Source organism: Procambarus clarkii, chromosome 26 (assembly GCF_040958095.1).
Source record: "Procambarus clarkii isolate CNS0578487 chromosome 26, FALCON_Pclarkii_2.0, whole genome shotgun sequence".
Lineage (NCBI taxonomy): Eukaryota > Metazoa > Arthropoda > Malacostraca > Decapoda > Cambaridae > Procambarus > Procambarus clarkii.
The window spans coordinates 40,738,865-40,810,953 of NC_091175.1; the positions used below are offsets into that span (position 1 = coordinate 40,738,865).

General features: G+C 41.1%; 2 protein-coding genes and 1 long non-coding RNA gene across 4 annotated transcripts; 2 read left to right on the forward strand and 1 right to left on the reverse strand.

The window, feature by feature from the left end:
- The first annotated feature begins 13,791 nt into the window (after window positions 1-13,791).
- LOC138369052 (uncharacterized) lies at window positions 13,792-26,119 on the forward strand. 2 transcript variants are annotated; one of them, XM_069331993.1, is made up of 3 exons: window positions 13,792-19,218; window positions 21,565-21,681; window positions 25,812-26,119. In XM_069331993.1, exon 1 carries the CDS (start codon window positions 16,089-16,091, stop codon window positions 17,523-17,525), a length of 1,437 nt encoding a protein of 478 aa, XP_069188094.1. In that variant the 5' UTR covers window positions 13,792-16,088; the 3' UTR covers window positions 17,526-19,218; window positions 21,565-21,681; window positions 25,812-26,119. The 2 variants fall into 2 exon arrangements, with proteins under 2 accessions (XP_069188094.1, XP_069188095.1); XM_069331994.1 differs by lacking the exon at window positions 25,812-26,119 and adding an exon at window positions 24,527-25,123.
- Window positions 26,120-32,247: 6,128 nt separating this feature from the next.
- Window positions 32,248-39,507, reverse strand: LOC138368782 (uncharacterized). The gene is made up of 3 exons (XR_011229685.1): window positions 39,408-39,507; window positions 37,271-37,387; window positions 32,248-32,555 (listed from the first exon to the last, which is right to left on the reverse strand). It is a non-coding gene; the product is annotated as an uncharacterized lncRNA (long non-coding RNA).
- A 26,183-nt stretch (window positions 39,508-65,690) lies between these two features.
- LOC138368937 (uncharacterized) lies at window positions 65,691-68,710 on the forward strand. The gene is made up of 2 exons (XM_069331662.1): window positions 65,691-65,753; window positions 67,583-68,710. The coding sequence occupies exons 1-2, from the start codon at window positions 65,691-65,693 to the stop codon at window positions 68,708-68,710; spliced, it is 1,191 nt and encodes a 396-aa protein (XP_069187763.1).
- The last annotated feature ends 3,379 nt before the right edge of the window (window positions 68,711-72,089 follow it).

Here is a 72,089-nt window from a genome sequence, read left to right on the forward strand (position 1 = left end):
CCTACTATGCAAGGCCCAATTTGCCTAATAAGCCAAGTTTTCATGAATTAATGTTCTTTCGACAACCTAACCTACCTAACCTAACCTAACCTAACTTTTTCGGCTACTTAACCTAACCTAACCTATAAAGATAGGTTAGGTTAGGTTAGGTAGGGTTGGTTAGGTTCGGTCATATATCTACGTTAATTTTAACTCCAATAAAAAAAAATTGACCTCATACATAATGAAATGGGTAGCTTTATCATTTCATAAGAAAAAAATTAGAGAAAATATATTAATTCAGGAAAACTTGGCTTATTAGGCAAATCGGGCCTTGCATAGTAGGCTGAGAAGTGCGTTCTGGCTACTAGGTACGACATATATATATATATATATATATATATATATATATATATATATATATATATATATATATATATATATATATATATATATATATATCAATTCTCCAAAATTCATTTTTATTTCTAGTCTGACGCGACACGAGCGCGTTTCGTAAAACTTATTACATTTTCAAAGACTTTAGTTCACAAATACACAACTGAATAGAACTTACGTATCTCCGATTTTATATCTACATTTGAGTGAAGTGGAAGGGGTGATGTGGCATTAACACAAGACAGAACAAGATGTGGTATTAATAGGGTATTAATTTCATCAACACAAGACAGAACAAGAGTATTAATAGGGTATTAATTTCATCAACACAAGACAGAATACGAAACAATGGATATTGAATAAAAGTGTTTGTAGAAAGCCTATTGGTCCATATTTCTTGATGCTTCTATATTGGAGTGGAGTCTTGAGGTGGGTAGAATATAGTTGTGCAATAATTGGCTGTTGATTGCTGGTGTTGACTTCTTGATGTGTAGTGCCTCGCAAACGTCAAGCCGCCTGCTATCACTGTATCTATCGATGATTTCTGTGTTGTTTACTAGGATTTCTCTGGCGATGGTTTGGTTGTGGGAAGAGATTATATGTTCCTTAATAGAGCCCTGTTGCTTATGCATCGTTAAACGCCTAGAAAGAGATGTTGTTGTCTTGCCTATATACTGGTTTTTTTGGAGCTTACAGTCCCCAAGAGGGCATTTGAAGGCATAGACGACGTTAGTCTCTTTTAAAGCGTTCTGTTTTGTGTCTGGAGAGTTTCTCATGAGTAGGCTGGCCGTTTTTCTGGTTTTATAGTAAATCGTCAGTTGTATCCTCTGATTTTTGTCTGTAGGGATAACGTTTCTATTAACAATATCTTTCAGGACCCTTTCCTCCATTTTATGAGCTGTGGAAAAAAAGTTCCTGTAAAATAGTCTAATAGGGGGTATAGGTGTTGTGTTAGTTGTCTCTTCAGAGGTTGCATGGGTTTTCACTTTCCTTCTTATGATGTCTTCGACGAAACCATTGGAGAAGCCGTTATTGACTAGGACCTGCCTTACCCTACAGAGTTCTTCGTCGACTTGCTTCCATTCTGAGCTGTGGCTGAGAGCACGGTCGACATATGCGCTAACAACACTCCTCTTGTACCTGTCTGGGCAGTCGCTGTTGGCATTTAGGCACATTCCTATGTTTGTTTCCTTAGTGTAGACTGCAGTGTGGAAACCTCCGCCCTTTTCCATGACTGTTACATCTAGAAAGGGCAGCTTCCCATCCTTTTCCATCTCGTAAGTGAAACGCAGCACGGAACTCTGCTCAAATGCCTCCTTCAGCTCCTGCAGATGTATGACATCAGGTACCTGTGTAAAAATGTCGTAACATACCTGCAGTATATGGCCGGTTTCAAGTTCATGTCGACTAAGACTTTTTGCTCGATGGTACCCATGTAGAAGTTTGCAAACAGGACACCTAGGGGAGAACCCATGGCGACCCCATCTACTTGCTTATACATGTGCCCATCCGGGCTCAAGAAGGGTGCCTCTTTAGTACAAGCTTGGAGTAGTTTCCTCAGAATATTTTCTGGTATGTCAAGAGGAGTACAGGCTGGATCACGATACACTCTGTCGGCTATCATTCCGATTGTCTCGTCCACAGGTACGTTGGTAAAGAGCGATTCTACGTCCAACGAGGCTCTTATCCCTGTGGCCCGTGTGCCCCGCAGTAAGTCAACAAATTCCTTTGGAGACTTCAGGCTGAAGGCGCAAGGAACATAAGGAGTCAGCAGGCCGTTGAGTTGCTTCGCCAGTCTGTACGTGGGTGTGGGTATCTGGCTAATGATTGAAATTAATACCCAATTAATACTCTTGTTCTGTCTTGTGTTGATGAAATTAATACCCTATTAATACCACATCTTGTTCTGTCTTGTGTTAATGCCACATCACCCCTTCCACCTCACTCAAATGTAGATATAAAATCGGAGATGCGTAAGTTCTATTCAGTTGTGTATTTGTGAACTAAAGTCTTTGAAAATGTAATAAGTTTTACGAAACGCGCTCGTGTCGCGTCAGACTAGAAATAAAAATGAATTTTGGAGAATTGATTTTTGATTTACCTCCAACAGTGAAACGAAATGTACGAAAGATTGAGAAAATTCGTGTTAGAATTATTAATCTTACTTTTTCGGTCATATTTAATAATATATATATATATATATATATATATATATATATATATATATATATATATATATATATATATATATATATATATTGTTGGGGTTTTCACTTACTCTCGGGTGATCAACAGTATACTTTCAACGTCACTCACCGTAGCCCTGCGGGTCTTCACTCTAATCCTCTCGGCGCCACTGCACGCCATGAGAGTATCCCAGTCAATCCCAACCGGCCTCTGATTGAGGAGTGGGAACACAACTCGTTCACTTAACTGTTATGTGCCCGCCCCAACAATAGGGCTTTACTATTAACCACAAGGTCGCCAACTGGTGTTTTCGGTGTCCAGTAACACGTCAGTGGACTGGTTGAATTTGTGGTATCCTTGGCAAGGTCACACTCAATAGATCAGGAATCAGGCAGGTACTTACTTTTATCACTCTTCGCTCTCAAGTATAATATAGCCACAAGATAAATGGAGGGGATGATATAAACACAAATGTATTTTGTATTTTACTTAAAAACTCATTCAAAGATGTCACAAGGTCATATCAATAAATATTAGCTGATCCAGGCGGGAGTCGGTCGTTCCCACGTATATTATGCACTCACTACGGTGGCAACACTCCCCCTCTCGTCAATGTCACAATCAGCTGAGCGCCCCCCCTTCCGCGCGAAAGTTTTTTATTGCTTGTTTCTCTAGCGGCACGCGCGCTGTTTCTTTAAGTTCTCAAAGATCACTAGAAGTTCGCACACTCGATATTTGCAACAATAGCACGTATTACTTCGCTACATTATTTTCGGGCTCAAACAATCGTTTCTATAATAAATGCGACAATAATTCACTATAATGGTTTTACACACTGCCCTTCATTTCAATGGTAACTTATGAAGTATTTAACACTGGAGTTCTCAGTACTTCCTTTCGTGGGCGATAACGCAATAAACCACTGCACTCACAAATGGTTATTCAATGCACGAACTTAGACATATATAATATAGAAAAATCAGACATCAATAAATGGTAAATAAATAGTTACTGGGCACATAGCCTAACTTCCAAATACTGGCATAATATTATATATATTTTCTCACTATATGTTCATATTAAAGTCTCATGAAAGACATTCTTACCACAGTAAATTCATCACTTAATCCGGGTGCCTGCACACACCAATAATAATATATATAAGTATCGTGAGTACTCTTGATAGTACTATTCTGCACACTGGTGCCTTACTGTGACATAGGTGAGACTTGCTCACGACATACAAAATCCTCAGGCTAAATAATATAGCTGAATAATATAGCTGACTAAAGGGGAATGGGGATGGAAACTAGAAACACCTACTTCCACCTATCCTCCGATGAGAGTTGAGTTGTAGCTCCTGGTCCTCGTGTCGGGAACGCCCCCACACACACGTTGTCGTGTCCTCCAGGAACCCACTCGCTGTCCCACCGTTTAGCGCGTCGTCTCCGTGCCTTCTTCCCTGCAGGTCCGTGCTCCTCCTCGACTTCTTGTAGGGTTGGAGTCGGTCTCCTGGCCGTCGACCTCTCCCAGCTACGGCTGTCCGCCTACTTCTCGGCTGCAGTCGTCCGGATTCCCAAATAGTCCTCGTCTTCCTCTGCTACCCAGTGGCTCTGGTCAGCCACTACGCCGTCACGAATGGGTGAACTGCCTCAGACGTCGCCTACGTCACTGCACAGACTTCACTTCTTCTTGCATAGTACCTGTCCTGGAGCACTTGTTGCTCAATAACCGTCGATTCCCTCTCTGGTTCAACACATGAACTAAGGAAGACCTCACAGAGTACTGGCAGACTTCAGGTGACGCGTAAATCCACGGGAGCGGGAAACAACTGTCAAACTGACAGGACCAATCGTCGCACGTCCAACCTCCTTGACGTGTCGTGTCTGACTGATGGCGCCAACGCGGCGCGCTGCCCGGACCCCCTTTCTTTGTGACGTCACTTTCGCCACGGGAGGTTTTCATTGGCTCCCGGTGCCACATTGCTGTCGGTGACCAATCCGGTGTCACTGACGTCACACCGTTTTGGCGGGGAAACAGGAGAGCCAGCGCCATCTTGGCTTCCTAAAGGGCCTAAACCACAGGCCAAAATATTATTGTTTCACAAATTTCTCGGCTCTCCGAGAACACTCCATTCTCCCACACATTTCAAATTGATGCCTGCGACGTAGAGAACGCTTGGGTAAAGGGGACATGACTCTTACTGCAGGCGTGGGAGAAATATAAGGGGGGGAACACCGTCACAATATATATATATATATATATATATATATATATATATATATATATATATATATATATATATGCAAACAAGCCTGAATGGTCCACAAGACTATATGCGACTGAAAACTCACACCCCAGAAGTGACTCGAACCCATACTCCCAGGAGCAACGCAACTGGTATCTACAGGGCGCCTTAATCCGCTTGACCATCACGACCGGATATAAGGAAGTGATAGTCGAAGCTATTTGAAGGAATTCAGGCATGTTCGCATTTGTGTTCCTCACATGTGCCCCAAAGAATGAGGTGATTTGGTAAAATGCTATGCCCAAGATTACCATCTGAGTGCCGGCGGGGAAGTGGTTCAAATAGCTTCAGCTATCACTTCCTTATGTCTGGTCGTGATGGTCAAGCGGATTAAGGCGCCCTGTAGATACCAGTTGCGTTGGTCCTGGGAGTATGGGTTCGAGTCACTTCTGGGGTGTGAGTTTTCAGTCATATATATATATATATATATATATATATATATATATATATATATATATATATATATATATATATATATATATATATATAGATATATATAAATATATATATATATATATATATATATATATATATATATATATATATATATATATATATATATATATATATATATATATATATATATATATATATTAGTATATTTTGGTAGCAGTCTTTCCTGTAGACATATATTATTAAATATGACCGAAAAAGTAAGATTAATAATTCTAACACGAATTTTCTCTATCTTTCTTACGTTTCTTTTCACTGTCGATGGTAATTCAAAGATCAATTCTCCAAAATTAATTTTTATTTCTAGTCTGACGCGACACTTGAGCGCGTTTCGTAAAACTTATTACATTTTCAAAGACTTTAGTTTACAAACACACAACTGAAACTGAATAGAGCTTACACATCTTTGAGTTTATATCTACATTTGGGTGAGGTGGATGAGGTGAAAACAAACTTTCAACAATGGGTATTGAATGGGTATTAAATTCAAACACAAGACAGAACACGAAACAATGGGTATTGAATGGAAGTAATTGTAGAAAGCCTGTTGGTCCATATTTCTTGATGCTTCTATATTGGAGCGGAGTCTTGAAGTGGGTAGAATATAGTTGTGCATTAATTGGCTGTTGATTGCTGGTGTTGACTTCTAGATGTGTAGTGCCTCGCAGACGTCAAGCCGCCTGCTATCGCTGTATCTATCGATGATTTCTGTGTTGTTTGCTAAGATTTCTCTGGTGATGGTTTGGTTGTGGGAAGAGACTATATGTTCCTTAATGGAGCCCTGTTGCTTATGCATCGTTAAACGCCTGGAAAGAGATGTTGTTGTCTTGCATATATATTGAGTTTTTTTAGGCTTACAGTCCCCAAGAGGGCATTTGAAGGCATAGACGACGTTGGTCTCTTTTAAAGCGTTCTGCTTTGTGTCTGGAGAGTTTCTCATGAGTAGGCTGGCCGTTTTTCTGGTTTTATAGTAAATTGTCAGTTGTATCTTCTGATTTTTGTCTGTAGGGATAACGTTTCTATTAACAATATCTTTCAGGACCCTTTCTTCCGTTTTATGAGCTGTGGAAAAGAAGTTCCTGTAAAATAGTCTAATAGGGGGTATAGGTGTTGTGTTAGTTGTCTCTTCAGAGGTTGCATGGCGTTTCACTTTCCTTCTTATGATGTCTTCCACGAAACCATTGGAGAAGCCGTTGTTGACTAGGACCTGCCTTACCCCACAGAGTTCTTCGTCGACTTGCTTCCATTCTGAGCTGTGGCTGAGGGCACGGTCGACATAAGCGTTAACAACACTCCTCTTGTACCTGTCCGGGCAGTCACTGTTGGCATTCAGGCACATTCCTATGTTTGTTTCCTTAGTGTAGACAGCAGTGTGGAAAACTCCGCTCCTTTCCATGACTGTTACATCTAGAAAGGGCAGCTTCCCATCCTTCTCCATCTCGTAAGTGAAACGCAATACCTATGTTGACTTCAGTGCTACACAAGCAGGAGGAGCTGCCAATCACCGGGAAGCGGCCAAGTCACATAAATACAGAGACCTTGAGCACCACTGCAATTTTGTCCCCATTGCCTCAGAGACACTTGGTGCCTGGGATAAAATTGCTGCAAACTTTTTGAAGGATTTGGGGTCTAAGCTAATCGAAACAACTAGAGACCCTTGAGCTCCCAGTTTTCTTTTTCAGTGCCTTAGTGTGGCAATCCAGAGAGGAAATGCTCACTGCATCCATGGTTCCTGCCCGCCATATGAGGAGCTGTTCAACTTGTGACAAGCAGCCTTGTACCCTGTATGTAATGAATATTGTAACTTTTTTGTGTAATAACATTTTCAAATAAAGTTAGATAAATATACACACATACCAAAAGAATAGGGGTGGTAGGAGAAGAAAATATCAAAGTGTTCAGTGAGGATCCACAAGGTCTTCTCTGAGTACTCTTTATTTTCTTCTCCAAGGCTATGGGTCCCTACACTTGCACCAGAGGTGGTACCCCTTCTATATATATATATATATATATATATATATATATATATATATATATATATATATATATATATATATATATATATATATATATATATATATTTCATTGAATATGACCGCATATTCTGTATTTATTATTTTCTGGTTTAGGGCTTCTATCCCTCTAACTATTTTCTTAGCATCAGGGCTTACTTGAAATAGGAGATCTCCAAAACTCATTTTTGTACTTTTAAGGTGAAGAAAAGAAGTGATTTACTATAGAGTGTATTACACTTATTTATACAATTTGCACAACGTTTCGAACCTCCATGGTTCATTCTCAAGTGAACAGATCTTACAATGCTGGTTGATTTCATACCCGCACTGGGTCAGGTGATAATACAATAAATGTGAAAACATGGGGGGATACATAAGGGATAAATGTGAGGTGAAACATAGAGGTAACTGCAGAAGGCTTATTGGCCCATACGAGGCAGCTCCTATCTAAACACAAAGATTAATCCAGTGTAACTGGCATGTTATGTTGGACATTGTCTTCTGTGTTGGCATCGTTATGTTCTGGTCTTGTCCTTACTCTCATGGTGGGTAGAGTAAATAGTTCCGTGATTTGGGTGTTCATGGTAGGTTGTTCTATTCTTATGTGAATTGCCTCAAGAATTTGTAATCTTCTTGCATCTTGGGTTTTGTCTATTATGCAAATATTCTTGTTCAACATTTCTCTAGTTAGAGTGATGTCATGGGCTTGTCTCATGTGATTCCTAGGGGCACCGGATTGCCCCTAGGAATCGTATGGGCCAATAAGCCTTCTGCAGTTACCTCTATGTTTCACCTCACATTTATCCCTTATGTATCCCCCCCATGTTTTCACATTTATTGTATTATCACCTGACCCAGTACGGGTATAAAATCAACCAGCATTGTAAGATCTGTTCACTTGAGAATGAACCATGGAGGTTCGAAACGTTGTGCAAATTGTATAAATAAGTGTAATACACTCTATAGTAAATCACTTCTTTTCTTCACCTTAAAAGTACAAAAATGAATTTTGGAGATCTCCTATTTCAACTAAGCCCTGATGCTAAGAAAATAGTTAGAGGGATAGAAGCCCTAAACCAGAAAATAATAAATACAGAATATGCGGTCATATTCAATGAAACATGTTTGAAAGAAAACCTGCTGCCAGTATACACCAATATATATATATATATATATATATATATATATATATATATATATATATATATATATATATATATATATATATATATATATATATATATATATATATGTATATATATATATATATATATATATATATATATTTCCCTTCCCTCCTCCCCCACCACCCTGCCCTCCTCCACCACCACCCTGCCCTCCTCCTCCACCACCCTGCCCTCCTCTACCACACTGCCTTCCTCCACCACCACCCTGCCCTCCACCACCACCCTGCCCTCCTCCACCACCACCCTGCCCTCCTCCTCCACCACCCTGCCCTCCTCTACCACACTGCCTTCCTCCACCACCACCCTGCCCTCCACCACCACCCTGCCCTCCTCCACCACCACCCTGCCCTCCTCCTCCACCACCCTGCCCTCCTCTACCACACTGCCTTCCTCCACCACCACCCTGCCCTCCACCACCACCCTGCCCTCCTCCACCACCCTGCCCTCCTCCACCAACCTGCCCTCCACCCCCACCCTGCTTTCCACCACCAACACCCTGCCCTCCTCCACCAACCTGCCCTCCACCCCCACCCTGCTTTCCACCACCAACCTGCCCTCCACCATCACCCAGCCCTCCTCCACCACCACCCTGCCCTCCACCACCACCCTGCCCTCCACCACCTCCCTGCCCTCCACCACCCCCCTGCCCTCCACCACCCCCCTGCCCTCCTCCAATACCACCCTGCCCTCCTCCACCACCACCCTGCCGTCTGCACCTAGAACTGACTCTCCAAAACACTCCAGATAATATTTACCTCTCAATTTCCTTCTGTTCTTGCCCAATAACTTCCGCAGAGTTTCATCAGTTGCCACCACGTCACTCTTGCACCATGCCCCCAGAGGCCAGGCTTGTTGCAAGCATCACTTCCAGTTTTTGCAATGATTCTTTCCAATTTTGCTTTTCATAAACCACAGCCTATCCATTTGTTCTATTTCTAAATAAGCAAATATCAGTTTTTCGTTTTCAAAAGGCGTTACAAATTTTTCAAATACTGAAAATGGACGAGATATTTAATAAATATAATAGTTTGTCTCTTTTATCTGTTTTTTTTTAAATCCGATACAAGTCTTAATGTCCACTTAGTTGCATATGAAAATTAGTACAGTAGTTATGTATAAGACCTAGAAACTGTTTCTGGACCAAATGGACTTTTAGCAAAGCCACAGGACAAATGTCCTCACTTCACCTGTTGGTACTGTCTACACCTCAACAGTTTGACAAATGTTCCTCTGGACACTGTCCACACCTCAGCAGTTGGACAAATGCTCCTCTGGACACTCTCCACACCTCAGCAGTTGGGCAAATGCTCCTCTGGACACTCTTCACACCTCAGCAGTTGGGCAAATGCTCCTCTGGACACTCTCCACACCTCAGCAGTTGGACAAATGTTCCTCTGGACACTGTCCACACCTCAGCAGTTGGGCAAATGCTCCTCTGGACACTCTTCACACCTCAGCAGTAGGACAAATGCTCCTCTGGACACTGTCCACACCTCAGCAGATGGACAAATGCTCCTCTGGACACTGTCTACACCTCAGCAGTTGGACAAATGCTCCTCTGGACACTGTCTACACCTCAGCAGTTGGACAAATGCTCCTCTGGACACTGTCTACACCTCAGCAGTTGGACAAATGCTCCTCTGGACACTGTCTACACCTCAGCAGTTGGACAAATGCTCCTCTGGACACTGTCTACACCTCAGCAGTTGGACAAATGCTCCTCTGGACACTGTCTACACCTCAGCAGTTGGACAAATGCTCCTCTGGACACTGTCTACACCTCAGCAGTTGGACAAATGCTCCTCTGGACACTGTCTACACCTCACCAGTTGGACAAATGCTCCTCTGGACACTGTCTACACCTCACCAGTTGGACAAATGCTCCTCTGGACACTGTCTACACCTCAGCAGTTGGACAAATGCTCCTCTGGACACTGTCCACACCTCAGCAGTCATTATCATTGACAGCAGGGGCATATAAACACAATAACGAGTTAATGTTCACTGTTAACACAGTTCAGTGATGAACGCAAAGTCAGTACCATTAATCATAAGAATATCGCCAGGAGAATTAAGACATCAGTTTCACCAGTGGATTGACAGTACAGAGGCGGGACCAGGGAGCCAAAGCTCAACCCCACAAGCTAGGTGAGTACACCCGGACCCCACGGAGGCTGTCAGAGACTGACAGACACCAGTCATGCCAGACTGACAGACACCAGTCACGCCAGACTGACAGACACCAGTCACGCCAGACTGACAGACACCAGTCACGCCAGACTGACAGACAACAGTCACGCCAGACTGACAGACACCAGTCACGTCAGACTGACAGACACCAGTCACGTCAGACTGACAGACACCAGTCACGCCAGACTGACAGACACCAGTCACGTCAGACTGACAGACACCAGTCACGTCAGACTGACAGACACCAGTTACGTCAGACTGACAGACACCAGTCACGTCAGACTGACAGACACCAGTCACGCCAGACTGACAGACATCAGTCACGTCAGACTGACAGACAACAGTCACGCCAGACTGACAGACAACAGTCACGCCAGACTGACAGACAAAATGTTTACATCACACTAAAGAAATTAATTTGAAATAAATAAGCAGATTAAAATGCATTTTTTATTTTAATTTACGCACTATGTTAATACCATTTTTTGGTAAGAAAAATCCATTTGCATATATGACAATATAATGTGCGGCTATCACCCCCCTCAGCTGAACTATCACCCCCCTCAGCTACACTATCACCCCCCTCAGCTGAACTATCACCCCCCTCAGCTGAACTATCACCCCCCTCAGCTCAACTATCACCCCCCTCAGCTCAACTATCACCCCCCTCAGCTACACTATCACCCCCTCATCTCAACTATCACCATCCTCAGCTCAACTATCACCATCCTCAGCTCAACTATCACCCCCCTCATCTCAACTATCACCATCCTCAGCTCAACTATCACCACCCTCAGCTCAACTGTCACCATCCTCAGCCCAACTATCACCATCCTCAGCTCAACTATCACCCCCCTCAGCTCAACTATCACCATCCTCATCTCAACTATCACCATCCTCAGCTCAACTATCACCACCCTCAGCTCAACTATCACCATCCTCAGCCCAACTATCACCATCCTCAGCTCAACTATCACCCCCCTCATCTCAACTATCACCATCCTCAGCTCAACTATCACCATCCTCAGCTCAACTATCACCCCCCTCAGCTCAACTATCACCCCCCTCAGCTCAACTATCACCCCCCTCAGCTACACTATCACCACCCTCAGCTACACTATCACCCCCTCAGCTCAACTATCACCCCCCTCAGCTCAACTATCACCCCCCTCAGCTACACTGTCACCCCCCCTCAGCTACACTATCACCACCCTCAGCTACACTATCACCACCCTCAGCTACACTATCACCCCCTCAGCTCAACTATCACCACCCTCAGCTCAACTATCACCCCCCTCAGCTACACTGTCACCCCCCTCAGCTACACTATCACCACCCTCAGCTACACTATCACCACCCTCAGCTCAACTATCACCCCCTCAGCTCAACTATCACCCCCTCAGCTCAACTATCACCCCCCTCAGCTACACTATCACCACCCTCAGCTACACTATCAACCCCTCAGCTACACTGTTACCCCCCTCAGCCCAACTATCACCATCCTCAGCTACACTGTCACCTCCCTCAGCCCAGCTATCACCCCCCTCAGCTCAACTATCACCCCCCTCAGCTCAACTATCACCACCCTCAGCTCAACTATCACCACCCTCAGCTCAACTATCACCACCCTCAGCTACACTATCACCACCCTCAGCTACACTATCACCCCCCTCAGCTCAACTATCACCCCCCTCAGCTACACTATCACCACCCTCAGCTACACTATCACCACCCTCAGCTACACTATCACCCCCTCAGCTACACTGTCATCCCCCTCAGCCCAACTATCACCACCCTCAGCTACACTGTCACCCCCCTCAGCCCAACTATCACCCCCCTCAGCCCAACTATCACCCCCCTCAGCCCAACTATCACCCCCCTCAGCTCAACTATCACCCCCCTCAGCTACACTATCACCACCCTCAGCTACACTATCACCACCCTCAGCTATACTATCACCCCCTCAGCTACACTATCACCACCCTCAGCTCAACTATCACCACCCTCAGCCCAACTATCACCACCCTCAGCCCAACTATCACCCCCCTCAGCCCAACTATCACCACCCTCAGCTCAACTATCACCCCCCTCAGCTAAACTATCACCCCCCTCAGCTCAACTATCACCCCCCTCAGCTCAACTATCACCCCCCTCAGCTCAACTATCACCACCCTCAGCTCAACTATCACCCCCCTCAGCTCAACTATCACCACCCTCAGCCCAACTATCACCACCCTCAGCCCAACTATCACCCCCCTCAGCCCAACTATCACCACCCTCAGCTCAACTATCACCCCCCTCAGCTAAACTATCACCCCCCTCAGCTCAACTATCACCCCCCTCAGCTCAACTATCACCCCCCTCAGCTCAACTATCACCACCCTCAGCTCAACTATCACCCCCCTCAGCTCAACTATCACCACCCTCAGCTCAACTATCACCCACCCTCAGCACAACTATTGTTGGAAATTTCCAACATAATACAACACAGTTGTATTATTATTAATTATTACTAAAATCTACTAATTGCTGTAGTAACTAAAATTAACCAAAAGTAGAGTTCACATGAACTAATAATTGTATCTGTACAATAACGCTAGAATTCTTACGTAATCAAACACCAGTATTGCGTCAGATTCTACCAAAATAAACACATTATATCCAGTGTGTCAGAGAATTGAGTTTGATTCTCTAAAAACAACAGTGTTCTGTGTGATAATTACTTACCGATAACCTGACTCCCAAATAATGCCAAATCAAGCATTTCTAGATACAACTGTTATCTGGTAATAAATTTAAAGTCACGAGTGAATGCCGCGGAGAGAATTAATATCATTCTCCATTGCACGTTTGACATCGTAAAACGAGCAAATAATAATATTTAGCTCCCTAGAATTATAAACCCGTCATTATCCCAGCATTTTAGCCGCAACTGCGAGAAATAATATTATTCGTAGAAAATAATTTGTGTGGCGAATGCGGGGACGCGGAGGGGGGAAGGGAGACGCCATGTTGCCGAGAGAGCGTGTGGAGGCGTTGACGAGAGAGGAAAGTCACCAAAGTGAGGTGTGAAGACTAGTTGCGGAATTGAGCAACTTGTTTGGTGTCAGTGTCATAGGATACATCGTGGTGAATCGTCAACGAGAATTAACTTGACATTCAGCCCGGAACTTGTCAATTTGTTCCGTGTAATCCATCGTGACCGGCCAGAGAAGCGCGTCGACATCTAGGCCAGGCTAAACGCCACGTGTTCGCCAATGCGACGTTAGAGCCTAGGACGCGAGCTTCGGCAAGCTTCAACTTACACAGTGCCCTATTAGCTAAGTACACTTATTCCCTTTTGATGCATCATTACAGATAGTTTACAGCAGGGTAGCTTGTCATCACGCCGAGCGACATAAATAAAACACATGTTAGTATATTTTATCTCTCTCCATTCTCAATTTCTTGAATATAGATATTTAGCAGCCTAATATGTTGCTACGTAATATATCTTGATTTACAGCTTGCGTGTGAAGAATTCCCCGAGCTGTTACTTTCCCGTGTTATGCATCTCCCAGTGTTCCATGATGAATTCCGGAGATTCCGAGGATGATTCATGACTGATGTCTTGGAAAACGTCTTCAAGCTAAGACCCTTTCCGTATTCAATTATTCAAATTATCTGTATTGAATTATTACTATTGATCACTGCACTCTGGATTTAACACGTGTTTATTATACTCAATTATTTCTGATATTCATGATCTATGTTCTTATTGGTGACAAATTCTCTATGGATTCTCTAATTGGTCATAAGATTAGGTTATTACATAATGAACTGGTGCATGAACCACACTAGTTCCTAGACATACATGAAGTTCTAGCAATAACCCCCAATGTAGGTGTTTGAGGCTTTGATTCAATTAAATTATATATACAGCCCATTAATTATGCAAGTGATTACATTTTCTAGTATTTATCCATAGTTACTGGTTCCTCTAGGAATTTTCTAATGATCACATTTTATTAGTTTCCCTCTTTACCATAAAAGCGGGTGGTCCTTCGTAATTGATTTCATTACTTTAATAATTAAATAAATAGAGTCAAGCCCCAAATGTCCCACATTATGGTCCTTATCGAACCGGATAAATATAAATTATAATTATAAATACTAATTAGTAATAACTAATCCCTGTGTGACGTAGTCTAGACTAACCATTTAATTAATTGTGTCTACCAACAGCGTAACATAGGTTAGCCTAAGTCACTCCAATTCATTGCTACTTTCACCTCATGTATAAGGTAGCACTCGTGGGACACAGTCAATTGCTCACAACACTTAGACCTATACCTCATACTGAGGTAAGAATCTTTAGGTCACCAGGAGCAACAGCTCATAACTTTTATAACAATTCCACACTAACACCTGCGTTAGAGTGGCCACACCATCTAACCATTATATACTTAGGTGGTAATGACATCCATCCTACTCGTCATCCAGCTGAGGTGATCAAGCACCTTAAAGCCATAATTTCTTCTTTCAAGCTCATCAGTAATTTGGTAGTATTCACGTTAGTGGAACCTCGCCAACCAAGTCAAGATAATCGTTGGGGAGTAACACCAGAATACTACCAGAGAGCTGCTAAGTACATAAATTTCAGGCTGAAAAAACGAGTGAGATTGGATGCCACTTATATCCAATTTACTGCCAGACCATATAGACAAAACCTGGCCAGAGATGGTGTTCACCTGTCAGGTGAGTCAAGGTTGCATGTGGTTGAGAAATTGATCAACACAATCAATTATCACAAACGGCTGTGGCTAGCAAGCCAAACTTAACTGTACATAATTATTTTCACTTGTGTGTGCAAGTGCACACTTATAAACAAAAATGCAAAAAAAAACAAAAATACAGCACAATTATATTCACCTTACTGCACCACAATAATCTTTACCAATCTTATTAGGTAGAATTTAGGCTGAGATTGTGCTGAATTTGGCACAAGCCCAGACTAAATAAATTTGTAGTTCTTAGGTAGGAATTATCACGACTAGACTTAAGCTAGTCAGTAGTGTATGTATTATACCATTTGTGCTGACCCTATCCAGGGTGGGATTAAATTTTGAGAACTCTGATTGGAGTGTCTCCATAATATTTCATCTTGTACTCATTATTTTGTGTGTATCTATTTCGTGTATTGCTGGATGATCACCATTACATCTAATGGTGATATAGAAGAGCTAACCGGACGAAAGTTAATGGTGAAGTTCAGACAATGCACAAAATATCTAGCTACTTGTTGTTAGGTAGGTACATTTAACCTCGAGTGAGGTAGAGTATAAATTAGCCACATTAAATTAGGCTACATTTAATGTTACTTGTCAACTAATGAACAAGTACCCAAGCTTCATTAGTAATACTTATTCTAATCCCATGAAGTTTGGACCTAAGCCCAACATGGCTACTCCTGAGCAATTAAGGAGAACCTATATTGGCCTTAAAGGTCATTTAACCAGACTAATTAACAAGTCTGAGGGCTTATCTAAAGAAACTCCCATTGACTCTTATCACTTAGAGACATCAGTAAGAGTAGCTGATCTGAAATTTGATCAAGTTAGGTCTACAGGTCAGTCTAATATTACTCTACTGAATACCATAGAAACTGACCCTGATGAAGTAGGTCAAATTGTAGAGGATATCTCCCAATATGAAGAGGAGACTCAAGATAAACTTTACATGCTATCTAATCTAGCAAAACAATCTAAATCCAATACAAATAATATTATGTCTCAATTCAATACCCAACTACCAGAGGTTCGTTTACCTACTTTAGACTTACCTACATTTACAGGTTTAGATACAGAAAATTGGGACAATTTTTGGACTTCATTTGAAGTTCATATACATAAGAAATCGTCTCTTGACAAGGTTTCTAAATTCTCATACCTGCTTAGTCTTCTCAAAGGAGAGGCTAAAAAGGTCATACATAACTTAACTCTCACTGATAGTAATTATGAGGAAGCTATAAAACTGTTGAAGTTGAACTATTGCAACAAAGAGTTGAGTATAGCTAACCTTTATTACCAATTGCTAGATCTGAATGCACCAAATAGTAGACCAGAGTCACTTCAAAGCTTCAGACTAGAAGTAGAGTCTCTAGTAAAAGCCTTAGGTACTAAAGTTGATATACCAGCCTCAGAATGGTCAATCAAGTTACTTTTGCAGTGGAAATTACCTCGAAATGTCTTAACAGAGCTCTGCTCACACTATAAAACCGAGTTTCTCACTCTTGACCAAATATTCGAGGGACTGAGAATATCGGTTAACAGGTTGAAGACCCATGATAAGATTAAACCTGAGTCTAAACCAACTAATACTGACACTTCAGTCAAACCCAAACCGACTTTGAATAAGTCTAGTAAGTATAAATCTAGGACTGCTCCATCCACTGGAAAGAGGAGTGGTAATGTAGGTACTTATTCGGTGTCTCCTTCTGAGATAACCAATGACTTGTCTACTAAAGAGACAAAGTCAACCAAAGAAAGAAGGTGTCTGTTTTGTAATCAAGGACATGCCACCTACCAATGCTCTGTTTATCCTACTTATAATACTAGGATTAAAAGGTTGCAAGAAATACACAAGTGCATGGGCTCTCATGATCCCCAAAAATGTGTAGTGCAACTACGTTCATGCAATAGATGCAACCAAGGTGTACATCACTATGCCTTATGTAGAAAAACTTCTACTCAATCCATGACAACTGGGGAGAATTCCACGAATTCTCAACCTGTCCTCTTAAAAAGAACGTCAACATTTGCCGTTTGACTCTACGGCTGTTTTTGGACGTTATTTTGTGTAAAACTACGTCTATTTTCGCTTCCATGGACTATCTCTTGTTATACAATGAAATACCACACTCTTATTATTCTATAACTCACTGACTATGCTCTGATATTTGTTCTTCAAGTAAAAATATATATATTTTTGCCTTAATTAGGCCATAATCCAGAAAATTCCAGCCTATCGATCTTTATATTTAGGAAAACATCTAATAAATTTGGAAATGAATTTTTCGTTCGCCGACAGTTGCCTGTTACTATTTAACCCTCTATGCTTTAATGTCGCTGGTCATTGTGACTTTCCCAGGATTTATATATGTTTTGTAGTAGCATTTAGTCAGACTACAGTAATTTAACTAATGGGAAACCTCTATAGTTGTCGTAAATTAATAATAATAATTTATCAAATAATAAATTAGCAAACATATGCAACATTTTATGTTACGACTTTTCGGGTAGGCCGTTCTGATTGTTTACAACCCCAATGGTTCAAAATACACAATACTTTTAATATATAAGTGACTAAGTATGCTCTAATATATGGTCCTCAATGAAAATTATCGTTTTTTTTTGTTAATTTGTCCATAATGAATAAGATTCCTTACTGTTGATCTTTATATTAAGAAAAACATCTAAACAAATTGGTATTGTGTTTTCGTTCAGATAAAGTTTCCAGATACTATTTCCTAGTTATCAATTAATGTAGGTGGTTATTTTAATTCGCGGCTCCCAGGGGCTTTCTCCCATTATACAATATAAATGTACTCACTAACTATTCTCTGGTATCTGTTCTTCAAGTAAAATTACCTATTTTTTTGTTTAATTAGTCCATAATTCATAAAATTCCTTCAGGTCGATCTTTATATTTAGAAAAACATCTAATCAATTTGGAATTTAATTTTTCGTTCAGCTACAGTTACCAGCTACTATTTCATTGTTATATTTTATGTCGCTGGTCATTACAATTTTCCAAGAATTTAAACAGCTAAACAGCAAGTAGCATCTTGTTAGAGTACAGGAATTTACCTATGGAGAACCTCGATAGCTGCCGAATATTATTAATGATTATATATGTAATTTAAAATAATGAATTATATACCATTTCTTATGTTACGTCTTTGGCGGGTAGGCGGTTCTGCGGGTTTACAACCGAATTGTTTAAAAATCACACTATTTTAAATGTATGAGTCACTAGTATGCTCTGATATATGTTCTGCAATGAAAATAAAGATTGTTTTGTTGTTAATTACTCCATAAATGTATAATGTGTTAATTCAGTCTAAAATCTTTTTGCAACGTTTATATGCGATATACGTAGCTGGAAACTACCTAATATTTAAAAATAATAGTTACAACATTCTATTAATATATAATGTTGAAATAAATATCACACAAAGTCTGTATATCTGTTTTTAGATGTCTTATAAATCTTTTTTTAAAATAGTATTAATGATTTTTATGAATCTTGAGTAAAAATTATGTTAATTATTATTAATCTAATTGCTATTATTTTAAGTAAAAGAATTGCAAGTATTCGCATAACCACGGGATCTCTGTTTGTGTATGAATGCACGGATTTGTTTTTGTTATGAGAGGGACGCCTTAGAAAGCATGGTGTAGGCCACCTGTGGCTCGCATCCGATCCCACGATCGTCGTCGCCCCTAAATCAACACAACAGGTATTTAGTATTTACGATTATAATAAGTAATATTTCTTTTATAATAATATTGCAGCAGGTGGTGTAGTGGTAGGACACTCGCCTGGCGTTCCGCGAGCGCTATGTCATGGGTTCGTATCCTGGCCGGGGAGGATTTACTGGGCGCAATTCCTTAACTGTAGCCTCTGTTTAACGCAACAGTAAAATGTGTACTTGGATGAAAAAACGATTCTTCGCGGCGGGGATCGTATTCCAGGGACCTGCCCGAAACGCTACTCGTACTAGTGGCTGTACAAGAATGTAACAACTCTTGTATATATCTCAGGTTAGGGGCTAGGCATTTACACTCTTAGGTCAGCAAACTAGCTAGAAGGTTAGACTATTAGACTCCACTGGTCAATCGGGGCCCTGCATGACTCAGCTTATCCTAACCTAGCCCAGCTTAAACCATCTTAGCATAATTCATTCTAGCTGTGCATAGTGCTTGCACAGCCTTGCTTATCCTAGTTTACCTCTTCCTAGCCTACCGTAGCCAAGCCTATCCCAGTATACCCTTACCTAGTCTTGCCTAGCCTAACCCTGCCTTGCTTTTAAACATGACCAGTCCTTCCTACCCTAGCCAAGCCCTGACCAGCTTAGCCAAGCCAATCCCTGCCAAGATTTAGCATAGCCTTGCCTTTTTATTAATATATAGAGGGTACCACCTCTGGTTGAGTATGTAGGAACCCTCCACTTATAGGGTTGAGAGTTCCATATATATATATGTATGTATGTATGTATGTATGTATGTATGTATGTATGTATGTATGTATGTATGTATGTATGCGGAAAATCCACAGAGAAATATGAAATGAGGTGAACGTTTCGGCTTTGTTAAAGCCTTTGTCAACACCAGACTGACCACGGGATCAGTTAGATCAGTTGCGTTAGGTCAGTCTGGTGTTGACAAAGGCTTTAACAAAGCCGAAACGTTCACCTCATTTCATATTTCTCTGTGGATTTTCCGCATAAAATGATCAGTGTTTTGTGATCGTCAATTGCATATATATATATATATATATATAATATATATAATATATATAATATATATAATATATATAATATATATAATATATATAATATATATATATATATATATATATATATATATATATATATATATATATATATATATATATATATATATAATATAAATAATATAAATAATGTGTGTGTAAACATGCCACGTGTGTGTAAATCACAAAAATTAACACTTGATGAAAAATGTGACAGTGTCAGACCACGGAGGAAGAATTGAAACAGGAATTTCCTTAAGTACTTTCATATATTAATACATCTTCAGAAGGAATAATTTTTTATATAAATTAAATTAACAAAAATCATTCCTCCATGGTCTAACACTCATATATATATATATATATATATATATATATATATATATATATATATATATATATATATATATATATATATATATATATATATATATATATAATGTGTGTGTGTGTGTGTACTCACCTAGTTGTGCTTGCGGTGGTTGAGCTCTGGCTCTTTGTCCCGTATGTATGTATTCATATATATATATATATATATATATATATATATATATATATATATATATATATATATATATATATATATATATATATATAATATTTTATATATCCTGCCTGAAATGCTGCGTGTACTAGTGGCTTTACAAGATAGTTCTTATAAAGATAGCATTTTGTGGTTATTCTCTATATCTGGTTCACCTAACAGTAAATAAGTACCTGGGAGTTAGACAGCTGCTATGGGCTGCTTCCTAGGGATGTGTGTGTGTGTTTGTATTCATGTTGAATTTTACAAAGTAGGAAGAGATGTTTGTAAAAAAAAAAATCAAATATTTTTGAAAGTATAAGTAGATTTGATATTTTTCTTTAATTGTTTATGTCTGCTGTCTCGCCTCCTTTATAAAATGGCATCATTCTTGCTTTTTTAAGGATATCAGGAAAAGTAAGGCACTCCAGAGATTTGTTGACTCCTTCCTAGTGTTGCCTAGCCCAGCCCAGCCTAGACAAGGCAGGCTGGGAATCCTAGCCTCACGCAGCTTAGCCCCCACCTACATGTAGCATCCCAGTCCATCCTAAGTGATCATTACCTTACTGGCTGTGTTTTCTCTTCAGCCCTGAATGTAATGTGGTGGAACATAAGCAGATACATATCAGGTCTTAGAGAATCTGTACTTCATACATTTCTTAATAATGTCTCACTAATATTTAAATAATTAAAAAAAATTGTATAATAACTTCATATTATTCTTGCAATTTATTTTTGCATTTTTTTTTATACAAAATTTACATTTTAAAAGATTACCTCTATTTTTAGATTGATGACTTGAAGACTACAGTGCCATCCACAGCAAATCATGGTCTTAAAATATCTCCTAGCAATGACGAGACCAATTTTCACAGAGATCAAATTTTTGCTAAGCAGTATTCACAGGTAAATATATATTATATATATAATATTATATATAAAATTAACTACTTCATTGCTCAAAGCACCTTTAGACATTCTGAGAGTTGTGCTATTTTATTAAAAAATTAATTAGGCTATATTTTAATGTTTTGTAATGTTTTCATTACTTTTTTTGTTTTGAAATATAAATTGTTGAGTTTTGAAACATTTTGACATTAACTATACCTGAATATTTATAAACAAAAAAATACCAGAACTATGTCCTTGACAATTGCACTAAGAAGTCTTTGCCAAAATTAGGTGCTCAGTGCAGTAGTTAAAAACTTAAAAGTTGTACCACCTCTGGTGCAAGATTAGGGACCCATAGCCTCAGAGAAGAAAATAGAGAGTACTCAGAGAAGGCCTTGAATAATAGGCAGGCTGTTTGTGTGTGTTTCGACGGTAAGCTTGCTGACACCAAATGTAATTACCTAAGTGTAGTTACAGGATTAGAGCTACGCTCGTGGTGTCCCGTCTACCCAGCACTCTTTGTCACATAATGCTTTGAAACTACTGACGGTCTTGGCCGCCACCACCTTCTCACTTAACTTGTTCCAACCGTGTACCACTCTGTATGCGAAAGGAAATTTTTTTATATTTCTTTGGCATCTTTGTTTAGTTAGTTTAAATCTATGACCTTTTGTTCTTGAAATTCCAGGTCTCGGGAAATCTTCCCTATCGATTTTATCAATTCCTGTTACTATTTTGTACATAGTGATTTTATCACCTCTTTTTGTTGTCTTCTAGTTTTGGCATATATAATGCCTCTCCACATAGCTCTTGCCCTTTAGTTCTGGGAGCCACTTAGTAGCATGTCTTTGCACCTTTTCCAGTTTGTTGATGTGCTTCTTAAGATATGGGCACCACACAACCGCTGCATATTCTAGCCTTGGCCGAACAAAACTCGTGAACAATTTCTTTAGTATTTCGCCATCCATGTATTTAAACGAAATTCTGAAGTTAGAAAGCGTGGCATAGGCTCCTCACACAACGTTCTTTATGTGGGCCTCAAGTGATAGTTTTCTATCTAGAATCAACCCTAGACCTCTTTCTTTTATCAGAATTATATAAAGATTTCTCACATAATTTGTAGGTTGTGTGGGATCTATGTTCTATTCCACATTCCATAACATGGCATTTATTCACATTAAATTTCATTTGCCAAGTGGTGCTCCATATATTTATTTTGTCCAGGTTTTCTTGAAGGGCATGACAATCATCTAAATTTCTTATCCATCCCATTATCTTAGCATCATCAGCAAACATGTTTATATAATTCTGTATTCCAACTGGTAGATCATTTATGTAGACAATGAACATTTCTGGTGCATGTACTGTGGTACTCCACTTGTGACACTTCTCCAGTCCGATTGCCTCTGATTACTGCCCTCATTTTTCTATCAGTCAGAAAATTTTTCATCCATGTTAGAAGCTTACCTGTCACCCATCCAAAATTTTCTAGGTTTCCAGAACAACCTCTTATGTGGAACTCTGTCGAAAGCCTTTTTTATGTCTAGATAGATGCAGTCGACCCAACTACCTTTTTCCTTTAAAATCTCTGTGGCTCAATCATAGAAACTGAGTAAATTCGATACACAGGATCTTCCAGATAGAAAACAATACTGTCTGTGTGATATTATATAATTTCTCTCCAGGTGTTCTACCCATTTAGTTTTTATTATTATTTTTTTTTCAATCTTTTCACTGTTACACTTGTCAATGATTCAGGTCTATAACTGAGAGAGGTGGGGTCTTCCCTGTTGCCACTTTTGTAGATTGGAACTATGTTAGCCTTTTTCCACATGTTTGCTATTACTCCTGTACACAGGGATGCCTGAAAGATCAGGTGAAGTGAAAGGCTGAGCTCAGATGCACATTCTCTCAGAACCCATGGTGAAACTCCATCTGGACCAACTGCTTTGTTCTTACTTAGCTCCTTTAGCATATTTTCCACTTCATCTCTAGACACCTCTAAACGCTCTATGATGTTCTCAGAAATTCTTAGTGTCTGGTTCTCTTAAGATTTCATTTTGTATAAACACACTTTGGAACTTTTGGTTTAATGTTTCACACATTGCATTATCATTTTCTGTGAATCTGTTTCCTATTTTCAACCTCTGGATATTATCCTTTACCTGCAATTTGTTGTTTATGAATTTGTAGAATAGGCCCAGTTCTGTTTTACATTTATCCATTATCCCTTTTTAAAAATTTATTTCTGCCTCTCCCCTTACTGCTGTATAGTTGTTTCTCGCATCTTTGTATCGCTGGTATGATTGGGGGTTTGGCTTCTTTCTATGTTGATACCTGCTTGATGGGGTTCTGCTCTTCTACTCCCCAAGCCCGGCCCGAGGCCAGGCTCGACTTGTGAGAGTTTGGTCCACCAGGCTGTTGCTTGGAGCGGCCCGCAGGGCCACATACCCACCACAGCCCGGCTGATCCGGAACTTCTCTTAGAAAACAGTCCAGTTTTCTCCTGAAGATGTCCACGGTTGTTCTGGCAATATTTCTTATAGTCGCTGGGAGGACGTTGAACAACCGCGGACCTCTGATGTTTATACAGTGCTCTCTGATTGTGCCTGTGGCACCTCTGCTCTTCACTGGTTCAATCTTGCATTTTTTTCCATATCGTTCACTCCAGTACGTTGTTATTTTACTGTGTAGATTTGGGACCTGGCCCTCCAGTATCTTCCATGTGTATATTATTTGGTATCTCTCTCGTCTCCTTTGTAGAGAGTACATTTGGAGAGCTTTGAGACGATCCCAATAATTTAGGTGTTTTATCTCGTCTATGCGTGCCGTATATGTTCTCTGTATTCCCTCTATTTCAGCAATCTCTCCTGCTCTGAAGGGGGAAGTGAATACTGAGCAGTACTCGAGACGGGACAACATAAGTGACTTGAAGAGTACAACCATTGTGATGGGATCCCTGGATTTGAAAGTTCTCATAATCCATCCGATCATTTTTCTGGCTGACGCAATATTTGCTTGGTTATGCTCCCTAAACATTAGATCGTCGGACATCATTATTCCCAAATCCTTGACATGCTGTTTTTCTACTATGGGAAGATTCGATTGTGTTTTGTACCCTGTATTATGTTTCAGATCCTCATTTTTGCCATACCTGAAATTTATCACTGTTAAACAACATGTTATTTTCTGCTGCCCAATCGAAAACTTTGTTGACATCTGCTTGTAGTTTTTCAATGTCTTTCATTCCATTTTTGTGTCTTTTGGTCTGTGGCCCTCTCTCAATTTCTGTTGAACCAATCCTGTTTTCTGGCCCTGCATCTCTGTTTTGGTATGAATGTTTGTGTGCCTTCGTTGTAAATTTTGCAAAATTTGGCATACATTTAATTTACTTCCCTGTCTAGCAACAAGTCTGCCTAATTACTTATTAAAAAAAATTTGAAGTTCCCCATAGTGACCTCTCTTTCTCTTGAAATCAAGTTTATCAACTGTTTCAATGTCCCCATTTTCTGTGTGTGTGTGTTTGGAGGCTAAGCTTGCTGATACCATGTGTGTGTGTGTTTAGAGGCTAAGCTTGCTGATACCATGTGTGTGTGTGTATTTGGAGGCTAAGCTTGCTGATACCATTTGTGTGTGTGTGTTTAGAGGCTAAGCTTGCTGATACCATGTGTGTATTTGGAGGCTAAGCTTGCTGATACCATGTGTGTATTTGGAGGCTAAGCTTGCTGATACCATGTGTGTGTGTGTTTGGAGGCTAAGCTTGCTGATACCATGTGTGTGTGTGTGTTTGGAGGCTAAGTTTGCTAACACCGTGTGTGTACTCACCTATTTTTACTCACCTGTTTAAATAATAATAGGGGTGTGTACCACCTCTGGTGCAATTGTAGGGACCCACAGCCTTGAAGAAAATAAAGAGTATTCAGAGAAGACCTTGTGGATTCTCACTGAACACTAATCTTTTCTTCTCCTATCACCCCTCTTATTTTGTTTTATGCTGTATTCTATTATATATCATATAAATACATAGCCAAATGGCAATATTTATTATGTCTATACAAAAAAAGACATCCACTTTATTTTTTTTCTCTCCTTTGTTTCTATGTGGATTTTGTTGTGACTAATGATTCTCCTCCTTCCCATCAACAGGTCTTCCTCACTGGGCTTGCTCGGCTTTTGTGTTACTGTGAGGGTGCCATCATCGTTTACCCTTCAAGACTGACTCATGCTGGCATTGCATTTGTGGACTTCCCTTCACAGTAAACAGTCCTTCTCCATATGGTGATTGTCCAGGGCAAGCAGGGTGTGACTGCCATCTTGGAGAAGCAGGGTCTTTTAATATGAAGAATCTTCCGTCTTCTCTACTTATGCCAGCTTGTGACAGCCTTGCATTCTTGTTACTTCATGGCCCTTGGGCCTTTTTTATTTATTTTACATAATAAATTTTTTTATTAATACCCGTGTTTCACAAGAGATCCTTAACATTTTAGGCACCAATTGTATTGACTAATGTACGTCTTGAATCCTTTAAGACATAAATAGACAAGACATAGATAAATGAGTGAATAATACTGAGTGACTAGGTTAGGGCGAGGAACATAGTACAGTGTCTGACTTTGGAAGAATGCCTACTGTTTTAGAAACCTTATTGCCATGATCATAATCGTATGGGTTAAAAAGCATTTGTTGTCACTCCTACACTGTGGCTTGTTGAGCTTGAAATCTTTGCTCCTTGTTCGTGTTACATCTGACCTTTTGAAGAAATTGTATGAATCAATATCCTCCAAATTGTTCAGTATTTTAAAGGTTTCGCTCTATTACTCTCTCATTTGCATATATCTAAGCATATAGATTAGATATAGATTTAGATTAGATTTTTTAGTCAGGTAAAGGTACATACATTGCAGATGAGTTACAAAGGGACAGACAATGACTAGAGTTCACTAGCTCTATTGGAAGAGAAACGTCTGCAAGACAAGTGTGGGCAAAAATTAAGGTAGCTAAGGGGAGCAGAGCCCGGCCTGCGGCTCACAACGACCCCCAGGGTAAGGCTGAAGAACTAATTCACAAGTGGAGTGATGCAGCATCATCCTCCTCCCTCCCTGCAGAAGTAAGCAGGGAACAGCTCCTCCGACATAATGACAGAAGGATTAGGATAACAAGAGCACAATCTAGTGATGACGAGTATGGGGAACCAATTACAGCCAAGGAAGTAAAGGGGGCTATGAAAAGGGTAAAAGTACAGCACCTGGTGAAGATGGCGTCACCTACGACATACTCAATGCACTGTGTGAAGTGTCTGGCAATCCACTACTACACCTGTTTAACAAGTCATTCCTATGTGGAGTGTTGCCCACACAATGGAAACATGCAATAATGGTCCCAATACCGAAACCCAATGACCCTGGCAATTACAGACCTATCAGTCTCATGTAATGCACTTGGAAGATGCTTGAAAGGATCATCCTAAACCGACTATTGTACAAAATAGGCAGGTTAGGGGAGGGGTCAATGGATTTGTTAAAGGACGGAGGACAGCAAACTATAGTTAATTACCTTGCTAATGATACAGCTAAGTACTCCCAATAAACTCGCACCTCGGGGCAAAATTTTAAAATTTAAAATACAATACCTAAAGCCACTAATACGCATAGCGTTTCAGGCAAGTATATACGAAGTAAAACCCAAACAAAGAACTGACTCCGTAGGACCCATAAAAGATGAGACTAACAATTTTAAGTTGTATGATAAAAGGGCGGCAAACACTCTCAATGAATACCTAACATCAGTGTTCACACTAGAAAGCTTGAATGACATCCCATCACCAACACAAATGTTTGTCGGAGGTAAGGAGAATGAATTAAGAGAAATACCAATTACACGCGACACAATCAGGAAGAGCATTGACAAACTAAAAGACTCAGAAGCCCAAAGTGTAAATGGATTTAAGTCCCAAGTCGTAAAGGAACTGGCAAATTAATTGGGTGGTTGTAGGTAGGAGCTGCCTCGTATGGGCCGGTGGGCCTTCTGCAGTTGCCTTTGTTCTTGTGTTCTTGTGTTCTTATGTTGAGTAGCAACATTTGCAAATTTGCAGATGATACAAAAATAGGTAGGGAAATTAACACGGAAGAAGACTCACTATCACTTCAAGTTGATCTAAATAGGGTTTTGAAATGGTCAAAAGATTGACAGATGCAGTTTAATGCTGATAAATGTAAAGTTTTGGAGACTAGGTAATGATGATAATTACAAGATACGAGCTAGATGGTGTTGAGATTGCGAAGTCGGATTGTGAAAGGGATCTGGGAGTTATGATTAGTAAGAATTTAAAACAAAAGGATCAATGCATGAATGCTCGTAATAAGGCAAATAGGACACTGGGATTTATTAATCGAAGTGTTAGTAACAAGACACCTGGTGTGGTTCTTCAGCTATATCTTGCTCTGGTTAGGCCCCATTTACATTATGCAGTTCAGTTTTGGTCGCCATATTATAGAATGAATATAAATTCACTTGAACGTGTCTAGAGTAGGGTGACTAAGTTAATTCCCCAAAATAGAAATCTTTTATATGAAGAAAGATTAACAAAGCTTAAATTGCATTCACTGGAAAAGCGAAGAGTTAGGGGTGATATGATAGAGGTTTACAAGTGGATGAATGGACATAACAAAGGGGATATTAGTAGGGTATTAAAAGTATCAACACATGACAGAACACAAAACAATGGGTATAAATTGGATAAGTTTAGATTTAGGAAAGACTTGGGTAAATACTGGTTTGGCAACAGGGTTGTTGATTTGTGGAACCAATTACCGCGTAACGTGGTGGAGGTGGGGTCCCTCGATTGTTTCAAGCGTGGGTTGGACATGTATATGAGTGGGTTTGGGTGGTTATAGATAGGAGCTGCCTCGTATGGGCCAATAGGCCTTCTGCAGTTACCTTTATTCTTATGCTCTTAATTCACTATGCTTGCCAGTGAAACTCCTTTTCAGAAAATCGCTGGACCATGGAATAGTTCCCCTAGTAATAGTTGAAGGTGATGTAGTGATCGAGTAATCCTTATACTCCATTATCTCATCATCATAATGGCATAACTAATTACACAAGCATTAATCCTATCCCTATTTACAGGTAACGGTTTTCCACCCTTCTATATCTTACTGTGAGGTGTCGTCACCGTACATAAGCAAGCGACTTGAGAATAGCACATTACGGGCTATTCATGCCCGTGCCACCTCTTGGGTGGCTTAATCTTTATAAATAAATCAGAATAGCACACACCACACGGGAGACATCTCCCGTCACGCAGGGTGCAGTCGCACCTCCACAGATCAGATTCAGATTCAGATGTTTATTCAGGTAAGGTAAATACATACAAGTGATGTTACATTAATGGATTGATATATAGATAGAGCTAGTACATACAATGCCTAAAGCCACTATTACGCAATGCGTTTCGGGCAATCTCCAGTATCATCTCCAGTATCATCTTTTGAAACTGGTAATGGCTCAAAAGGGCCACCACTTACGGGGTATTCATGCCCGTGTCACCTCTTGGGTGGCTTAATCTTCATCAATCAATCGAATAGCACACAGTACAATCTCCAGTCAAGAATGTAGCACTCGGCGTGTACAGTTCTAATCGACCCAAGACGCTACAGCCTCGACACAGAGCAGACAGCAGACTACGACCGTTGTTCAGGTCCATGTAAACTACATCTACCCGAAGTCCTTCGTCTGAATAGCCAGTTACCAGTTACAGGAGATACTTTTTCACCCACAGAGTTATTAACTCATGGAACCGCCTACCCACCGAAGCGGTACGTGGCAAAACGATGCTGATTTTCAAAATATACCTGGAAAAGATCATTCCTCCCTACACCTGGGGGGTACCTTCGTTAAAGTAAAAAGGTATACAGAAATAACAAAGAAAATAGATATGAATACTATTACCTTCGATGTTAGTATTAGTTGTGCAAGTGAGGAGAAAGAAAAAATATTACGGAGTTGGAAGGAAGTTTCTAAGGTACTCTCGTATCTCATGGAATGTGACGGACAGGGCAAAGGTAGTTTTATTATTAATCATGGATGAAAGTAGATTGATAATATTATCTTGGAACGTTAATGGATTAAAAACTAGAGCGGTGGATGTACACTATTATACTCTTAGAGAGAATATTAACATAGTAGCACTCCAGGAAACTGGGGATAGGGATGGTAACATTCTGAACATGAAGATGAACATGTTGAACATAAAGATGTTCAACTGCTGGGCGATCCCTCTCCTACTCATCTGAGGAGAGGGAGATTAGATTATGCTTGTTTGATAAATGCTGAGGGCATAGAGGAGAATTGTCTTACTGTGGATGAAATGCTAAGAGATTTTGCATTACAAATACAGCTTAAACTAGATAAAAAGCATGCCTGCCTTCAGAGGAAAAGCTTAAAGTTTAATAAGGGAGAATTAAGGGGTCTTGTTGGTCATATTAAGTCTTGGTATGATACTTATAAGCCAGTTTCGGCAGAAGCATTTTATTAAGATTTAATTAAGGAGGTAGATGTATTTAATGCAACATTGAACCGGAAAACATCTGGTATAGAAAAGCATCCCCCCATAAAAGTGTGCGGAGAAGAGAAAGGAAATTTGGAGCAGGTATTGGCAGGAGTTTGCAGAGAAAGTTAGGAGTAACAAACTTGAAGGAAATCTGGCAAGACATAAATGAAATAAGGGGTAAAAAGCATAATTTTGTTGCACATCCTGACCCGTAAGGATTTGCAAAAGGTCTCGTAAATAAATGGGCGGAAGCTGCCAAACTTAGTTCATTTAATTACCCGCTGTAACGAGAGAGTCGTTTGATTCTTGGAAAGATCTAAGAAAGGATTTTATACTTACAGCAGGTAACAGTGGTGATGTCACTTGCACAGGTATTACCAGAGAAGAACTAATAACGGCGATTAAAGTTGGGAAATCTACCGCCCCCTGGGGAGGATGGAGTAACTTATGAAATACTTAATGAACTTGCCATTATGACGAGAAGCCCGCTGTTAGACCTCTAATATTAATTATAAAGAGGGCAGAATTCCCAGTAAATGAAAAAGAACTATGATCATCCTTATCCCTAAAGCCAATGGAGAGTACAGACCTGTGTCTTTAACCTCGTGTTTTTGTAAAATGATGGAGAGGATCATTTTAAATAAACTTTTGTATATAATAGGTGATCAGCTGTATAATAATTTTTCGGGTTCCTCAGAGGAAAAAGTACCTCTGACTGTATTATTAAATGTCTAGCTAATGGTAATGATTATTATAGAATTTTTATTGATTCATAAGGAGCTTTTGATAAAGCCAACAAAGAGGTTATTTTATATGAATTAGCTGGTCTTGGTGTTGAAGGGAGATTATTGCGCTGGATAGGGGGATTATCTTCAGGAAAGGAAGGCTCAGGTGTGGTATCAAGGTTGTATGGTTCAAGGTTCAAGGTATCAAGGTCAAGAACTCTGCACACCTCAGGGAGGAGTGTTGAGTCTCACCCTGTTTAATGTACTAATGAATAAGATAGCATCTGAGAAATACTCAAATTGGGTAACTCCAATCATATATGCCGATGATATTTTGTTTCAGGGCATAGATATTTCAAAGGTTCAAACAGTGTTGGACAATTTCGGAAACCTGTGTCACCACATGGGACTGGTGGTTAATGAAGACAAAACTAAAGATTGAATGTAGAAATCGGAGGCCCATTATATTGGAAATAAACGGTAAAAATATAGAGAGTTAATATATATAAATATTTGGGCATATATGTTGGATATACCCGTGAGAGTTTGGAAACTGAGATGAACAGACTGTTGAGTCAATGTCGGAAGAGATTACAACCTCTGAAGGCCTTGGCATGCTGTGGAAAGGAGTGGGAGTCCAAGTGCTACGAATGATGTACTTGAGTACTGTGAGATTTCTTATTGATTATTCTGCACCTGTCATTTCTTGTTTTGGTAAAGGTAGGATGGGCAAGTTGGAGAAGATACAAAATGAAGCCGTTGGGGGTCGTTGTGAGCCGCTGCTACCTGAATTTTTGCCCACACTTGTCTTGCAGACGTTTCTCTTCCAATAGAGCTAGTGAACTCTAGTCATTGTCTTTCCCTTTGTAACTCATCTGCAATGTATGTACCTTTACCTGAATAAAACATCTAATCTAAATCTAGATATATGTAAATGAGAAAGTAATAGAGCGAAACCTTTAAAATACTGAACAATTTGGAGGATATTGATTCATACAATTTCTTCAAAAGGTCAGATGTAACACGAACAAGGAGCAAAGGTTTCAAGCTCAACAAGCCACAGTGTAGGAGTGACAACAAATGCTTTTTAACCCATACGATTATGATCATGGCAATAAGGTTTCTAAAACAGTAGGCATTCTTCCAAAGTCAGACACTGTACTATGTTCCTCGCCCTAACCTAGTCACTCAGTATTATTCACTCATTTATCTATGTCTTGTCTATTTATGTCTTAAAGGTTACAAGACGTACATTAGTCAATACAATTGGTGCTTAAAATGTTAAGGATCTCTTGTGAAACACGGGTATTAATAAAAAAATTTATTATGTAAAATAAATAAAAAAGGCCCAAGGGCCATGAAGTAACAAGAATGCAAGGCTGGCACAAGCTGGCATAAGTAGAGAAGACGGAAGATTCTTCATATTAAAAGACCCTGCTTCTCCAAGATGGCAGTCACACCCTGCTTGCCCTGGACAATCACCATATGGAGAAGGACTGTGTACTGTGAAGGGAAGTCCACAAATGCAATGCCAGCATGAGTCAGTCTTGAAGGGTAAACGATGATGGCACCCTCACAGTAACACAAAAGCCGAGCAAGCCCAGTGAGGAAGACCTGTTGATGGGAAGGGAGGAGAATCATTAGTCACAACAAAATCCACATAGAAACAAAGGAGAGAAAAAAAATAAAGTGGATGTCTTTTTTTTGTATAGACATAATAAATATTGCCATTTGGCTATGTATTTATATGATATATAATAGAATACAGCATAAAACAAAATAAGAGGGGTGGTAGGAGAAGAAAAGATTAGTGTTCAGTGAGAATCCACAAGGTCTTCTCTGAATACTCTTTATTTTCTTCAAGGCTGTGGGTCCCTACAATTGCACCAGAGATGGTACACACCCCTATTATTATTTAAACAGGTGAGTAAAAATAGGTGAGTACACATATGGTGTCAGCAAACTTAGCCTCCAAACACACACACACACACATGGTATCAGCAAGCTTAGCCTTTAAAACACACACACACACACATGGTATCAGCAAGCTTAGCCTCCAAACACACACACACACACACATGGTATCAGCAAGCTTAGCCTCCAAACACACACACACACACACACACACATGGTATCAGCAAGCTTAGCCTCCAAACACACACACACACACATGGTATCAGCAAGCTTAGCCTCCAAACACACACACACACACACACGTGGTATCAGCAAGCTTAGCCTCCAAACACACACACACACACATGGTATCAGCAAGCTTAGCCTCCAAACACACACACACACATGGTATCAGCAAGCTTAGTCTCCAAATACACACATGGTATCAGCAAGCTTAGCCTCTAAACTCACACACACACACAAACGGTATCAGCAAGCTTAGCCTCCAAACACACACACACACACATGGTATCAGCAAGCTTAGCCTCCAAACACACACACACATGGTATCAGCAAGCTTAGCCTCCAAACACACACACACATGGTATCAGCAAGCTTCGCCTCCAAATACACACATGGTATCAGCAAGCTTAGCCTCTAAACACACACACACATACACAAACGGTATCAGCAAGCTTAGCCTCTAAACACACACACACAAATGGTATCAGCAAGCTTAGCCTCCAAACACACACACACACACACACGGTATCAGCAAGCTTAGCATCCAAACACACACACACACATGGTATCAGCAAGCTTAGCCTCCAAACACACACACACACACACACATGGTATCAGCAAGGTTAGCCTCCAAACACACACACACACACACAGAAAATGGGGACATTGAAACAGTTAGCCTCCAAACACACACACACACACATCAAGTTGATAAACTTGATTTCAAGAGAGAGAGAGGTCACTATGGGGAACTTCAAAATTTTTTTAATAAGTAATTAGGCAGACTTGTTGCTAGACAGGGAAGTAAATTAAATGTATGCCAAATTTTGCAAAATATACAATGAAGGCACACAAACATTCATACCAAAACAGAGATGCAGGGCCAGAAAACAGGATTGGTTCAACAGAAATTGAGAGAGGGCCACAGACCAAAAGACACAAAAATGGAATGAAAGACATTGAAAAACTACAAGCAGATGTCAACAAAGTTTTCGATTGGGCAGCAGAAAATAACATGATGTTTAACAGTGATAAATTTCAGGTATGGCAAAAATGAGGATCTGAAACATAATGCAGGGTACAAAACACAATCGAATCTTCCCATAGTAGAAAAACAGCATGTCAAGGATTTGGGAATAATGATGTCCGACGATCTAATGTTTAGGGAGCATAACCAAGCAAATATTGCGTCGGCCAGAAAAATGATCGGATGGATTATGAGAACTTTCAAATCCAGGGATCCCATCACAATGATTGTACTCTTCAAGTCACTTATGTTGTCCCGTCTCGAGTACTGCTCAGTATTCACTTCCCCCTTCAGAGCAGGAGAGATTGCTGAAATAGAGGGAATACAGAGAACATATACGGCACGCATAGACAAGATAAAACACCTAAATTATTGGGATCGTCTCAAAGCTCTCCAAATGTACTCTCTAGAAAGGAGATGAGAGAGATACCAAATAATATACACATGGAAGATACTGGAGGGCCAGGTCCCAAATCTACACAGTAAAATAACAACGTACTGGAGTGAACGATATGGAAAAAAAATGCAAGATTGAACCAGTGAAGAGCAGAGGTGCCACAGGCACAATCAGAGAGCACTGTATAAACATCAGAGGTCCGCGGTTGTTCAACGTCCTCCCAGCGACTATAAGAAATATTGCCGGAACAACCGTGGACATCTTCAGGAGAAAACTGGACTGTTTTCTAAGAGAAGTTCCGGATCAGCCGGGATGTGGTGGGTATGTGGCCCTGCGGGCCGCTCCAAGCAACAGCCTGGTGGACCAAACTCTCACAAGTCGAGCCTGGCCTCGGGCCGGGCTTGGGGAGTAGAAGAGCAGAACCCCATCAAGCAGGTATCAATATAGAAAGAAGCCAAACCCCCAATCATACCAGCGATACAAAGATGCGAGAAACAACTATACAGCAGTAAGGGAAGAGGCAGAAAGAAATTTTTAAAAAGGGATAATGGATAAATGTAAAACAGAACTGGGCCTATTCTACAAATTCATAAACAACAAATTGCAGGTAAAGGATAATATCCAGAGGTTGAAAATAGGAAACAGATTCACAGAAAATGATAATGCAATGTGTGAAACATTAAACCAAAAGTTCCAAAGTGTGTTTATACAAAATGAAATCTTAAGAGAACCAGACACAATAAGAATTTCTGAGGACATCATAGAGCGTATAGAGGTGTCTAGAGATGAAGTGGAAAATATGCTAAAGGAGCTAAGTAAGAACAAAGCAGTTGGTCCAGATGGAGTTTCACCATGGGTTCTGAGAGAATGTGCATCTGAGCTCAGCCATCCACTTGACCTGATCTTTCAGGCATCCCTGTGTACAGGAGTCATAGCAAACATGTGGAAAAAGGCTAACATAGTTCCAATCTACAAAAGTGGCAACAGGGAAGACCCCACCTCTCTCAGTTATAGACCTGAATCATTGACAAGTGTAACAGTGAAAAGATTGAAAAAAAAAAATAATAATAAAAACTAAATGGGTAGAACACCTGGAGAGAAATTATATAATATCACACAGACAGTATTGTTTTCGATCTGGAAGATCCTGTGTATCGAATTTACTCAGTTTCTATGATTGAGCCACAGAGATTTTAAAGGAAAAAGGTAGTTGGGTTGACTGCATCTATCTAGACATAAAAAAGGCTTTCGACAGAGTTCCACATAAGAGGTTGTTCTGGAAATTAGAAAATTTTGGATGGGTGACAGGTAAGCTTCTAACATGGCTGAAAAATTTTCTGACTGATAGAAAAATGAGGGCAGTAATCAGAGGCAATCAGACTGGAGAAGTGTCACAAGTGGAGTACCACAGTACATGCACCAGAAATGTTCATTGTCTACATAAATGATCTACCAGTTGGAATACAGAATTATATAAACATGTTTGTTGATGATGCTATGATAATGGGATGGATAAGAAATTTAGATGATTGTCATGCCCTTCAAGAAGACCTGGACAAAATAAGTATATGGAGCACCACTTGGCAAATGAAATTTAATGTGAATAAATGCCATGTTATGGAATGTGGAATAGAACATAGATCCCACACAACCTACAAATTATGTGAGAAATCTTTATATAATTCTGATAAAAGAAAGAGGTCTAGGGTTGATTCTAGATAGAAAACTATCACTTGAGGCCCACATAAAGAACGTTGTGTGAGGAGCCTATGCCACGCTTTCAAACTTCAGAATTTCGTTTAAATACATGGATGGCGAAATACTAAAGAAATTGTTCACGAGTTTTGTTCGGCCAAGGCTAGAATATGCAGCGGTTGTGTGGTGCCCATATCTTAAGAAGCACATCAACAAACTGGAAAAGGTGCAAAGACATGCTACTAAGTGGCTCCCAGAACTAAAGGGCAAGAGCTATGTGGAGAGGTCAGAGGCATTAAATATGCCAAAACTAGAAGACAACAAAAAGAGGTGATAAAATCACTTTGTACAAAATAGTAACAGGAATTGATAAAATCGATAGGGAAGATTTCCCGAGACCTGGAACTTCAAGAACAAAAGGTCATAGATTTAAACTAACTAAACAAAGATGCCAAAGAAATATACAAAAATTTCCTTTCGCATACAGAGTGGTACACGGTTGGAACAAGTTAAGTGAGAAGGTGGTGGCGGCCAAGACCGTCAGTAGTTTCAAAGCATTATGTGACAAAGAGTGCTGGGTAGACGGGACACCACGAGCGTAGCTCTAATCCTGTAACTACACTTAGGTAATTACATATGGTGTCAGCAAGCTTACCGTCGAAACACACACAAACAGCCTGCCTATTATTCAAGGCCTTCTCTGAGTACTCTCTATTTTCTTCTCTGAGGCTATGGGTCCCTAATCTTGCACCAGAGGTGGTACAACTTTTAAGTTTTTAACTACTGCACTGAGCACCTGATTTTGGCAAAGACTTCTTAGTGCAATTGTCAAGGACATAGTTCTGGTATTTTTTTGTTTATAAATATTCAGGTATAGTTAATGTCAAAATGTTTCAAAACTCAACAATTTATATTTCAAAACAAAAAAAGTAATGAAAACATTACAAAACATTAAAATATAGCCTAATTAATTAATTAATAAAATAGCACAACTCTCAGAATGTCTGAAGGTGCTTTGAGCAATGAAGTAGTTAATTTTATATATATAATATTATATATATAATATATATTTACCTGTGACTACTGCTTAGCAAAAATTTGATCTCTGTGAAAATTGGTCTCGTCATTGCTAGGAGATATTTTAAGACCATGATTTGCTGTGGATGGCACTGTAGTCTTCAAGTCATCAATCTAAAAATAGAGGTAATCTTTTAAAATGTAAATTTTGTATAAAAAAAATGCAAAAATAAATTGCAAGAATATGAAGTTATTATACAATTTTTTTAATTATTTAAATATTTGTGAGACATTATTAAGAAATGTATGAAGTACAGATTCTCTAAGACCTGATATGTATCTGCTTATGTTCCACCACATTACATTCAGGGCTGAAGAGAAAACACAGCCAGTAAGGTAATGATCACTTAGGATGGGCTGGGATGCTACATGTAGGTGGGGGCTAAGCTGCGTGAGGCTAGGATGCCCAGCCTGCCTTGTCTAGGCTGGGCTGGGCTAGGCAACACTAGGAAGGAGTTAACAAATCTCTGGAGTGCCTAACTCTTCCTGATATCCTTAAAAAAGCAAGAATGATGCCATTTTATAAAGGAGGCGAGACAGCAGAAATAAACAATTAAAGAAAAATATCAAATCTATTTATACTTTCAAAAATATTTGATTTTTTTTTTTACAAACATCTCTTCCTACTTTGTAAAATTCAACATGAATACAAACACACACACACATCCCTAGGAAGCAGCCCATAGCAGCTGTCTAACTCCCAGGTACTTATTTACTGTTAGGTGAACCAGATATAGAGAATAACCAGAAAATGCTATCTTTATAAGAACTATCTTGTAAAGCCACTAGTACACGCAGCATTTCAGGCATGATATATATATATATATATATATATATATATATATATATATATATCATTTATATTATTTATATATATATATATATATATATATATATATATATATATATATATATATATATATATATATATATGAATACATACATACGGGACAAAGAGCCAGAGCTCAACCACCGCAAGCACAACTAGGTGAGTACACACACACACACATTATATATATATATATATATATATATATATATATATATATATATATATATATATATATATATATATATATATATATATATATTTATATATATATATATATATATATATATATATATATATATATATATATATATATATATATATATATATATATATATATATATATATATATATAGAGTGTCAGACCATGGAGGAATGATTTTTTTTTAATTTAATTTATATAAAAAATTATTCCTTCTGAAGATGTATTAATATATGAAAGTACTTAAGGAAATTCCTGTTTCAATTCTTCCTCCGTGGTCTGACACTGTCACATTTTTCATCAAGTGTTAATTTTTGTGATTTACACACACGTGACATGTTTACACACACATTATTTATATTATATATATGTATATATATACATATGGAACCCTCAACCCTATAAGTGGAGGGTTCCTACAAACTCAACCTGAGGTGGTACCCTCTATATATTAATAAAAAGGCAAGGCTATGCTAAATCTAGGCAGGGATTGGCTTGGCAAAGCTGGTCAGGGCTTGGCTAGGGTAGGAAGGACTGGTCATGTTTAAAAGCAAGGCAAGACTAGGTAAGGGTATACTGGGATAGGCTTGGCTACGGTAGGCTAGGAAGAGGTAAACTAGGATAAGCAAGGCTGTGCAAGCACTATGCACAGCTATAATGAACTATGCTAAGATGGTTTAAGCTGGGCTAGGTTAGGATAAGCTGAGTTATGCAGGGCCCCGATTGACCAGTGGAGTCTAATGGTCTAACCTTCTAGCTAGTTTGCTGACCTAAGAGTGTAAATGCCTAGCCCCTAACCTGAGATATATACAAGAGTTGTTACATTCTTGTACAGCCACTAGTACGAGTAGCGTTTCGGGCAGGTCCCTGGAATACGATCCCCGCCTCGAAGAATCGTTTTTTTCGTCCAAGTACACATTTTACTGTTGCGTTAAACAGAGGCTACAGTTAAGGAATTGCGCCCAGTAAATCCTCCCCGGCCAGGATACGAACCCATGACATAGCGCTCGCGGAACGCCAGGCGAGTGTCTTACCACTACACCACCTGCTGCAATATTATTATAAAAGAAATATTACTTATTATAATCGTAAATACTAAATACCTGTTGTGTTGATTTAGGGGCGACGACGATCGTGGGATCGGATGCGAGCCACAGGTGGCCTACACCATGCTTTCTAAGGCGTCCCTCTCATAACAAAAACAAATCCGTGCATTCATACACAAACAGAGATCCCGTGGTTATTCGAATACTTGCAATTCTTTTACTTAAAATAATAACAATTAGATTAATAATAATTAACATAATTTTTACTGAAGATTCATAAAAATCATTAATACTATTTTAAAAGAAAATTTGTAAGACATCTGAAAACAGATATACAGATTTTGTGTGATATTTATTTCAACATTATATATTAATAGAATGTTGTAACTATTATTTTTAAATATTAGGTAGTTTCCAGCTACGTATATCGCATATAAACGTTGCAAAAAGATTTTAGACTGAATTAACACATTACACATATATGGAGTAATTAACAACAAAACAATCTTTATTTTCATTGCAGAACATATATCAGAGCATACTAGTGACTCATACATTTAAAATAGTGTGATTTTTAAACAATTCGGTTGTAAACCCGCAGAACCGTCTACCCGCCAAAGACGTAACATAAGAAATGGTATATACAGTAATTCATTATTTTAAATTACATATATAATCATTAATAATTTTCGGCAGCTATCGAGGTTCTCCATAGGTAAATTCCTGTACTCTAACAAGATGTACTTGCTGTTTAGCTGTTTAAATTCTTGGAAAATTGTAATGACCAGCGACATAAAATATAACAATGAAATAGTAGCTGGTAACTGTAGGTGAACGAAAAATTAAATTCCAAATTGATTAGATGGTTTCCTAAATATAAAGATCGACCTGAAGGAATTTTATGAATTATGGACTAATTAAACAAAAAAATAGGTAATTTTACTTGAAGAACAGATACCAGAGAATAGTTAGTGAGTACATTTATATTGTATAATGGGAGAAAGCCCCTGGGAGCCGCGAATTAAAATAACCACCTACATTAATTGATAACTAGGAAATTGTATCTGGAAACTTTGTCTGAACGAAAACACAATACCAATTTGTTTAGATGTTTTTCTTAATATAAAGATCAACAGTAAGGAATCTTATTCATTATGGACAAATTAACAAAAAAAACGATAATTTTCATTGAGGACCATATATTAGAGCATACTTAGTCACTTATATATTAAAAGTATTGTGTATTTTGAACCATTGGGGTTGTAAACAATCAGAACGGCCTACCCGAAAAGTCGTAACATAAAATGTTGCATATGTTTGCTAATTTATTATTTGATAAATTATTATTATTAATTTACGACAACTATAGAGGTTTCCCATTAGTTAAATTACTGTAGTCTGACTAAATGCTACTACAAAACATATATAAATCCTGGGAAAGTCACAATGACCAGCGACATTAAAGCATGGAGGGTTAAATAGTAACAGGCAACTGTCGGCGAACGAAAAATTCATTTCCAAATTTATTAGATGTTTTCCTAAATTTAAAGATCGATAGGCTGGAATTTTCTGGATTATGGCCTAATTAAGGCAAAAATATATATATTTTTACTTGAAGAACAAATATCAGAGCATAGTCAGTGAGTTATAGAATAATAAGAGTGTGGTATTTCATTGTATAACAAGAGATAGTCCATGGAAGCGAAAATAGACGTAGTTTTACACAAAATAACGTCCAAAAACAGCCGTAGAGTCAAACGGCAAATGTTGACGTTCTTTTTAAGAGGACAGGTTGCGAATTCTACCACAGTACAATATTGCAAAGTGCATCAAGAAATAAATGTACTTGCTACTGAGTCAGGCAATAATACCACTCTGCCTACAGCTCAACTTAGACTAATAAACAGGAAATCTAGAGTTTACACTAGAGGTCTTTTTGATCAAGGATCACAGAAAACCTTCATTACACAACAGTTAGTAGAGCAGTTAAAATTAAAACCTGCCAAAAGTGTGAGGCTAAATATTTCTGGTTTCTTGACTAATAGTGGACCTCGTGAATACCAAGTAGTTAAGGTATTAGTGAGACTTGGATCTTCCACTAGTCCAATACAAGCGGTAGTAGTAGATAAACTTCCTACAGACCTGCAGGCCACAGGATTAGCTCGCACTGCGAAATATCTTAAACGAAACCGCATGAGGCTAGCAGATTACAAAATAAATTCTGACTGCCTCACTGATGTTGGAATACTTATAGGCGCGGATCATTATTATAAATTTATAACTGGATGCACCAGACAACACGGAATGAATGTGTTGTCATCTGCTGGAGGCAAATTGCTTACTGGACCGGTGCTTTTCCAACAAAATCCAGCGTCAACAAACCAACAATCTAACAACATAATAGTGGCGTGACTAGGCTTGGAACAGTCACCCCTACATTTCAGAGAAATATCTGAAGATATTGAGTCTGATCCACCTGTACATCGTCTGTGGGATTTAGACACTTTAGGTATTATCCCTGAACAACCAAGCCCTGATGATATGTGGACTTACCAGCAATATCTGGATACAGTTGTCTATAAAAATAAACAATACTGGGTAAGACTCCCATGGAAGTTGAATCATCCACAACTTCCAGTTAATTATTTTATGGCAGCCTCACAATTGCAGTCTCAATTAACACGACTACAGAAGCAGCCAGACAAATTGAACATGTATCATCAACTCATCCAACAACAACTCAACAGTAAATTTATCGAAGTTGTTGATAACGATGACCGGAAAATAGGTCATTATTTACCTCATCACGCTGTGGTGAAAGATTCATTGACAACACCTATCCGTATTGTCTTCAACTGTAGTGCTAAAGTAAAGCCAAGCAGTGTGTCTTTGAATGAATGTGTCCAAACAGGACCTAGCCTAACTCAAAGGCTACATGATGTGCTGTTACGATTCTGCACTGGTATTTTTGCTTATACTGCTGATATCAGTAAAGCTTTTCTCCGAGTAGGTTTACAGGAGGAGGATCGTAATTGCACTAAGTTTCTCTGGATTAAGGATCCACTGAATCCTAACAGTGATATCATCACATATCGTTTTGCCTCAGTATTATTCGGAGCGACATCCTCTCCGTTTCTATTGCAAGCAACATTAGACACACATTTGAGGAAGTCAAATAGCCCTTATAAGGCAGACATTAGTGACAACTTGTATGTCGACAATTTCCAGGGAACTACAAATGATCAAACCAATTTGGTAGAAATCTACCATGAGGCTAACCGTGAGTTATTAGGAGCCAATATGCCACTACAGTCATGGGCCTCAAATAATGAATCATTAAACCAGATAATCGAGAAAGAATTTCCAGGTTATCAGGTACCTAATCAATTAAAGGTTCTGGGTGTGGAATGGAACACAAGTACTGACGAGATGAATGTCAAGTCAGTACAAACCGATAACTCAACCCTTACCATGAGAACATTGCTCTCGTTTGTCAGTCAACCATTTGACCCTTTAGGCTTACTTAGTCCTATATTAATAAGGGGCAAACTCCTAATGCAGGAGTGCTGGCAGAAACATATGGGATGGGATGATGCGTTACCAAGTGAGTTACAAGCTAAATGGCAGATACTCTCAACGGATTTTAATCAGTTAGGTGTTTTGAAATTTCCTCGCAATGCTTCAGGACCAAACTTGCCCACAAATTTGCACGTTTTCTGCGATGCCTCTGGCAAAGCGTATGGCGCTGTAGCCTACTTAGTTAATAGTGCACAGTCAATTTTGCTCACATCTAAAGCAAGAGTTGCTCCCATTAAGAAGAGATCTTTACCTCATATGGAGTTGACTGCATTGCTGGTGGGAGTAAGATTGGCTCATTGCTTGACTAAGACACTCAATAATATCCACTTTGGTGAGATTGTCGTGTGGTCAGACAATGAGGCAGTCTTACAATGGGTAAAAAACAACAATAATAAGACTCCCTACGTCAGTAATCGTGTTAGGGAAATTCATGAGTTATCTGCTGGATATAAATTCAGACATGTTCCTACTAAGGACAATCCTGCAGATTATTTATCTCGAGGATTAACACTAAAACAACTTATCAAGTCTTCGCTGTGGTTCAATGGACCTTCATGGCTTGTTGGTGGTCAGTGGCCCAAACAAAAGCCACAAGTCATAGTGACCAATATCACCACTCCCATGAAAGAACCAGAACCTCAACGAATCTTAGCCATTGATCCTCACAATTATTCTAACTTAAGTAAGTTATTAAGAGTGACCGCACATGTGTTTGACTTTCTTGCTAAGATAGGAATTCGACATAAGTTTCCCAATCCTATTCTCTACTGGATCAAACGTGCACAACAAGAGACATATGGAAGCGAATATGAAAATCTTCCAGATAAATTAACTAAGTCTCTAGGTATCTGGTATGATGCCAACACTCATAATATACTAAGATGTGGAGGACGTTTGCTTCATGCAAAAATTTATTTGGACACAAAGAATCCAATTCTTTTACCTCGTCACCACGTCATCACTAAACTTCTTGTTTTACATCACCATCAGTATGGTACATTACATGGTGGAGTGTTAGATACTCTCACCGACCTTAGACAGAAATACCGGCTTCCTCAAGGTCGCCAGACAGGCAAGTCAATTATTAAATTCTGTGTAATCTGCAAAGGATACGATGCTAGAGTATGTCCTTACCCAGGACCTCCACCACTCCCTGAAGAAAGAGTGGTTCATCTTCGTCCTTTTGAAACCACTGGTGTTGATTACACAGGAGCCATGCTTCTCACTGGCAACCCAGATAAGATACCAGTGAAAGCTTACATTTGCCTCTTTACGTGTGCTACTACCAGAGACGTACATTTAGAAGTGACTTCAGATATGAGTGCTGAAGCCTTCATCCAAGCCTTCCGCAGATTTGCAGCTCGCAGATCTTGTCCCAAACTCATGATATCGGACAATGGTTCCAATTTTGTGGCAGGAGAAGCCTGTGTGCGAGAAGTCTGGAGTCATCCAGAAGTACAGTCAGTCCTGCAGAGACGACAATGTCACTGGAAATTTATAGCTCCAAGAGCCCCTTGGCAAGGTGGGTTCTACGAGCGAATGATAGGCACTGTCAAGAAGTGCTTAAGAAAAACCTTACATAGACAAAAATCAGTTACTCCGAACTCCAAACCATTGTTGTGGAAATCGAGGCGCGAGTCAATAACCGCCCATTAACATACCTGTCCGATGATTTCTCACAGAGAGAACCTCTGAGTCCCTCACACTTGATACATGGAGGCCTGCTGAGTCCTCTCATACCTTTAGCAGAAGAGGACCCCGTCGACCCTTCACATGTAACCAGAAGTGACTTAGTAGAAAGTTACCAGCATCTCTCAAGAGTCATTGAAAGGTGGAATGAGGTGTGGACTTGAGAGTACCTCACAGCTCTACGAGAGTACCACTACGGAGCTTCGAGTCCTTATAATAAAGTACAACTTAAACCAGGGGACCTAGTATTAGTCGACAGTGATGGACCAAGGTCAGAGTGGCCCATAGGCAAAATTGTTGCCATTCATCCAGATCATCAAGGTATCCTGAGAGTAGCAGAAGTTTTATGCCGAGGCAACACTACTCTGAAAACTTTAGAGAAGTTGGTACCTCTCGAATTAGCAGAACGAGAGTGTTTGCCAGAACCAGCTTCACCAGTAGTTTCCGAGGACAGTAATTCTGATCCACCGAGCAACCGCCCCACTAGAGCTGCTGTTCAACAATGCAAGCGGAAACTATAAGCCTATTACAGCTCTGACTAAGAGCAAATCCATTTACATCCAATTTAAGTAATCATGATGATACTGTGGTGTGATGTCAAGTAACAAACCATTACAAGTCACTATGACCAAGGACATTCTCATCACAGTAGATTCTCAGTTATTTAAATTGTGTGATTTAAATTCTTAATTGTTGTATAGGTTATAAATAACATTATTTGTCTTGAGTATCTGAGAGTTTACAGACTTTGAGACTTAGTAACATAAACATTACAGGTCATAGCGACACCAGTCACAGAGTTTATTGTAAGCCTTCTTAGTTATTAGCTTTAGGTAATTCATAATAACATGTTCTATTTAACATGAAATCTGCAAGACTTAAGTTTCTTGTATGTCCTTGACAAATACGGGACATTCGTTATGTGTGTACTAACATACTAACATACTAATATACTAATATTAATACCAACTTCGGGATGGGTATGTCAGTACTCCACATTACACTGCGACCCGATAAATCTCCTCCCGGAGTTATGTTGGAAATTTCCAACATAATACAACAGTTGTATTATTATTAATTATTACTAAAATCTACTAATTGCTGTAGTAACTAAAATTAACCAAAAGTAGAGTTCACATGAACTAATAATTGTATCTGTACAATAACGCTAGAATTCTTACGTAACCAAACACCAGTATTGCATCAGATTCTACCAAAATAAACACATTATATCCAGTGTGTCAGAGACTTGAGTTTGATTCTCTAAAAACAAGTGTTCTGTGTGATAATTATTTACCGATAACCTGACTCCCAAATAATGCCAAATCAAGCATTTCTAGTTACAGCTGTTATCTGGTAATAAATTTAAAGTCACGAGTGAATGCCGTGGAGAGAATTAATATCATTCTCCATTGCTCGTTTGACATCGTAAAACGAGCAAATAATAATAATATATAGCTCCCTAGAATTATAAACCCGTCATTATCAATCATAAACCCAGCATTTTAGCAGCAACTGCGAGAAAAAATATTATTCGTAGTAAATAATTTGTGTGGCGAATGCGGGGACGCGAAGGGGGGAAGGGAGACGCCATGTTGCCGAGAGAGCGTGTGGAGGCGTCGACGAGAGAGGAAAGTCGCCAAAGTGCGGTGTGAAGACTAGTTGCGGAATTGAGCAACTTGTTTGGTGTCAGTGTCATAGGATACATCGTGGTGAATCGTCAACGAGAATTAACTTGACATTCAGCCCGGAACTTGTCAATTTGTTCCTTGTAATCCATCGTGACCGGCCAGAGAAGCGCGTCGACATCTAGGCCAGGCATAAACGCCACGTGTTCGCCATTGCGACGTTAGAGCCTAGGACGCGAGCTTCGGCAAGCTTCAACTTACACAGTGCCCTATTAGCTAAGTACACTTATTCCCTTTTGATGCATCATTAGAGATAGTTTACAGCAGGGTAGCTTGTCATCACGCCGAGCGACATAAATAAAACACATGTTAGTATATTTTATCTCTCTCCATTCTCAATTTCTTGAATATAGATATTTAGCAGCCTAATATGTTGCTACGTAATATATCTTGATTTACAGCTTGCGTGTGAAGAATTCCCCGAGCTGTTACTTTCCCGTGTTATGCATCTCCCAGTGTTCCATGATGAATTCCGGAGATTCCGAGGATGATTCATGACTGATGTCTTGGAAAACGTCTTCAAGCTAAGACCCTTTCCGTATTCAATTATTCAAATTATCTGTACTGAATTATTACTATTGATCACTGCACACTGGATTTAACACGTGTTTATTATACTCAATTATTTCTGATATTCATGATCTATGTTCTTATTGGTGACAAATTCTCTATGGATTCTCTAATTGGTCATAAGATTAGGTTATTACATAATGAACTGGTGCATGAACCACACTAGTTCCTAGACATACATGAAGTTCTAGCAATAACCCCCCAATGTAGGTGTTTGAGGCTTTGATTCAATTAAATTATATATACAGCCCATTAATTATGCAAGTGATTACATTTTCTAGTATTTATCCATAGTTACTGGTTCCTCTAGGAATTTTCTAATGATCACATTTTATTAGTTTCCCTCTTTACTATAAAAGCGGGTGGTCCTTCGTAATTGATTTCATTACTTTAATAATTAAATAAATAGTCAAGCCCCAAATGTCCCACATTATGGTCCTTATCGAACCGGATAAATATAAATTATAATTATAAATACTAATTAGTAATAACTAATCCCTGTGTGACGTAGTCTAGACTAACCATTTAATTAATTGTCTACCAACAGCGTAACATAGGTTAGCCTAAGTCACTCCAATTCATTGCTACTTTCACCTCATGTATAAGGTAGCACTCGTGGGACACAGTCAATTGCTCACAACACTTAGATCTATACCTCATACTGAGGTAAGAATCTTTAGGTCACCAGGAGCAACAGCTCATAACTTTTATAACAATTCCACACTAACACCTGCGTTAGAGTGGCCTCACCATCTAACCATTATATACTTAGGTGGTAATGACATCCATCCTACTCGTTATCCAGCTGAGGTGATCAAGCACCTTAAAGCCATAATTTCTTCTTTCAAGCTCATCAGTAATTCGGTAGTATTCACGTTAGTGGAACCTCGCCAACCAAGTCAAGATAATAGTTGGGGAGTAACACCAGAATACTACCAGAGAGCTGCTAAGTACATAAATTTCAGGCTGAAAAAACGAGTGAGATTGGATGCCACTTATATCCAATTTACAGCCAGACCATATAGACAAAACCTGGCCAGAGATGGTGTTCACCTGTCAGGTGAGTCTAGGTTGCATGTGGTTGAGAAATTGATCAACACAATCAATTATCACAAACGGCTGTGGCTAGCAAGCCAAACTTAACTGTACATAATTATTTTCACTTGTGTGTGCAAGCGCACACTTATAAACAAAAATCCAAAAAAAAACAAAAATACAGCACAATTATATTCACCTTACTGCACCACAATAATCTTTACCAATCTTATTAGGTAGAATTTAGGCTGAGATTGTGCTGAATTTGGCACAAGCCCAGACTAAATAAATTTGTAGTTCTTAGGTAGGAATTATCACGACTAGACTTAAGGTAGTCAGTAGTGTATGTATTATACCATTTGTGCTGACCCTATCCAGGGTGGGATTAAATTTTGAGATAACTCTGATTGGAGTGTCTCCATAATATTTCATCTTGTACTCATTATTTTGTGTGTATCTATTTTGTGTATTGCTGGATGATCACCATTACATCTAATGGTGATATACAAGAGCTAACCGGACGAAAGTTAATGGTGAAGTTCAGACAATGCACAAAATATCTAGCTACTTGTTGTTAGGTAGGTACATTTAACCTCGAGTGAGGTAGAGTATAAATTAGCCACATTAAATTAGGCTACATTTAATGTTACTTGTCAACTAATGAACAAGTACCCAAGCTTCATTAGTAATACTTATTCTAATCCCATGAAGTTTGGACCTAAGCCCAACATGGCTACTCCTGAGCAATTAAGGAGAACCTATATTGGCCTTAAAGGTCATTTAACCAGACTAATTAACAAGTCTGAGGGCTTATCTAAAGAAACTCCCATTGACTCTTATCACTTAGAGACATCAGTAAGAGTAGCTGATCTGAAATTTGATCAAGTTAGGTCTACAGGTCAGTCTTATCTTACTCTACTGAATACCATAGAAACTGACCCTGATGAAGTAGGTCAAATTGTAGAGGATATCTCCCAATATGAAGAGGAGACTCAAGATAAACTTTACATGCTATCTAATCTAGCAAAACAATCTAAATCCAATACAAATAATACTATGTCTCAATTCAGTAACCAACTACCAGAGGTTCGTTTACCTACTTTAGACTTACCTACATTTACAGGTTTAGATACAGAAAACTGGGACAATTTTTGGACTTCATTTGAAGTTCATATACATAAGAAATCGTCTCTTGACAAGGTTTCTAAATTCTCATACCTGCTTAGTCTTCTCAAAGGAGAGGCTAAAAAGGTCATACATAACTTAACTCTCACTGATAGTAATTATGAGGAAGCTATAAAACTGTTGAAGTTGAACTATTGCAACAAAGAGTTGAGTATAGCTAACCTTTATTACCAATTTCTAGATCTGAATGCACCAAATAGTAGACCAAAGTCACTTCAAAGCTTCAGACTAGAAGTAGAGTCTCTAGTAAAAGCCTTAGGTACTAAAGTTGATATACCAGCCTCAGAATGGTCAATCAAGTTACTTTTGCAGAGGAAATTACCTCGAAATGTCTTAACAGAGCTCTGCTCACACTATAAAACAGAGTTTCTCACTCTTGACCAAATATTCGAGGGACTGAGAATAACGGTTAACAGGTTGAAGACCCATGATAAGATTAAACCTGAGTCTAAACCAACTAATACTAACACTTCAGTCAAACCCAAACCGACTTTGAATAAGTCTAGTAAGTATAAATCTAGGACTGCTCCATCCACTGGAAAGAGGAGTGGTAATGTAGGTACTTATTCGGTGTCTCCTTCTGAGATAACCAATGACTTGTCTACTAAAGAGACAAAGTCAACCAAAGAAAGAAGGTGTCTGTTTTGTAATCAAGGACATGCCACCTACCAATGCTCTGTTTATCCTACTTATAATACTAGGATTAAAAGGTTGCAAGAAATACACAAGTGCATGGGCTCTCATGATCCCCAAAAATGTGTAGTGCAACTACGTTCATGCAATAGATGCAACCAAGGTGTACATCACTATGCCTTATGTAGAAAAACTTCTACTCAATCCATGACAACTGGGGAGAATTCCACGAATTCTACCACAGTACAATATTGCAAAGTGCATCAAGAAATAAATGTACTTGCTACTGAGTCAGGCAATAATACCACTCTGCCTACAGCTCAACTTAGACTAATAAACAGGAAATCTAGAGTTTACACTAGAGGTCTTTTTGATCAAGGATCACAGAAAACCTTCATTACACAACAGTTAGTAGAGCAGTTAAAATTAAAACCTGCCAAAAGTGTGAGGCTAAATATTTCTGGTTTCTTGACTAATAGTGGACCTCGTGAATACCAAGTAGTTAAGGTATTAGTGAGACTTGGATCTTCCACTAGTCCAATACAAGCGGTAGTAGTAGATAAACTTCCTACAGACCTGCAGGTCACAGGATTAGCTCGCACTGCGAAATATCTTAAACGAAACCACATGAGGCTAGCAGATTACAAAATATATTCTGACTGCCTCACTGATGTTGGAATACTTATAGGCGCGGATCATTATTATAAATTTATAAAGGGATGCACCAGACAACACGGAATGAATGTGTTGTCATCTGCTGGAGGCAAATTGCTTACTGGACCGGTGCTTTTCCAACAAAATCCACCGTCAACAAACCAACAATCTAACAACATAATAGTGGCGTGACTAGGCTTGGAACAGTCACCCCTACATTTCAAAGAAATATCTGAAGATATTGAGTCTGATCCACCTGTACATCGTCTGTGGGATTTAGACACTTTAGGTATTATCCCTGAACAACCAGGCCCTGATGATATGTGGACTTACCAGCAATATCTGGATACAGTTGTCTATAAAAATAAACAATACTGGGTAAGACTCCCATGGAAGTTGAATCATCCACAACTTCCAGTTAATTATTTTATGGCAGCCTCACAATTGCAGTCTCAATTAGCACGACTACAGAAGCAGCCAGACAAATTGAACATGTATCATCAACTCATCCAACAACAACTCAACAGTAAATTTATCGAAGTTGTTGATAACGATGACCGGAAAATAGGTCATTATTTACCTCATCACGCTGTGGTGAAAGATTCATTGACAACACCTATCCATATTGTCTTCAACTGTAGTGCTAAAGTAAAGCCAAGCAGTGTGTCTTTGAATGAATGTGTCCAAACAGGACCTAGCCTAACTCAAAGGCTACATGATGTGCTGTTACGATTCCGCACTGGTATTTTTGCTTATACTGCTGATATCAGTAAAGCTTTTCTCCGAGTAGGTTTACAGGAGGAGGATCGTAATTGCACTAAGTTTCTCTGGATTAAGGATCCACTGAATCCTTACAGTGATATCATCACATATCGTTTTGCCTCAGTATTATTCGGAGCGACATCCTCTCCGTTTCTATTGCAAGCAACATTAGACACACATTTGAGGAAGTCAAATAGCCCTTATAAGGCAGACATTAGTGACAACTTGTATGTCGACAATTTCCAGGGAACTACAAATGATCAAACCAATTTGGTAGAAATCTACCATGAGGCTAACCGTGAGTTATTAGGAGCCAATATGCCACTACAGTCATGGGCCTCAAATAATGAATCATTAAACCAGATAATCGAGAAAGAATTTCCAGGTTATCAGGTACCTAATCAATTAAAGGTTCTGGGTGTGGAATGGAACACAAGTACTGACGAGATGAATGTCAAGTCAGTACAAACCGATAACTCAACCCTTACCATGAGAACATTGCTCTCGTTTGTCAGTCAACCATTTGACCCTTTAGGCTTACTTAGTCCTATATTAATAAGGGGCAAACTCCTAATGCAGGAGTGCTGGCAGAAACATATGGGATGGGATGATCCGTTACCAAGTGAATTACAAGCTAAATGGCAAATACTCTCAACGGATTTTAATCAGTTAGGTGTTTTGAAATTTCCTCGCAATGCTTCAGGACCAAACTTGCCCACAAATTTGCACGTTTTCTGCGATGCCTCTGGCAAAGCGTATGGCGCTGTAGCCTACTTAGTTAATAGTGCACAGTCAATTTTGCTCACATCTAAAGCAAGAGTTGCTCCCATTAAGAAGAGATCTTTACCTCAAATGGACTGCATTGCTGGTGGGAGTAAGATTGGCTCATTGCTTGACTAAGACACTCAATAATATCCACTTTGGTGAGATTGTCGTGTGGTCAGACAATGAGGCAGTCTTACAATGGGTAAAAAACAACAATAATAAGACTCCCTAAGTCAGTAATCGTGTTAGGGAAATTCATGAGTTATCTGCTGGATATAAATTCAGACATGTTCCTACTAAGGACAATCCTGCAGATTATTTATCTCGAGGATTAACACTAAAACAACTTATCAAGTCTTCGCTGTGGTTCAATGGACCTTCATGGCTTGTTGGTGGTCAGTGGCCCAAACAAAAGCCACAAGTCATAGTGACCAATATCACCACTCCCATGAAAGAACCAGAACCTCAACGAATCTTAGCCATTGATCCTCACAATTACTCTAACTTAAGTAAGTTATTAAGAGTGACCGCACATGTGTTTGACTTTCTTGCTAAGATAGGAATTCGACATAAGTTTCCCAATCCTATTCTCTACTGGATCAAACGTGCACCACAAGAGACATATGGAAGCGAATATGAAAATCTTCCAGATAAATTAACTAAGTCTCTAGGTATCTGGTATGATGCCAACACTCATAATATACTAAGATGTGGAGGACGTTTGCTTCATGCAAAAATTGATTTGGACACAAAGAATCCAATTCTTTTACCTCGTCACCACGTCATCACTAAACTTCTTGTTTTACATCACCATCAATATGGTACATTACATGGTGGAATGTTAGATACTCTCACCGACCTTAGACAGAAATACCGGCTTCCTCAAGGTCGCCAGACAGTCAAGTCAATTATTAAATTCTGTGTAATCTGTAAAAGATACGATGCTAGAGTATGTCCTTACCCAGGACCTCCACCACTCCCTGAAGAAAGAGTGGTTCATCTTCGTCCTTTTGAAACCACTGGTGTTGATTACACAGGAGCCTTACTCCTCACTGGCAACCCAGATAAGATACCAGTGAAAGCTTACATTTGCCTCTTTACGTGTGCTACTACCAGAGACGTACATTTAGAAGTGACTTCAGATATGAGTGCTGAAGCCTTCATCCAAGCCTTCCGCAGATTTGCAGCTCGCAGATCTTGTCCCAAACTCATGATATCGGACAATGGTTCCAATTTTGTGGCAGGAGAAGCCTGTCTGCGAGAAGTCTGGAGTCATCCAAAAGTACAGTCAGTCCTGCAGAGACGACAATGTCACTGGAAATTTATAGCTCCAAGAGCCCCTTGGCAAGGTGGGTTCTACGAGCGAATGATAGGCACAGTCAAGAAGTGCTTAAGAAAAACCTTACATAGACAAAAAATCAGTTACTCCGAACTCCAAACCATTGTTGTGGAAATCGAGGCGCGAGTCAATAACCGCCCATTAACATACCTGTCCGATGATTTCTCACAGAGAGAACCTCTGAGTCCCTCACACTTGATACATGGAGGCCTGCTGAGTCCTCTCATACCTTTAGCAGAAGAGGACCCGTCGACCCTTCACATGTAACCAGAAGTGACTTAGTAGAAAGTTACCAGCATCTCTCAAGAGTCATTGAAAGGTGGAATGAGGTGTGAACTTGAGAGTACCACTACGGAGCTTCGAGTCCTTATAATAAAGTACAACTTAAACCAGGGGACCTAGTATTAGTCGACAGTGATGGACCAAGGTCAGAGTGGCCCATAGGCAAAATTGTTGCCATTCATCCAGATCATCAAGGTATCCTGAGAGTAGCAGAAGTTTTATGCCGAGGCAACACTACTCTGAAAACTTTAGAGAAGTTGGTACCTCTCGAATTAGCAGAACGAGAGTGTTTGCCAGAACCAGCTTCACCAGTAGTTTCCGAGGACAGTAATTCTGATCCACCGAGCAACCGCCCCACTAGAGCTGCTGTTCAACAATGCAAGCGGAAACTACAAGCCTATTACAGCTCTGACTAAGAGCAAATCCATTTACATCCAATTTAAGTAATCATGATGATACTGTGGTGTGATGTCAAGTAACAAATCATTACAAGTCACTATGACCAAGGACATTCTCATCACAGTAGATTCTCAGTTATTTAAATTGTGTGATTTAAATTCTTAATTGTTGTATAGGTTATAAATAACATTATTTGTCTTGAGTATCTGAGAGTTTACAGACTTTGAGACTTAGTAACATAAACATTACAGGTCATAGCGACACCAGTCACAGAGTTTATTGTAAGCCTTCTTAGTTATTAGCTTTAGGTAATTCATAATAACATGTTCCATTTAACATGAAATCTGCAAGACTTAAGTTTCTTGTATGTCCTTGACAAATACGGGACATTTGTTGTGTGTACTAACATACTAACATACTAATATTAATACCAACTTCGGGATGGGTATGTCAGTACTCCACATTACACTGCGACCCGATAAATCTCCTCCCGGAGTTATGTTGGAAATTTCCAACATAATACAACACAGTTGTATTATTATTAATTATTACTAAAATCTACTAATTGCTGTAGTAACTAAAATTAACCAAAAGTAGAGTTCACATGAACTAATAATTGTATCTGTACAATAACGCTAGAATTCTTACGTAACCAAACACCAGTATTGTGTCAGATTCTACCAAAATAAACACATTATATCCAGTGTGTCAGAGAATTGAGTTTGATTCTCTAAAAACAACAGTGTTCTGTGTGATAATTATTTACCGATAACCTGACTCCCAAATAATGCCAAATCAAGCATTTCTAGTTACAACTGTTATCTGGTAATAAATTTAAAGTCACAAGTAAATGCCGTGGAGAGAATTAATATCATTCTCCATTGCTCGTTTGACATCGTAAAACGAGCAAATAATAATAATATATAGCTCCCTAGAATTATAAACCCGTCATTATCCCAGCATTTTAGCTGCAACTGCGAGAAATAATATTATTCGTAGTAAATAATTTGTGTGGCGAATGCGGGGACGCGAAGGGGGGAAGGGAGACGCCATGTTGCCGAGAGTGCGTGTGGAGGCGTCGACGAGAGAGGAAAGTCGCCAAAGTGCGGTGTGAAGACTAGTTTGCGGAATTGAGCAACTTGTTTGGTGTCAGTGTCATAGGATACATCGTGGTGAATCGTCAACGAGAATTAACTTGACATTCAGCCCGGAACTTGTCAATTTGTTCCGTGTAATCCATTGTGACCGGCCAGAGAAGCGCGTCGAACATCAGGCTAAACACCACGAGTTCGCCATTGCGACGTTAGAGCCTAGGACGCGACCTTCGGCAAGCTTCAACTTACACAGTGCCCTATTAGCTAAGTACACTTATTCCCTTTTGATGCATCATTACAGATAGTTTACAGCAGGGTAGCTTGTCGTCACGCCGAGCGACATAATTAAAACACATGTTAGTATATTTTATCTCTCTCCATTCTCAATTTCTTGAATATAGATATTTAGCAGCCTAATATGTTGCTACGTAATATATCTTGATTTACAGCTTGCGTGTGAAGAATTCCCCGAGCTGTTACTTTCCCGTGTTATGCATCTCCCAGTGTTCCATGATGAATTCCGGAGATTCCGAGGATGATTCATGACTGATGTCTTGGAAAACGTCTTCAAGCTAAGACCCTTTCCGTATTCAATTATTCAAATTATCTGTACTGAATTATTACTATTGATCACTGCACACTGGATTTAACACGTGTTTATTATACTCATTAATTTCTGATATTCATGATCTATGTTCTTATTGGTGTCAAATTCTCTATGGATTCTCTAATTGGTCATAAGATTAGGTTATTACATAATGAACTGGTGTACGAACCACACTAGTTCCTAGACATACATGAAGCTCTAGCAATAACCCCCCAATGTAGGTGTTTGAGGCTTTGATTCAATCAAATTATATATACAGCCCATTAATTATGCAAGTGATTATATTTTCTAGTATTTATCCATAGTTACTGGTTCCTCTAGGAATTTTCTAATGATCACATTTTATTAGTTTCTCTCTTTACTATAAAAGCGGGTGGTCCTTCGTAATTGATTTCATTACTTTAATAATTAAATAAATAGAGTCAAGCCCCAAATGTCCCACAACTATCACCACCCTCAGCACAACAATCACCACCCTCAGCTCAACTATCACTAGCCTCAGCTCAACTATCACTGGCCTCAGCTCAACTTTCACCACCCTCAGCTCAACTATCACTAGCCTCAGCTCAACTATCTCAAGCCTCAGCTCAACTATCACCACCCTCAGCTCAACTATCACTACCCTCAGCTCAACTATCACCATCCTCAGCTCAACTATCACCACCCTCAGCTCAACTATCACCCCCCTCAGCCCAACTATCACCCTCTCAGCCCAACTATCACCACCCTCAGCTCAACAATCACCACCCTCAGCTCAACTATCACCACCCTAAGGTCAACTATCACCACCCTCAGCTCAACTATCACCCCCCTCAGCCCAACTATCACCCCCCTCAGCCCAACTATCACCACCCTCAGCCCAACTATCACCACCCTCAGCTCAACTATCACCCCCCTCAGCCCAACTATCACCCTCTCAGCCCAACTATCACCACCCTCAGCCCAACTATCACCACCCTCAGCCCAACTATCACCACCCTCAGCCCAACTATCACCCCCCTCAGCCCAACTATCACCACCCTCAGCCCAACTATCACCACCCTCAGCTCAACTATCACCACCCTCAGCTCAACTATCACTACCCTCAGCTCAACTATCACCATCCTCAGCTCAACTATCACCACCCTCAGCTCAACTATCACCCCCCTCAGCCCAACTATCACCCTCTCAGCCCAACTATCACCACCCTCAGCTCAACAATCACCACCCTCAGCTCAACTATCACCACCCTAAGGTCAACTATCACCACCCTCAGCTCAACTATCACCCCCCTCAGCCCAACTATCACCCCCCTCAGCCCAACTATCACCCCCCTCAGCCCAACTATCACCCTCTCAGCCCAACTATCACCACCCTCAGCCCAACTATCACGCCCCTCAGCCCAACTATCACCACCCTCAGCCCAACTATCACCACCCTCAGCCCAACTATCACCCCCCTCAGCCCAACTATCACCACCCTCAGCCCAACTATCACCACCCTCAGCCCTCACATAATGTGTCCACTTTGAAACATAATGTGTCCACTGGGCCACATAATGTGTCCACTGGGCCACATTATGTGTCTCTGGGGACAGGTTTACAGTTGGTTACTCTTCACTTAGAAGCGTATACTAAAGTTACTTGTTAGGCACTAACTAAGATACCTGACGGACCAAAGCAATTAACGGGTGGTAGGTCAAGAGAGGTTTACCTGTCTTACGGTGCGGGCACCTCCTTCTCCAGACATGTTGGCATCTCAAGGCATGACACTGTTGATATACTTGCTAAGACAGCCTGCAGAAAACCAGTGGTAGAAATTGATATGGGTGTTTCATTAGCAGTGACAAAGAGAATACTTAAACAAATATCTAATGAAGATCTCACCGACCTAACAAATTCACAAAGACCTGAAAGTTGTAGCATTAACTATTATGATAGATATCGTGAGGAGACATTCACATATGGGACTAATAGAACAAGAACCCGGCAATATGATGTTATAGTGGCCAGAATACGCCTGGGATATAGACGTATCTGGCAGCTTTCTCAACCCAAATGTCGAGTACACAATGTGTCAACTTTGTGAAAGAGAAAACATGCACTCTCTTGAACAATATATTGTAGAATGCGCTATACTGACTGACTTTCGCCCTCCTGAGCTGACGTATTCTGAACTGTGTAATTACTATATGAGTACTGGAACACTTGATGATATATTGGACTTGTACCCAAAATTGACCATGTAATGTATCAATTATACAATGTATGTATGTGATGTAACTATATAACCTGAGCTTGTAAAGCCACCTTAATCACCTTCAGTGATTAAGTGCTTAATTGCACACAAGTTTCTCTATCAGCTATCTCACCCTGTCAGAGTAGAAGAGACAAAAGTATGTGAATGCATGTGGGTGTTGTGACGGTAAAGTGTTGGAGTGTTGATGTTCGGCAGTCCTCCAATGGCAGGTATCAATGCCTTGTCACACTTACATAAAAAAAAGAGACTGCTTGCCTGTTTGTCTGTGGTAAGGTAATGGGAAGACACGCAAAACACAAAATATAAACAATGAAATTTGAATTACTTTAGAAAACAAGATATGAACAAAGACAATCCCTTGGCTTACGTAAAATTCAAAACAAGTCAACAAACAAAACAACATGAATAATTAATAGATGTGAAAATTTATTCTAATATAAAATAATGTGCAAGACAATAATAATAATCAGGTGCTGAGAATATTGGCTAGAGCTGCCACCTCCCTTAGTACACGACAGCCAGGGCTTAGTTTACCAGAGAGAGATGTCAACTTCTAAGAGCACAAAGATATTCTGAGGAGGACTGCGTGAGCTGGCCCAGACGTTGACTCAGGTAGAGGGCGTGAGTGCAGGTGCAGGTGTGCTGTCGGCGATACACCAGCCAATCAGGAGAAGGCAGGCGGAGAATGGATAGTTTGCTCGTTGACGACGGGTGGAGCCGGCGTGTCGGGTGGTGCAAGGTACGCTTTGCTTCCTGGGCAAAACGTTTTGTGATACTGGTGGACGTATCTTTAATATAGCATCTTGTACTTGTAGAATGACGTAAATGATATAGGGAAGAGCAGGCTCAATCTCTCTTGAAAGAGATTATCGTCACAACTCTCCCCCGAAGCCTGCGGTTCCGGAAGAAGTTACGTCTTTAGGTGGTAGAGTGATAGGTGGAGCTGCCTCTACTTCATAGACTCTGGAGAGGGCGTCGGCTATGATGTTGTCAGAACCCTTGATGTAGAAAATCTCCAGGTTGAAATCTTGTAGATATAAAGCCCATCGTAGAAGACGTTGATTATTGAATTGGGCTTGATGTAAGAAGCGGAGAGGATTGTGGTCTGAGTAGATGGTGGTAGACCGAGCACCTTTTAAGTATGGAGCAAAGTGCTGCAAGTTCAGGACGATGAGTAGCTCCCTGTCGATTGTTCTGTTGTTCCTTGTAGCTGTGGTCGCTAACAGGTATATTCTCCTCGCCTCGTTGTTGCATTAGGTCACTCCCGATGCCGGTACCACTGGCGTCGACATGGAGGATGAAAGGCTTGGTGATATCTGGCCAGGCGAGAATAGGATTAGAATATGGCAAAGGAGCACTATTATGGTCCTGAAAATAGTTATGAAGATCAGGGAGGATTTCCGAATTGGAAAGCGCTGACTCAGTGTCAGTGCTTTCGGGAGGAGAAGCAGGGAAGGTCTCACTGTGGATGTATGGACCTTTAAAGGAAGAATATGCTACTAACACAGTGGGAGGAGTACCGTTATATAGCTTCAGGAGGTTGACGTAGCACAGCTGGGTCTTCCGCCGCCTATCTGGAGTCTCTAGAACGTAGTTGTGGTTGTTTCTGTACTCCTTGATGCGGTAGGGTCCTGAAAACCTGTTTTGCAAGGGAGAACCTGGGATAGGGAAATAGGCCAACACGAAGTCTCCCGGTTTAAATTTCCTTACTTTGCTGTTCTGTTCGTAATGAGTCTTCATCCTCTCCTGTGCTTTCAATAGATTATCCTTAGCAAAGTTATGCACCCTCTTTAGAATGTGTTGCAGGTTTTGAAGAAACTGGGGCACATTCTGATGCTCACTGAAGGTGGCATCATGTAGAGAGTCTTTAAAAGCTTTGAGAGGAGTACGGCACTTACATCCGTAGAACATCTCATAAGGAGATACTCCTAGAGACTCATTGGGAAGACTTCTAAATATACACATGATGAGATCTAGTTGTTTATCCCAATCCTTAGAGGTTTCATTGCAAAACTTTTTCAGGAGTGCTTTAATAGTCTGATGACTATGCTCATGAGAACCCTGTAAAGCAGGATGATAGGGGCTGGACAATACCTGTGTGATGTTGAACTCTTCCAGAGTCCTCTTGAAGAGTTCTGGTGAAGTTGGTGAAGTTGGTGCCACAGTCACTCTGAACCTCCCTTGGAAATCCATACTGGGTGAAGATCTTCAATAAGTGTTTTACCACCGTAGCAGCCGTAATGTTCTTTACAGGAACTGCTATGGGGAATCTGGTGGTAGGACACAGGATGGTTAGTATATAGGCGTTGCAAGAACTGGTCCGAGGTAAAGAACCAACACAGTCTATAATAAGTCTGTGGAAAGGTTCCGCAGACACATGGATGGGTGTCAGTGGTGCTCTGGGATAGAGATGTTCGGTTTACCTGCCATCTGACATATATGACACTGTTTGACGCTATTTACCATACCTGGCCAGTAGTAGTCTTGACGGATTCCGTGGTAGGTCTTGTTAAAACCGTAGTGCGAAAGTGCTCCGTGGGCCAAGTGTAGAATAGTGAGCCGCAGGCTGACAGGAATCACTAGTTGTTCGACGTTGGCCCATTCGTCCTCCTCCTTCAGTTTACTGGGTCTGTATCTGCGGTAGAGCAACTCGTTCTCTAGGAAGAACCCAGGAATACTGTCAGGTTGAGTCTCACCTGGAAGAATAATGGTGTCAAGGTAAGATCTTCCCTCTGTAACTTACGGAACTCCACCGTGGTAAGATTCGGAGGTAGTTTCTGAGGGTCTTGAGGGACAGCGGTAGCCGTAGAGTCAGCTGGCTGTGGTCGTGCAGCTTGTGCACGAGTGGTCACTAAAACCGGAGAAGAAACTTCATCACTCTCTTGAACCTTTGCTGGAACATACTCAAAGATGGGATTATCCATTAAAGAGGTACACACCTGGGGTTTGTCCATGACGATCAGGTTGGTCGGTTGCAGGTCTTCTGCCAAGTCGTTGCCCAGGAGAAGTTGCACTCCAGGCATGGGAAAAGGCTTTTCCCTGATGGCGACTTGGACTTCACCGGTCACGAAGGGACAATCCAGGTGGACTCTGGCGAGTGGATAAGGAGTGGTAGCAGTGAGGTCAGTGATGAAGACGGTTTTCCCGGTGTAGGCAATATTGGGCACAGCTGATTTCAAAAGGATTGATTGAAGAGCCGCTGTGTCCCTCAAGATCTTCAGTTTGAAACGTCCCTCCGGATCTGAACCGTTGGTAGAGACAGTTCCAGGATATAGGTGTTTACTGAAGAGAGAAAGATCATTAACATGAACACCAACATTCATCACAGGCTTACCGGACTTAGGAGGAGTCTGTTTGGGTTTAGTGGATTCAGTGTTACCTTTGTATTGAGACTTACCACATTTATCTATGGTATGTCCATAGAGTCTACAATACTTACAGTACAATTGCGAGCCAGCTTGATCGGTACTCACTTTCTCGTAACTGTACCAAGACTTCTTACTGGAAGGTGGTTCTGGTGTCAGCCGGTGGATGAGGCTGTAAGTGTCAGCCGACTTGGCACATTTTAGGTAGTCGGTCTCTTCTTTATCTGCTAAATATAAACGGACAGGAGGCGGCACACGCCTCAAGAATTCTTCAACTAGCATGAGGTTGACGAGTTCCGCAAAGGTAGAGGCATGTGCTGCTTCCAGCCATTTCATAAAATATCTCCTTTTGGTATTAGCAAATTCCAGTAAGGTGGTGGTACTTGCCTTTATGTGGTCACGGAATTTTCTTCGGTAGCTTTCGGTGGAGAGAAGGTAGGCGTCCAACACTGCTTGCTTCAGGGTCTGGTAGTCATTCTCAGATGCCAAAGTACTGAGTGTAACTGCAGCTCTACCTGTGAGATGTACTCTGAGAAGGGTAGACCATTGGTCGGCAGGCCAGCTAAGTTGATTAGCAAGGGTCTCAAAGGTGGTAAAAAATACGTCGACTTCTGTCTCTACGAATGGTGGCATTAAGTTACTTGCATGTGAGATATTGAAACTTACTGGAAGACTGGCGGTAGCTTGCTGGCGTTGAGTGAGGTGTGTAGTTTCCAACGCGAGTTCTTGTTGACGACATTCCATAGCCAGAGCTGCTTGTTGTTTGTCATGCTCGCGTTGCATCTCCAGGTGGCGTTGTTTGGCTTCAAGCTGTACTCGCTCGCGCTCACGGAGTATTGCAGTTTCACGTTCCTTGAGGGCGATTTCACGTTCCTATTCTTCTTTCCTCAGTGCAGCTTCTCGTTCTTTTATTTGTAGGGCTTCTTTTTGTTGTTCTCGCTCGATCTTGGCAAGCTCTAGTTTGAGTTTCATAGTTGCCAAATCAGGTTTATCTGCAATAGAGTAAGTTTCGTGAGTTTCAGAGTCAATCTTACCTTCCTCTAAGAGATAATCCAGTAACAGGTTATGTAGTTCATTTTTATTGGCTCCATGGGGAATATCTAGCTGATACTCATGTGCAAGAGTTAGTAATTCAGTCCTCTTGGTACGACTTAAGTTCCCTATTTCACCTGCTGGATCTGCATGGAAAGCTTGGAGACGAAACATGGTGAAATTAGCAAATAAATGTACAACGAATATACTGTTGTGATATGGTGAATGTCAGAAACAGGACAACGTGGCAACTTGTACCTATCCTGTGGAATCGTTAACAATTAATGTTAATTTCAAGATGGTAAATGATTAATAAATCAAGATCGCAGGAAATCTTGTACCCGGTACTCAATGTAAGAGGATAAGGGCAAGAATTTCCTACTAAGTAAGCGAAACTGAGTTTCTAATACAAATGAAACATTTAATTGTCTCAAAAGTGAATTAGGTAGTCCAAGAATGTAGGCATACCTTGCCGAGTCTCTATAGGACATAAGCAAGTTTTTCCCACTGAAATGAAATATGATACTTACAGAATTAGCGAACTTTTGTGCTCTGAAAAAAGAAAGCTAATTCCCTACCTAAGTAAATATCATCATCTCTGACCGACGTGTAGCGGTGCGAGGTGTCAACTGGTGACGAGAACTGCTGCTGAGGAACAGCAGCAGTTCAGCAACAAAGTTCGTGCTAGAGGAACTATGGCCCTCTTTATCCTCCTACAGTCGGATTGCAGAAGATTAGGTGCTCTTGACCCGGGGACAGACCACAGTACCAGGGTACCAATATGATGATCTGCCGAAAATATGAGAAATATCCTAGGGACAAAAGATGGTAAACACGAGTAATAACACGGAGGGAGAGATGACCATTTAAGAGAATGACTGCGGCCTACAGTCACCATGCAATCCAAAGTTGTCTCACACTCACCATATGCTACTCTCGGAATGCACAATACACACAGCACCATATGAAAATAAAATTGAATATTGAAAATAGTGAAAAGCAACTGTACCAAAGCCAAGTACGCTTACCACAAATTTACGTTCTGGTACTAGTACCTGAGTGAAGCATCCCGGACAGGCCCCCATGGAATGTGACGGTAAAGTGTTGGAGTGTTGATGTTCGGCAGTCCTCCAATGGCAGGTGTCAACGCCTTGTCACACTTACATAAAAAAAAGACTGGTTGCCTGTTTGTCTGTGGTAAGGTAATGGGAAGACACGCAAAACACAAAATATAAACAATGAAATTTTAATTACTTTAGAAAACAAGATATGAACAAAGACAATCCCTTGGCTTACATAAAATTCAAAACAAGTCAACAAACAAAACAACATGAATAATTAATAGATGTGAAAATTTACTCTAATATAAAATAATGTGCAAGACAATAATAATAATCAGGTGCTGAGAATATTGGCTAGAGCTGCCACCTCCCTTAGTACACGACAGCCAGGGCTTAGTCTACCAGAGAGAGATGTCAACTTCTAAGAGCACAAAGATATTCTGAGGAGGACTGCGTGAGCTGGCCCAGACGTCGACTCAGGTAGAGGACGTGAGTGCAGGTGCAGGTGTGCTGTCGGCGATACACCAGCCAATCAGGAGCAGGCAGGTGGAGAATGGATAGTTTGCTCGTTGACGACGGGTGGAGCCGGTGTGTCGGGTGGTGCAAGGTACGCTTTGCTTCCTGGGCAAAACGTTTTGTGATACTGGTGGACGTATCTTTAATATAGCATCTTGTGTTTGTAGAATGACGTAAATGATATACGGAAGAGCTGGCTCAATCTCTCTTGAAAGAGATTATCGTCACAGTGTATATATATATGTATGTATAAGCCTATACTTGCATAAACCACAAGTGAAGATTAACAATCTTTGGACAACACCCACCAGTGGGACTCAAACCCAGAAAGCACAACTACCTTCCAGTAGCTGCCATAACTAGTATGCTTTAACCCACTACACCATCAGACCCTACAAAAGAAGTAGAGACTTCTTAGAAGTAGAGATGTATATATATCTCGAAGTCTCTACTTCTTTTGTAGGGTCTGATGGTGTAGTGGGTTAAAGCGTACTCGTTATGGCAGCTACTGGAAGGTAGTTGTGCTTTCTGGGTTCGAGTCCCACTGGTGGGTGTTGTCCAAAGATTATATGTATGTATATATGTATATGTACATATATGTGTGTGTGTATGTGTATAAAGTATATATGGAAGCTGATTAGAATTACATTTCACCTTTGTAAATGCACATTAATGACACTATGTAAAAGACACATCGAACACTTTATGTAGGGCATACGTAAATCTGTGTATCTATGTATTTACGTATGTAGGTTAGCTTAGCATTTTAAAAGCACCGAATCACCTTCTGTGGTTGATGGTTCAATAAAAAAAAACCTGAACTATATGTTTAACACATCTCTAACCCTGTCCATGGAGGACAGAAGAAAATGTATATATGCTGGGTTGAAAGCATTCAAAATGAAGCCATGACAATTATTCTTGGAGTTCCAAGAACTGCCAAAACGTCTAATCTACGAGAGGAGTTGTCCCTTCCCAGTGTTAAAAGCAGAATTCAGGAGCTGAATGCTAAGCTTGCAATTAGGATAGCCAGAGATCCCCATTACAATGATATTGCTAAGAAAAAACTGAGCTCTGTGCTACTTTCAGGGGGAAACAGGAGAAACAAAAAATGGCATCACGGATCAGTCTGCTACTTGGAAGAACTTCACCTGCTTGAGCAAGCCCGTGAGCTCCTGCCTGTAGAGAGGTTACCTCCATGGGGGAATGACTCATGCAAGATCATCATCAATGAAATGGCAATGAAAAAATCCAACATGATACCACAAGAAATGAGGCACAAGTATCTCGAGGAAATTTATAAAGAAGCCGGAGATGAACTAGATCAAATCTACACTGACGGGTCATTTAATCCTGTCAATGGCAGGGCTGGTGCAGCATACACGGTAATCAAGGATAATACCTTCCAACGCAGAAATGAAGAAAAAGCACGTATTGAGAACTATGCCTCTTCAACGCAAGCAGAGCTAACTGCCATTGTTATGGCGTTAATGTTTCTTGAACGGAACACTAATGGTGCAGTGATTTGCACCGATTTAAAAGCAGCACTGCAAAGCCTAAGTAAAAATCAGGCAGAAAATCTTGCAATAGTCGCTGAAATTAAGAGAGCTGTGAGAGTACTTACCAATCAGGGAAGAGTCATCAAGTTTCTGTGGGTCCCCTCCCATGTTGGAATATGTGGGAATGAACGAGCAGATGTGCTGGCTGCTGAAGGAGATCATATTGACTACTTCATACCCAAGACTCTACTACAAATTAGAGGTATTGTCAGGCAACATCACCGTGACAAGGTAACTGAGGAAAGGAGGATAGAAGCACAAACCAGTGAATCTATACGATGGTACAACATGGTTGCAGCTGGCAATCTCAATCATCATGGCCGAAGAGGAGGAGGACGAGGGAGAGAATCAGTAATAGCGAGAATCCGTCCTGGATACAAATATCCATGTAGATATGGAATGGAAACAACAGTTGATCAGCGAAGTTGCAGAATCTGTGGTGAGAGTGATGGACACCGCCTTGATCACTATCTACGTGAATGTGAACACCTGAGAGAAATCAGAAGTATGTGTAGAATAATAAACCCCACATTGTTTGAGTTAGGAAAACACTATTTGTCAAATATTGATACTGTTCTTAACAGATTTCCCCATTTTGCACCCGCAAGATAACGTAAGCTTTTAAGGGTTGATAGATGTTAATCTTCTTGTTTGAGGAGCTGTTCACTTGAGACAGTTAAGCAAGTCCCAGCTGTGTCTGGGTACAAGTGACAGGATGAACAACCCAGCGGGTTTTCTTCCTATTGGGGAGTGTTGTACATGCTGCTATGGCGGTGTGTCCACTCACAAGATGAGTGGCGCTGCCCAATAAACTCGCCCCTCGGGGCAAAATTTAAATTTAAATTTAATAAAAAAACCCAGACCTGTCTTGTAAATGAAGCATTTACAACGCTGTAAATGCTTCACCTGCGTACTACAAATACTAATAATCGCCAACAGAACCTAAACACCTAACCACGCCAGTCCTATATATGCACAATATGCTAATATATAATAATATTAATTTGTATATGAGAAAATTCCTGTTGTGAATGAACAGCATGTTAAAATTGATGAATGCGTGTTTGGGGTCGACCGCTGGATAGAATGGACTATGTATTAGGACGGGTTGCAGCTTGAAAACACAATCCATCCTTCGACCCAAGCTGTAAGTCACATAGTGACTTATATTGATTTAAAAAGTGATTACATGACTTCCATGTTGTGTACCCGCCGGTCCTTTGTTTTCATGAGCTGTGAAACGTTGTCCAAATGCTTCGGTCACTTCCTTTGTTCAAAGCACACGTCTCTTAACGATTCGGTCTCCCAATCCAGGACGTAATCTCGTTAATCCAGCGCCCAAACGCCTCCGTTTGTGATGGCCAGACATATACACAATTATATAATAACATTTTATATCTTTGAGAAACTGCCGAGTTTCAGTACACATCACTTGAGCTGAATACGTTGTGGGGACGGGGACAGGTAGACAGCTGGGGTGACGGGGACAGGTTGACAGGGCACTACCTGGCAGGTGGGCTGACAAATGCTCCACCCACATGTACCACAAATACATACAATTACCTACAGAATCAAAACACCTAACCTACGCCCCCTCATAGGCCTAATTATGCACAAAATTTTAATACTCATAAATGTTCATTTCTATTCACGAAAATATAATTTTAGGTCACATATTTTGCGATAAAATTAACGAATGTGTTACGGGGGCCGGTGGAAGCTTGGGCGACTCTGTTAGTGCTTATAAGGACCTGCAGATGACATATGACTAAAGTATATACGGAAAAATTACGTGTCTGAAACACTTGGGCAACGTGCAACCCGTCCTCAGACCAAGTCCATTCCATCCACCGGTCGACCCCAAAGATGCATTCATCAATTTTACGATGATGGTGATTGAAAACAGGAACTTTATTTTATCAATCATGTACCCATTCACTGCTGGGTGAACAGAGGCGTACAGTTAAGGATTGGCACCTAGTCACTCATGGCCTGGATACGAACCCGGGCAACTCGGTCACATGGTCAGTGAACAACACTGTGCTGTGGTGAGTGGGGCGGAAACACGAAAAGTTTACCTGAAACATTTCCCCGCTTCTGATGGATGACAGAAACAAGTTTTCAGGCAAATTGATTTAATGGAACTGAAAGTTGCTGTGTAAATGGGTGGTTGTTAACAGCACAATTGTCATGTGTTACATGGTGCTGGCACCCTAACTACTCCAGCCTTGTCTGGTACCCTAACTACTCCACCCTTGTCTGGTACCCTAACTACTCCAGCCTTGTCTGGCACCCTAACTACTCCAGCCTTGTCTGGCACCCTAACTACTCCAGCCTTGTCTGGCACCCTAACTACTCCAGCCTTGTCTGGTACCCTAACTACTCCACCCTTGTCTGGTACCCTAACTACTCCAGCCTTGTCTGGCACCCTAACTACTCCAGCCTTGTCTGGCACCCTAACTACTCCACCCTTGTCTGGCACCCTAACTACTCCAGCCTTGTCTGGTACCCTAACTACTCCACCCTTGTCTGGCACCCTAACTACTCCAGCCTTGTCTGGCACCCTAACTACTCCAGCCTTGTTTAGCACCCTAACTACTCCAGCCTTGTCTGGCACCCTAACTACTCCACCCTTGTCTGGCACCCTAACTACTCCACCCTTGTCTGGCACCCTAACTACTCCAGCCTTGTCTGGCACCCTAACTACTCCACCCTTGTCTGGCACCCTAACTACTCCAGGCTTGTCTGGCACCCTAACTACTCCACCCTTGTCTGGCACCCTAACTACTCCAGCCTTGTCGGGTACCCTAACTACTCCACCCTTGTCTGGCACCCTAACTACTCCAGCCTTGTCTGGCACCCTAACTACTCCACCCTTGTCTGGCACCCTAACTACTCCACCCTTGTATGGCACCCTAACTACTCCAGCCTTGTCTGGCACCCTAACTACTCCAGCCTTGTCTGGTACCCTAACTACTCCACCCTTGTCTGGTACCCTAACTACTCCACCCTTGTCTGGCACCCTAACTACTCCAGCCTTGTCTGGCACCCTAACTACTCCACCCTTGTCTAGCACCCTAACTACTCCACCCTTGTCTAGCACCCTAACTACTCCACCCTTGTCTGACACCCTAACTACTCCAGCCTTGTCTGGTACCCTAACTACTCCACCCTTGTCTGGTACCCTAACTACTCCACCCTTGTCTGGCACCCTAACTACTCCAGCCTTGTCTGGCACCCTAACTACTCCACCCTTGTCTAGCACCCTAACTACTCCACCCTTGTCTGGCCGTGTCATAGAAGAGTAGTGTAGTTTAAACTGAGTTATGTACGAGACATGAGGGCAGACTGCTGTATGGAGCAGACATGAGGGCAGACAACGCCGCCACTGTTGTACGGGGCAGACATGAGGGCAGACAACGCTGCCACTGCTGTACGGGGCAGACATGAGGGCAGACAACGTCACCACTGCTGTACGGGGCAGACATGAGGGCAGACAACCCCGCCACTGCTGAACGGGGCAGACATGAGGGCAGACAACGCCGCCACTGTTGTACGGGGCAGACATGAGGGCAGACAACGCTGCCACTGCTGTACGGGGCAGACATGAGGGCAGACAACGTCACCACTGCTGTACGGGGCAGACATGAGGGCAGACTACGTCACCACTGCTGTACGGGACAGACATGAGGGCAGACAACGCTGCCACTGATGTACGGGGCAGACATGAGGGCAGACAACGCTGCCACTGCTTAACGGTGCAGACATGAGGGCAGACAACGCCGCCACTGCTGTACGGGGCAGACATGAGAGCAGACAACGCTGCCACTGCTGTACGGGGCAGACATGAGGGCAGACAACGCTGCCACGGGGCAGACAACGCTGCTACTGATGTACGGGGCAGACATGAGGGCAGACACCGCTGCTACTGATGTACGGGGCAGACATGAGGGCAGACAACGCTGACACTGATGTACGGGGCAGACATGAGGGCAGACAACGCCGCCACTGATGTACGGGGCAGACATGAGGGCAGACAACGCTGCTACTGATGTACGGGGCAGACATGAGGGCAGACAACGCTTCCACTGATGTACGGGGCAGACATGAGGGCAGACAACACTGCCACTGATGTACGGGGCAGACATGAGGGCAGACAACGCTGCTACTGATGTACGGGGCAGACAACGCTGCTACTGATGTACGGGGCAGACAACGCTGCTACTGATGTACGGGGCAGACATGAGGGCAGACAACGCTGCTACTGATGTACGGGGCAGACATGAGGGCAGACAACGCTGCCACTGATGTACGGGGCAGACAACGCTGCTACTGATGTACGGGGCAGACATGAGGGCAGACAACGCTGCTACTGATGTACGGGGCAGACATGAGGGCAGACAACGCTGCTACTGATGTACGGGGCAGACATGAGGGCAGACAACGCTGCTACTGATGTACGGGGCAGACAACGCTGCTACTGATGTACGGGGCAGACATGAGGGCAGACAACGCTGCTACTGATGTACGGGGCAGACATGAGGGCAGACAACGCTGCTACTGATGTACGGGGCAGACATGAGGGCAGACAACGCTGCTACTGATGTACGGGGCAGACAACGCTGCTACATATGTACGGGGCAGACATGAGGGCAGACAACGCTGCCACTGCTGTACGGGGCAGACATGAGGGCAGACAACGCTGCCACTTGCTATACGGGGCAGACATGAGGGCAGACAACGCTGCCACTGCTGTACGAGGCAGACATGAGGGCAGACAACGTCACCAATGCTGTACGAGGCAGACATGAGGGCAGACAACGCCGCCACTGCTGTACGGGGCAGATATGAGGGCAGACAACGCCGCCACTGCTGTACGGAGCAGACATGAGGGCAGACAACCCCGCCACTGCTCTACGGAGCAGACATGAGGGCAGACAACGCTGCCACTGCTGCACGAGGCAGACATGAGGGCAGACAACGTCACCACTGCTGTACGAGGCAGACATGAGGGCAGACAACGCTGCCACTGCTGTACGAGGCAGACATGAGGGCAGACAACGTCACCAATGCTGTACGAGGCAGACATGAGGGCAGACAACGCCGCCACTGCTGTACGGGGCAGATATGAGGGCAGACAACGCCGCCACTGCTGTACGGAGCAGACATGAGGGCAGACAACCCCGCCACTGCTCTACGGAGCAGACATGAGGGCAGACAACGCTGCCACTGCTGCACGAGGCAGACATGAGGGCAGACAACGTCACCACTGCTGTACGGTGCAGATATGAGGGCAGACAACGCCGCCACTGCTGTATGGAGCAGACATGAGGGCAGACAACGCCGCCACTGCTGTATGGAGCAGACATGAGGGCAGACAACGCTGCCACTGCTGTACGAGGCAGACATGAGGGCAGACAACGCTGCCACTGCTGTACGAGGCAGACATGAGGGCAGACAACGTCACCACTGCTGTACGAGGCAGACATGAGGGCAGACAACGCTGCCACTGCTGTACGGTGCAGTTATGAGGGCAGACAACGCCGCCACTGCTGTACGGGGCAGACATGAGGGCAGACAACGCTGCCACTGCTGTACGTGACCAAATGTTGACTCGGGATGTTTTAGTGTTTAACAGGAAATAATCGACTAAGAAACGCCTTAACTGCTAATGTAAAATTACATACAAGTCGTTACTGCAAGTTCTTGGTGCAGGGTTACTCGCCTTGTGCTGAAATGTGGCGTCGTTGTGTGCGTGCGAGCGTGTGGCTCTCAGCGGTGTGTCCCCCCACATGTCCTCGCCTTCCTTCACTGGACCAGGTCCTCTGTGTTGTAGACCTGTCCCTGCCTCGCCTCACAGGTTCAGGTCCTCTGTGTTGTAGACCTGTCCCTGCCTCGCCTCACAGGACCAGGTCCTCTGTGTTGTAGACCTGTCCCTACCTCGCCTCACAGGACCAGGTCTTCTGTGTTGTTGACCTGTCCCTGCCTCGCCTCACTGGACCAGGTCCTCTGTGCTGTAGACCTGTCCCTGCCTCGCCTCACAGGACCAGAACCTCTGGGTCTCACAACTGTCTCGGCCTCGTATTCGTTGCCTTGTTGTCGGCGCTTGCTTGGTTGTAGAGATACGCAGCAGTTCACTTGAAGTAGTTTATCAAGTAAGGTACCTAAGGCGCACCGAGGTCACGAGGTCCTACCCTTGTCTAAGGTCTGAGGTAACTGCGGCCTACTTCAGCCAGCCGGTCAGTGTAGGCTCTGTGGCGTGTGACGTCACAGGCCTGCTGGTCCCGGATTGGCTATACACCAACCGTCCTACAATTTGAGCCCTAACACTGCTCGGACAAGCAACCAAGTCAGCGTCCCTTGTAGACAAGTTCTGGCTAGATGTTACAATGATACTGAAGGGACCTTGTTGGCATACAATGATGGCTTACATGTAGAATATCAGATTAAACATTAAAAGATGGATCAGGTGTGCATTAATACTAACACCGCTTGGCATGTGCACCAAAAAAATAAGAACATAATTTACTCAGTGGAAAAGCATGGTAACAAAAATCCTGGTACTCGGAGCAAGAGCATGAAGAACATGATACCTGGTTACCTGGTTATACCTGGTTGATGGGGTTCTGGGAGTTCTTCTACTCCCCAAGCCCGGCCCGAGGCCAGTCTCGACTTGTGAGAGTTTGG

Coding starts and splice junctions, on each gene's coding strand:
- LOC138369052 (XM_069331993.1), top strand. CDS start 16,089: ATGAACAAGTACCCAAGCTTCATTAGTAATACTTATTCTAATCCCATG.
- LOC138368937 (XM_069331662.1), top strand. CDS start 65,691: ATGGTTGCAGCTGGCAATCTCAATCATCATGGCCGAAGAGGAGGAGGA. Junction 65,754..67,582: donor GAGGACGAGGGAGAGAATCA/GTAATAGCGAGA, acceptor GGTTGTTAACAG/CACAATTGTCATGTGTTACA.